Raw genomic sequence first — 72,089 nt, 5'->3', positions numbered from 1 at the left:
TAAAGGACCCTGTTTTTGAAGAGATAAGAATAAGAGATAATAGGGCCATCAAGAGGTTATTTGCTACAAGACAATGAGAATTTGTTAACAGGATAGGTGAAGAATAGATAGGGAATAAGAAGAAAATGTGTGAGTCATCAGCATGGAAATGGTACAAGAACCCAACCAACTTGGTGTAAAGGAAGAATATGAGTTTACCCAAACTAACCCCTCTAAGGACGCCAGATGTTAGAGTGGCCTTATGGATAGAATAGAATTTTATGCCACGAAACCTATATTGCATAGACAGAGAATACAGGAATGGTAGTTGTAGTGAGCTAAAAAACACAAAGGTGGTTCCTAGGGAGAGTGAGGTTTCGTTTGAGTGGAGGGTATGGAAACATTATTGAAAGAAATATGTAGACCTTTAGAGAAAAGATGTATTATAAGGTGGTTGAGCACTAGTCATCCCAGTAAGTATGTATTATGAATGTGGTACAAAAGCCGGCGAAGCACAGTACAGGGTCAATACCAAGGAAAATTAACGAGTGATAGGAGAAGTAGCTGGTTGTGAACTATTCATGCATTCCCATGTAGTGTTCTTTAAAGTGGGCTTCATCAACACTTTCTTAAATTGGAGCAACGTTGGGGTGGTCCTGATGGATAAAACAATGTGGTTCCAGATCCTGGGTGCATGCATGGATGGAAATTGCACACTGGCTCTAATTATTTATTTATTTATTTTAACACTTCTTAATCTGCAGTCTGGTGGTGTCATGGGTAACTTGGAAAAAGGAATACTGGGGAGTGGTTGATAGGTGAGTAAAAGATTAGCCGTAGTGTTTTTAATAGCAGTAGTAGCACTGCTGCAAATTTGGAATATTTTGAGTAATTCTGATGCAGAACATTTGGTTGCCAACTTAAGAACAACATTGACTGAGTGAGGAAAGTGTGTGACCTCGGAAAGGAAGAGGCTTTCTACTGAGAACTTCCAGTTAGGGACTTTTGTCCCACCCTCTCCCCCATCAATTTCCTCCTTCCACCAAAAAACAAGAACAAAAGGTTATTGAGGCTACTGGCAATGTCCTGGGGTGTTTTCACACCCTTTAATGGTATCACCTGTTGCAGCCTCAAAAGGCGAGCTCAATCCACTCTCTGCAGTGATGTTCAGCTCACCTTTCCTACCACCATGTCATTTAAGCTCCTCACCAGGTGACTGTGAAGGGAGCCAAAATCATGTGACACATGGTGGCACCTTGTGAGTTGACAGGTCTGGGGATCAGATGTAGCGCTTAATAGTTTTCTTGATATAAGTATAAGGCTGAGTTCCATAGTTGCAGTTATAGAAAAGTCAGATGGTAGACAAAGCAATAATTCAGGGGGAAGAATCCAACCACATTAAAATGTCCACAGTAGTTAATAGTATTATGAAGGTATTGTGAGGGTAGAAGTTGCATACTCTGGTATTGGAAAAGGACTTTTAAGCTAAGGGGCAATTGTACGATTCTTTCATTCAATGCAACACAGCAAGTGAACTTGCTGTGCTGCATTGCGCGAAAGAGAGATGGCTGAAATGCTCCATATTTACAAAGTTATGGACCATTGCCATTCTCACTTTGAGTGAGTGCACTTTATGCACCATAGGGCAAGGGTGTCTGTGTTATGGGCAGAACTGTATTATCTGGAAAAGGCAACTTTCTGCACAAAAACAATAATTAGAGGCATATTCCTCTTTCTTTGTGTGCTGCTGATTGGATCAAAAGTGAATAGAAAGGAGAACTAATGAGGATAAAAACTGATATTTTGCTTCGTTATGCCTCTTTTTTGTAGGCACCATATTGGTGCAAACCAGGTTTTTCAAATCTTTGTAAATCTGGGTTTGCATCAAAACACATGGGTAGATGCACTGAAACGCCCATGCACAACCCATGTAAAGTCTACCCAATGCAAACTAATGCAAGGCAGTGCTATGTGCTGTGTTGCATTACTTCATATTTACTAAACCACGGAAAGCCACACAAAGTGGCTTTGAATGGCTTAGTAAATCCCACCTAAGGACTTGGTTTGCCTTGTGACTACTTGCTTCATGCAAGGACAATGCAAGTCCTTGGTAAATCTGCCCATAAATGTCTTCAACATCTATACCTGTTCCACCTCAACAATGACTTGAACACTGGATTCATGATGCAGGTTCAGATCTTTTTGACTTCAGGCATTGGTACTAGATCATTGGATAAAGCTGTCGTACATATCCTAGCCCAACAGAATGTGTATAACTACATAAGGTAATGTAGGCAGATTTATCACACCAACCATGCACTGCTGCTGCACAGCAGGAAAATAATCCACTCACACTCTAGTTGAAGCTCTTCCTTCTCTGGTCTGTTCTAGACAGGTCCCAATAAACATGATGACACCACCCTATCCACCTACTATGTGTATGTGTGGGCTTCACGATTGCTCCATCTTGTCAGATCACCATCAGTCCACACTTTCCCACAGCTACTTCCATTTGCCTTCCAATATTCTATATGTTGAGAGTAATTAATTATAGAAGTGAAGACTGCTTTCCCGTATCTATACCCATTGCCATTGCCACAAGCAAGGGAGCCAGAGAAATATCTGTTTAAAAGTCTCCACAGTCAAGAGAGGAGAGAAGAGAGTAGAAATTCACAGTCCACTTGAAGAGTTGATCATCTTTCCATCAGCTTGTCAGTCAGTGACTAACTTTGTCCATCCGAGCATTTTGAACACACCCTTTTGTATCTCCTTCATTTTCATTCCATAAATTAAAGGATTTGCTAGGGGTGGAAGAAGTAGGTAGGTGTTTGCCACAATAATGTGCACATAAAGGGGTATATTGTGACGAAATCTATGCAGGCCAAGAGAGATGAATATTGGTATGTAGAACAATGACATGACACAGACATGGGCACCACAGGTGCTGAAGGCTTTTTTGCTGTGTTCATTGTGGGTGAGATGCAGCACAGCCTTGAGAATCCGAACATAAAACAGAGCAATGCAGGGGAGGTCTACCACTGCAATTAAAAGTGTTGCAACCAAGCCCAGCATGTTACTGAAAGTGATATCAGTACAGGAAAGCTTTGCCACCGCTATGTGCTCACAAAAAGAATGAGAAATGTACCTGCTGCAAAATGGCAGTGAATTAGTAAGGAGTGGCATTGTAATAAAGAGGGCTATGCCTCTGATTAAAGAAGTCAATGCAATTTTTACCAGAAATGAATTTGTCAAGATTGAGAAATATCTTAGAGGGTCGCACACAGCAATATACCGATCAAATGCCATAGCTGTAAGAATAGCAGATTCCACTGATGAAAAGCTGTGTATGAGGAACATTTGAAGAAGACATGAACTGAAAAGAATTTCCCTGTCATTAAAACAGAAAAGTGTCAGCATTTTCGGTAGGATGCAAGAGGACAGCACTAGGTCAGAGCAGGAGAGCATGGAAAGAAGGAAGTACATGGGTTTGTGAAGGTTCAGCATGGTGCTTATGGTCAATAGAAGGATACAGTTTCCCAAAAGAGTAACAGTGTATACAGTGCCCAAAGGGGCAGCCATCCAGATGTGGAAATCTTCCAACCCAGGGATGCCCATCAGGACAAGAGATGAAGGTTTGAATCCTGTGTAATTTGACAATGCCATGAAGTTCCTTTGGTCTGAGCTGCCTCCAAAGTTATATGTGTCCCTAAGATTGAAAAGAAGAAAAATATAGAGTTGTGACTTTACATCAGATGTTTTCTTCATATTCAAAACTACATTGAAGTTCTCATTCAAGATCTCAGACACAAACTATATTGCAAAGACAGATGAACAATAACATGCTGTGGGTTTTCACCAGAACATTGTTAGGCTCAAGGAACTGGACATTTTGACTTCAAACAGCACTTCTTTGATTCTACTATTCTGGCCTAGAGGTATTCTCCCTTCATAATATACTAACTGTTTTTTTGCTGCCGCTTCCGACAAGCCAACAGATAAATGTGTTACTAATAAAAGTTTTACAAAGGTAGATATGAATAAAGGGCTTGTTTTCTGCTAAGTGTTCCGAGAGACAACACAGATAGTAAGAGCAAACCTAAAAGTTCTCCAGGCTGTTACTTGGAACAATGTGACTGAAAATTCCCTGTTTTTTGTGTGACCCCCCACCACTTGTGTACCGACTCACTGTAGCTGAACCCATGAAGCAGCTGTACAGAGGAGAGGAGTCAAGTGGGAGTCACATATGATTGCCAGTTCCATAGAGGGTAGAGTTGATGCCACAGAATCCCCTTCCTTCTGGATGCTGCAAACTAATGGAGGCTGAGGAAGACACAGTAGGGTCAATTCATTATCCACATTCCACAGTCCCTTACAGGTCTCTAGAGTTTGCAGGTCAAATTTAAACCACTTCTGTGGAGTCTCAGAACAACTTAGGTGAACAAAGGTAAGGAAACATGATCCTTCCCTAGGGGTGATCACTACAATGGAATACACTTTTTTTTGCTTTTATTTTTCGAAACTGTGACATGACTACAGTGATTACCCAGATTTGATGTCTGGTTTTTACTTTTCACTATAGAGGAAATCTATGAAAAGAAAATACAGAATCTTTCAGGCAAGAAGTTTTGAGACTACCTTCTCAATTTCACTTTATTTTTACAAGATCTTCTGAAGTTATTATCTAAACATTCTTCCCACAAAAATCTGAGTTTTGGAGTTTGTGTGTATTTTTCACACTCTTGAGAAGACATGTCATGTGTACATGTATGCATAACTTTACTACAACAAAATTATTTTAAATAGAGGAAGCTTGATTTTTATTTACTGTTTATAATATCCCTTTGTGAAAAAATGTGGTATTAGTCGTAGATGATGCAAATCCTTCAAATGTAGTAGGTTCATAATTCATTCCTTACTGGGAATCAAGTACCCAATTGTAGTACTTGGTTCTAGTACGTCAAGGATATCAAATCAGCGTCCAAATCCTACTCAGGAGAGGTGGCGTGGGCTAGTAATCTCCCTCCACTGACATGCAACACTTAATAAAGCATTGTCCAGTCAGTGCTTTTTTCAGCAAGGAAAGGTATATTTATTACACACTCACTATTAAATGCTGTGCATTCATTTCCAAATATATACCTTAGGGAGATGGAAGTACCTTTGGTGACACCACCAAATTACATTTCATCCATAGAGGATCATGAACCTGATAATCACAATATTCCCCACTTTTATCAGTTGGGACATCACAATATAATGGGATATCATTTCACATAAGGAGGTCAAATGGCTTTGTCAGGTGGTACTAGCATAAAAATATATATGAGGCCTACTGGATTTATCAGTGTCACAACATTAATACGTAATTAATCTTATGTTAGAAATCTTTATCAAAACCAATAAAACACACACCCAGCTTCAATACTTTCATAATTAAAAGTAACAATGTAATGTTCATACTAAGGGGCATATTTATGCTCTGTTTGCGCCGGATTTGCGTTGTTTTTTTTTTACGCAAAGCTAACTCCATATTTATACTTCGTGCTAGACCCGTCTAGCGTCAAAATTCTTGGAGTTAGTGTAATTTTTTATCGTGGACACCTACCTTGCGTTAATGAGATGCAGGGTAGGCGTTTCCACGCTAAAAATGACTCTAAGGCCTTTGCGCCTTATTTAAACTCCCGTGCAAAAATGACGCACGGGAGGGGGCTGGCCTTAAAAAATGACGTGCAGCCGCATTTGCGCCATTTTTTAACGCCTGCTCCGGGCAGGTGTTAAGGGATCTGTGGGCTCGGAAGGAGCCCAGAGGTGCCCTCCCATGCCCCCAGGGACACCCCCTGCCACCCTCGCCCACCCCTGGAGGACACCCATGGATGGGGGGACCCATCTCAGGTAAGTACAGGTAAGTAGAGGTAAGTATTTTTTTTTACATTTTTAAGTGGCATAGGGGGGCCTAACTTGGGCCCCCCTACATGCCACTGAGCCCAATGGCCATGCCCAGGGGACAGAAGTCCCCTGGGCATGGCCATTGCGCAGTGGGGCATGACTCCTGTCTTTGCTAAGACAGGAGTCATTTCCATGGTGGTTGTGCGTCATAAAATGACGCGAGTCAGGATATCGTCAAAATTTTTGACTCTAACCTGACTTGCACCATTTTTTGACGCACAACCCCCATTACTCCCTACGCCAGCGCTGCCCGGTTCATGTCATTTTTTTTTACGGTCACCAGGCAGCAGCGCCGGCTAGCGTCATTCCATAAATATGATGCCCGGCTGGCGCGTTGGAATGGGGTTAGCCGGCGTTAAATTTTTTTACGCAAAAGTGCGTTAGCGCAGTTTTGCATCAAAAAGTATAAATATGGCCCCAAATCTTTCAATAAAGCATATGCAATCAAAACAACAGCAACAAGGATTGGTCTTTCCTTTTCCTTTCAGACCACAACATATAGCCATAAGAACAACCACAAGGAGAGGCCTATAGTCCAAGCTAAAGAGCAAAACTCAAGATTCAAGAATGCTTTAACATGATGTAAACCTCTCCTGGGGTCATGTTTTCTAAGACCCCAGATAGTTATGATTGGGAGTTATTAAATGATCCTGGGGGGTTGTTTTGCTTTCTGTTGCCCACATCAACATGCCGCTCAAACATCGGTGGTCCCCTGCCTTTTTTTTAGAGCCACCACAAGTAAAGAATTATGCTAATAAGCCTATGTGGGGTATTGTGGTGTGCTCTTTTGTAGACAAAATCCATATTAAAAGAGTGAGTTTGTCAGCTCTCCTGCAACTTTGTGCACACATTTTTTCTGTTCTTTTTTAAAGGGCAGTACAGGGAGCCCACTACTGCATAGGCCCCATTGGCTCCTTGCTCTCCCTGCCTCAAAAGCGATCTGACTCCAGTGGGTGGGGAGAGATGATTCACTTTCTCTTTTGGTTCCCACGGTGGCAGGAGCAACTCCATTTCTGCTTCCAGGGTGGCAGCAATGTGAACATGGGTACACGGGTACAGGGGTGGCAGCAAGCTCATCAACCTTGTACCAGCCTTAGGGATGGAGTCCTGAAGGCAGAAGAATGTCTGTTATGGCCCTCACAAAGCCTTTCTGATCATATACATCACTAATCCAGGATGGGCTCATGTCATCATTGGTATTATTCACTGATTCACAAAGTGTCACATTTAACACAACCATTGATCACAATCAGCAGAACAGTCTCCTAAGATGAGTCCTGCATCCGTATGTTATCTTTAGTGCTGATGTTGTTGCCTTACACATTGCCCCTAAATTGAGCTGCCCCTGTGTGTAAAATGTGATTTTCAGTGGGTTGTGTATTCTCATATTATGAGACCTAAAGCTGTGTAGGGCACCTCATCACTTTTCACTTTATTCACAGTTGATGGAGCATCAAAAAGTTAAAAAACAACTTGTCATCAGAAATTATCATCAGCTGAACTGTAAACACGTTTCAACTCTTTTAATATTTACAGGTACATTCTTCAGGGCCTCACATTTGATTTATTAGCCTTAACTCACCTGGTTGCAAAGAAGGACTCCAGACCACAGCCATTTCTCTTTGTATTTCATTTCATTTATGTTCTATTGAATCATTACTTACATAGGTCAAGATTCATTATGATAGTGCTAGATTTAATAGTTAGGGTGTTTACATTATTTTCAGTATCCCACTCATACATATGTAATTGTGACATCCAATCTTATAACAAACTTGCAAGAATATGTGTTATTTGTTGGGGAGGATGTAAGTATTTTCCAACTATTAACTCCAAAATACAAAACACACAAGTCAAAAAAAACATGGGCTCAATTCATGGTCGCTAGAGCAGATAGGCTTAAGAAAAAGAGTGTAAAGTACTTAGCACTAACAAAACATTTAAACTGTTAAACCAAAACATAATAAAAATCCTACAATGCATTTTAGGAAATAGAGAAGCATGATTATAAAAATAACATCAGAATGACTAAAATGAGAACAGGGATTCAGAAGATATGACTTTTTTTACTGTGAAAAGCCAAAGCATCAATCAGAATTCATCGTCATGGTTAACTGGGACCTGGACTGATGACAATGGAGTAGAGATTGATACACCGAACAGGTTGTCCGGGTCAAAGATTTCAACTTTGGACTTTAGCATCTGAAATAGAAGTCAACATCCTCCACCAGGGCAAACCTGCAAACTGTATCTGAGGCAATTCTCTCCAAATGTGACACCTTTGTAACATAGTCCAGATAAACTCCTGATGCCTTGAAAGTCCAAAAATGTTATGAGCTCTCAGTATTCAGACTTTTAAGAGCAGTTCCTCTTGGTCTCATCTAAGGCTCACATGACCTCCAAGACAGCACTCAAGGGACAGCAGACGCCACCTCTAAAATGCAGCCCTGATGCAGTTGCTACTGGTCAGCTGGTTGCTCCTGCAAAAAGTCCTCTTGAAGTTTGTTGTGTCCCAGTATTAACACAGGTCAGCCAACTGGCCTTTGTGTCACAGACAGCAGGTCCAGTCCTATTCTGTTCTTCCATAGGCCCAAAATGTTTTCTGATACACTGTGAGCGAGGTGCCTCTTTTGCAGGTTTCACTAGGCAGTAGGTGAATGTGACTCCTGGACATATTCTAACCAATGACAATGAAAATCCCTGGGACAGCCTTCAAACCTTTCACATCATATTTGCCTTACTGCAAACTATCCCTCAATGCACTATTCAGAGTAAACTCCAAACTGTGGTAGTTGGAAATGTTACAGATACCCAGGGACTCCCAAAATGCCTATCAAAAACAAAGGTTGGAAATTACATGACAGGGGAAGAACAATCCTTAGTAGAAATATGTCATAATAACCAAGGAATGAGCACTTTATGCAGTAGAGACTACTGTTGGAGTGGTGGGGTTGATACTTGATTTCAAGTCAGTGAGCACCCTCATTTTCCCCAAAGGGGACAAAGATGTTTTACCTAAGGAGATGGAGAGGTGTTTCCTGGTGCCAGGAAGAGCTAGCACCCTCCCCCCCAATAAGCTATTATATTTTATGTTGTCTAATGGGCCTTTCAGCCCCACTATAGGGCATATAGGGGGAGGATCCCCCATTCGGCCAGTAGAGTGTCTGAAAGGGCTTTTGCCTGGTAGGAGGGTACAGCCCAATTGCAATAATGGACAGAACCCTCTTCTGTTTATCTGTTGTGTACGGAAAAATGTATAATCGCTGGTGTCTAGAGGGACTGTCTGCTTTCCTGGAGGCAGATTTGGAGGAAAATGCCCCAATCTGTCTCCATGATGGCAGAACAGTATTTTGCCCAAGGTGATGGGGTATGTGCAGCTCCATTCAAGCAAACACTGGCCCTCTACTCTAAGACGTGTATTTTCATCAGCTATCAAATAATGAATACACCTTACTGATGTGCTTTCAGTCCTGAAAATATATATTCACTGTCCCTCCACTGGCCATACCCTAATATCATATGTGTCTCAAAGTAATATAAACAAAGTCTGTATAGCTCAAGATCTCATCTAGCTCTTCTTGTGAAACAAGTACAATAGACTTCATACTCTTGGAAGGTGATTATCGTATTGATGGACAAATCAAAGCCTAAATCCTTGATCTGAAGTGTTATCCAGACAACTTCTCTCTATCCTATAAATCCTTGATAATTCTAGATGAAAACATGGTGCTTTCCAATCTCCTGGCAACAATTTTCTCACTGCAACAACTAAGACCCAGATTTAGGAGGGCCTAGCAACATTCCAATGCCTAATTAGCATAATTTGTTTAAAGCTAATGTGGCATTGGAAGCTCAAAAATGCGGCTCCATATTTACAAAGTGGCGCAATGGTTGCATTGCGCCACTTTGTAACCCCTTGCGCCAAATTATGCTTGCACCAGACATAATGTATGCAAGAGGGGCTTTCCGGCACTAGGAGGCTGAAAAAATGGCACAAAAAATCTAAAATATTTCTTTGCGTCATTTTTATCAGCATTTTCAAAGCCTGCTAAGCGCAGACATTAAAGGAGGCTCCCATTGTTTTCAGTGAGCCTCTGGGTGCTTTGGAGGATTGGCATCAAACTTTTTTACTCCAATCTGGCAAAGTTCCGAACTAGTGTCAAAAATTATGATGCTAGTACCCCTAACTCCACCACAATGGTGCACCGTATTTTAAATACTGCGCATACATGCTGGCATTAGGGGGGGCGCTAAGGGGCTCAAGAAAAGTGGTGCTGAGCTAGGTGCAGTGCCACTTTTCATAAAACTGCCCCAGGCCTATTAAAGAATGCTATGAAAAATTGGGAATTTATAGTCTCCAAATCTAAGATGGTTACCAACATTGAACATGTCAAGCAGTGGCGACCAGTAATTTTAGGAGGGAGGGGGGTGGACGGGAAGCACACTCACACTCATTTGTTCACACTTGCACGCACATCCATTCACAACACACAACAACATTCAACCATACACGCGTGCACCAAACAATCATTTAAAAAACACACACACACTTACCTCCAGTTCAGAGGTTGCAGGAGGGTTGGGACTGCTGCGTCCCCTCTCTGGCTGAACTTAGGTCAGCCAATGAAGGAAGGCAGCTCTCCCAACTTCGTCACAGAGTGGGATGGGGTCAGTGAGACTTCTGACCCCATCCCACTCTGTGATGAAGTGTCACTGATTGACACTCGCCCATGGCACATCAGGGCTTAATCCTGAAGCGCCCAGGTCAAAGTCAATCAGTGATGCTTCCCCTCGTCACCGAGGGGAACGGCCTCGAGGCACCTTTGCTGAGCCCAGGAGGTCACGCCCATAGGAGCTGTGACCCATTCAGCCCAGCAAAGTTCAGCTCAGGCAGCCAGGAGTCTGCTCTCGCTCCTGGCTGTCTGAGCTGGACATGAAGAGTGTCCGTCAGGCTGACCTTTGCTCAGCCTGACAGACACTCTTCATGAGGGGCAAAAGGTGGGGAGGCGTGGCCCCTCCGCCCTAAAGGACAGGCCGCAGCTGATGTCAAGAGTCCCATTGTGCTCTGTGACACATACTTTTCCTTTACTTCACTTGCATGTTTTGTAAAGTGCAGTGGAGGCAGCCAGAAAGCCTCCTATCAAGAGGAGTGGAAAATTGGTTTGCACTGGTGACCTCCTCTGCAGTGGACTACTAGAGCACCCCTGAAGTTTGGAGTAGCATGTCTCTGCACCCCCCCAGGTACAAGTGTGCACAGGCTGTGAATCATGATAATAGGGTATCAGTCACAATCTGAAACAGTCCATAGAATTGCTTGGATACCTGGAAAGGAAACAAGCCTTGGCAAAGCCAATAGATCAGATTTTACTTTGACAATGCATGCAACACTGGCATCCGCTAGTGTGTGTTTGTTCATGCCTGTGTATGGATATGTTTGCACATTAAATCCAGCCAAGGTGCAGTGTAAGAAACAACCTACAATATGATATTTTTCAAACCGCAGAAAATTAATTTAGTACATTTGCCCTCAGAAAAGTCCTCATAAGCACTAATCGAAGCACGAGCAGATTCTATAGTTGCATAATGTCATATTTATAACTATGGAACAGGTTATAAATAGAGTTTCAGTGTAAACAACCTGACAAATTGTTTTCATACTCACTAGTGCATGCTGGATCGGATCACACTTTGGTGCCCTGTTCGATCTCAGGCTGCCCTTATCCATGGGTTCCCTGTGTTCGATCTCAGGCTGCCCTCAGCCATGGCTGCCCTCAGCCACGGGTTCCCTGTGTTCGATCTCAGGTTCCCTCAGCCATGGGAGCCAAGTGTTGGATCTCAGGCTTTCCTCAGCCATGGGTTCCCTGTGTTCGATCTCAGGCTGCCCTCCGCCATGGGAGCCATGTGTTCGATCTTAGGCTGCCCTCCACCATGAGAGCCATGTGTTTGATCTCAGGCTGCTCTCCTCCATGGGAGCCATGTGTTCGAGCTCAGGCTGCCCTCACAAAGGGGGCCATGTGTTTGATTTCAGGCTGCCCTCCGCCATGAGTGCCATGTGTTCTTAGAGAGTCTGTCAGGTGTGTTTACAAGATGCCACTATATGGAATGTTTCACTTTGATCAGGCTGGGTCACGCATTTTTACTGAACGTGGTTTCTTAAAGCTAGCAATGAAACGAGTTTTGCTGGTGAGATTGGCAAGTGAACCACTTGCTGCTGACATCTGGCGGGATCTCCTTGAAAGTCAACCAGATCCCGACAAGCAGCAGTCAGATAGTTATCCAGCAAGTCGAGAATTAACTACTATTGAGTGCGCAGAACTTACAATGGTAAGAGTTAAATATAACAAGATACTGTCTTAATCTTCTCACATATGCACATGCACAGTTAATGGTAAATAATCACGTCTTTATGACCCTATATGTTGGAACAGGTTTCTGAAACCATTACCAATTAAATTAAAATGGCATATATCTTTGTACTTGGTGAGGGGGATGTGCCTCCTTTTTGCCCCACTTTTCCCACCTTCCAAAATAAGGATCAGAGGATGTGGCAATGGAAACATTACTGAACAGCTCAGTTACAGTTCAAGTAAATCAGAATTCTTGGAGCTATGTGGAGAAAGAGTGGCTTTTGAAATATCCTGTCTTTCAAAACCCATGTCTTTTCTAGGCAACAACCCCGGCCCGCTGGTGCATGACCTGAGATTGTGACAAATCTGATGTGTACTCTCTCTGTGGCTTCAATCAGTACAGTTCCCCTTGGATGATGTCTATTTCTCCTCTATACTTTCCAGGTCTATGTAAGCACTCTATCCGATGGATGGGTGTTATTCCATAGTTCGTACGTCAGAGAATGCCCTAGTTAAAGATCCAGACTTTCCAACTGTTGTATATCTGTTGCTGGAATGGCCACTACTCACTGTCACCAAAACCGCTGCTACAGTCAGCCCTTGTCACCAATATCAGTGCAACAAACCCCCAAAGTGTGTGCCTGTGTCATCAAAGCCCGTGCCACAAAATCCCAAAGAGTCCCCGTCATCAAAATCCATGCCACAAATCCCAACGTGTGCCCATGTCACCAAAACTTGTGCCACAAAACCCCATACTCAATACATTGAAATTGTCACATTGGTTCCTCTTCATTAGAAAGGGTCATTGATGGTTTTGGACAGCCAGAACAGAGAACGGGGAAATAAACTAAGGGCCTCATTTACAAAAATCTGATGCATCGGCCCGATACGTCAGGTTTCTTGCACAGCTCTTCGCCCCCTTAACAATGACAGGTAGCACTGTATTTACTATACAGAGCTCCAGGGTGACCATTTTCCACAGATGCATCAGAAATTCTGACGCATCTGTGGTGCTAAAGAAACACATTGCTAGACTAGCATTAAAAAAATTGCATTACTCCAGCAATGCATGGAAGGCTCCCATTTTATAAAGCCTTGCGCAAGTTTAATGCCTGTTCTAAGCAGCCATTCATATTTTGACGGAGTGAAGGTGCAGACAATGTAGTGAAATCTTGTAGATTTTACTGAACCAGTTGTGCTTGGCTTTTAACAGGGGATCACCTCCCTTGCAATAATGTGGCGCAATGGTTTACAAACTGGTGCAATGGTCCCATTGAGCCAGTTTGTAAATATGACGCATTGTAGGGGACTACTTTGGGCCACTGCTGCATCAAAAAAAAAATGTGCAACAGTGACTCAAGGGCCTTGTTAATAAGCCCCTACATTTACAACATGAAGCTTACATAAAACTGATGCCCCAGACCAGCTCTGAACAATCAGACGCAGCATTTTTTAAAATACTATGCGACTCTTGCGCCTCTGTGAGAGTAAATAGGGTATGCCACTTCCTACAGGGACATATTTTGGTTATATACATCAGATTTGCAAACGCAGGTGGACAACATTAAAAATCAAGTGCTGGCAAAGTCAATAGGCCTGATTTTTTAGTAGTTCATGCACAAACTAGAGGAAGGCACACAGGCAACATACCTACGCCCACACCGGTCAGCAGTCACACTGCAGTAATGGTTCTCACACTCTTGACAGTAGCCATATCACATTAGAGACATCCATGTCACACAACTTAGAGTGCCAATGTCACACTACAGACAACACCCACACACCTAACACAGTAGAATCCATAAAATCCCAAGTGTTCTCCTCTTACAGACTGAGTTAACATGATAAGAAGCACTCTCACCCATCAATCTAACTCAGTACACTTCTAGCAGTAATGGTCTAACTATAGCAAGCATGTGTGCTTCACTTGAGGGGCCCTTCATTGATGTATTCTGTTTTTTAATGTGCATACTGATAGTTGCTTTTATTCCCTGGTTCCATACTGAAAATAGTGAGAGTCATTGGTTTTGCCAAGGTTTGTTATCTCTTCAAACCACTTATATTCTCTTTCGAGCTACTGTGTGTGTGTGTGTGTGTGTGTGTGCCTCTCGTAAACCTCTGGTAAATGGGTATGTACAAGGAGGCACAAGGGCCTTATAAATCCTGCCCTTTATTTCTGACTTTTTGCAGGCTGCTTGCATGCGTTTATACGAATACCACATTTCACATAAAAAAAAAGAAACTATTTCTCACACATTACAGCTCTGTGTCAAGGGCATGGACCTATTGCAAATTATTCAGAAAATATTATTCTGTAGAACTAGAGTCTCATGCACCCGTTTGCCAAATCACCTCCCCAATAGAAATCAAAATACCTCGCGAGGATTTTGCTCAAGAGTTTTGCAACAAAAGCGCTATACATTTTGACTTACACAAAAATCCGATAAGCTCTGTTCAGCTGGTTGAAGAAACTTCTCCCCACGACCAGGGCATGGACGAAGCAGACACGTGTCTCCCCTGAAGAGCGCCATCATTTAGAATTCCTAGCTCCTCAGTGTGCAGTATTTATAGGGAACTGAATGAATGGTGTGTTTAGCTTCAGAAGGCCACCCACTTCCCAAGGGATCACTGCATCCTTAATGAGGAGCTGGTGATCTGCCCTCTAGTGCAACGTCTCACAAGGCTGCCTCACTTTTTCACACATCTCGTTCATCACTAAAGGCGTGAAGATGAGGTCAGTTTCAAGCTTTAAATTTCAATACCTACTAATGTGAAACCCCAAACACTGACAGCAGAGGTTGGTGCTGTGTATTTAAAATATACATTACCTCTTTTTTTGGTGTTGGAATTATCTGTAACTTTTCTTGCCTGACCTGGTTGACACTTTTTCTTGTAAACTTGGAGAGCACATAACACGATTTAAAGCACAATTTCGTAACATGTAAACGCTTAAAGAAAGTTATACAGCGGAGCTCATCAATGTGAACTTTACTTCAAGATTTCCTAATGTACCAGAAATGCTCAAATATCCACATCTAAAGCTACATTATTTTTTACAAAAAAAATGATATTATAAAACCACATTAGTACAGAGCAAACGAACTATGCACATATTAACACATACCTACTTAACTCCTGAATTTCCACATGGGAGCTATGAATTTTCTGAACAATAACTGTACTGCAGGCCTGTGCACAATCCCTCTCTATTGAGTATGAGTATGCCCAAAGAGATGCCATCCTGACACTTTCATTTTACTTGGGCTGGCAAAGTGAGGCAGGAGGTGTCTGCTACCCAAAGAGGCCAAGTCCAAAAAAAGTCTCAAGGGCAGCATCAATGAGGATACATTTGAGGGTAAATATCACTCTGTCTTCCAAAGGACAAAACATTGATACAATTGAGTTTCGTGGGTCTTGGCGTAATTTTAACTATACCAGTGTAATTGAAATAATTTCAGGAATTTAGCATTATGATTGATCCTGAAAGTAGGCCATTATGCCAAACCACATAATTATGCACTAACCATGGCAAACACAAGAAGGTGATGGATGGAATGCTTGAATTCATCTGAGCCATTGGCAATCGCACAGGGCAGCATCCCAGTCCATCTTTTTTTGCACACCTTCCCAACTCATCTCCACCACATAACCTCATCTCTTTCCTCCCTTCTTTCCTTATTACTATTTACTTTCTCTTCATTTTCCCTTCCCAGTTTACTCCTCCTTAGCCCTTTTCTCTTTCTCACTCAAGCTTATTTTATTTTTCCATTCCATCACCTTCCCCTGCCCTCCTCCCCATTCTTTCACCCTCTCTTTTCCTTCAATCACTTTCCTCTCTCTTTCTTATTGTTATCTTGCCCTTTTCTGTCTCTTGATCTCTCACCCTGCAAAGTGAACAATCCCAAGCTTTGGAATGCACTTTGTCTAAGAAGGAAAAATCAGAGCTGGCAGTCTCTGAAATAAGATCAGCTCGTGAAGGGCAGGCTGGGCCCGGTGCATTGCACCAGCTGCACCAGTGGCAGCTGCACCCCTGCACCAGCCCTGAGTATCCATAACAAACTACAAGAGTGCAAGCAGCAGTGGTGGAGTCAGTCTGATGTCCCCTCTGTGGAAAATATGTCTAGAACTTGCACTCAGAAGATATCCAGTGCTCTGTTGCTCTCCAGCTACATTTATGCTTATGGGTGTTGCATTTGGGATACTCTAGAATCACTGAGTATAGAACATTTAAAGTGGAAAAATGTGAAGATCATTATTGTGTATGTATTGTTAATAGATATGTGGTCAGTCAGTCGAAACACAACAAAACAACAGTTGTTTGTGTTTGGTTAGATTCCCAGGTCTGCTCTCCAATACCCCTACACTATAATGACTGATGGGACTTGTCCTGTAGGGTACCAGTACATAGTCAAGAAACTGATCTGTCCATGTCTTGGACATGTACGTCCTGTTTCAGGATGGCTTAGTTACTCTCTTCCTTTGAGAAATCCATTTAGACAGGAAGGAAAAGCATCATGCAGTCTAAAGTAACTTAAACATTGCAGTACACCTGCTGTATTCCAGTAAACATTCCTAAGATATAACATTCTGTTCTCCAAAAAGATCCCCAAGGTGACACAGACCCAACCACCCTAAGATGGCCTTATCTTTCAGCTCTGATGTCTTTGATATACAAGGATTATATCCCCAGTTCAATGCAGAAGAGTAGAACTTCTCCCAGGTTGAGTCAGGCTAGATTTGAGGAGGCCGGAATGATAATTGAAAAACTGATTTGAGACATCTTACATGAGGGTGCTGTATTCAGAGTGCCCATCACATGTTGAACTGTTTCTACCATTGTGTCTGGTGGAGAGGTAGCTGAAACTAGTGCACAGCGCTGAAGGACGTTGGAATACAGCTCAAGATCACGGATCACTAGACCTCTATTGTGTGACTGTGTTAGTGTATCCCAATTAGAATTGCCATGTTCTCTACAACATCAATATGAGTAAACGGGAACTAAATCTAGAGAATAGATGCATATTTTGAAAGATGGCAACATTCACCAAATTGTACACACATGGCTGTCTTTCATTTCAATGACAATAGTTTCCGTAGTGCTCAATCTAAGAGATGAATGTACTGAAAGCTGAACTCAAAATATCTCTCAACAGTACCTCCTGGCACTCTTTATTTTGATGGACAGGTAACACCATTATGAGTATTCAAGTAATGTTACTCTAGAGTTCTATGACAATATCTCTTGTATGAATGAGCTTGACAATGCATGTCTCTGTATTATTCACATTATTATTTATATATTATATCCCATGTAATTATGTACCTTTATAATAAATACTCCACCTTCCCTGATTAGGCATTCTTTTGTTCTAGTCTCACATCCTAAGCATGACCTCCTAGTGTTCGTGCACTTCCAAGCATTCACCTCTTTTCTTCAGAAGACTGCAATGCAAATTATGGTGCTCAGAGATCCCTTTGTCTTACCTATAAGCACTTTCTCATTATGTGTGAGATCTTGTTGATATATTTGATTGCCTCTGGAGCACTGTTCACTATTTTGCTATCTTGTTGTTTACATAGATAAGTGTAGGAGAGGTCTTTAGCTTTTAACTCTTTAGTTCATTGTAAAGTGCACTGACACTATATATGTTTTGATGTCGGGGTGGCTCAGGAGCATTAACCCCCTACGGCAACCCACTACCTCCCAGACACATGGGGCCTGATTACAACTTTGGAGGACGGTGTTAATCCGTCCCAAATGTGACGGATATACCAGACCTACCGTCTTACGAGTCCATTATATCCTATGGAACTCGTCATACGGTGGGCAGGATATCCGTCACATTTGGACCTGATTAACACCGTCCTCCAAAGTTGTAATCAGGCCCATTATTTTTACTCTTAAACTACTTTTCCTATAACTCCATTTATTTATACTTCCTTATGGGCTGATACTATGAAACTCTCTCTACCTGTAACATATAGGCGGTGGTACGACCAGCTGAAGACTATACTGTATTAACTGAACTGCACTTGTCAGATTGGAGGGTGTTTTGCTGTGGTCAGCCTGACATGCGCAGTTCAGGTATCAACACTGAAGGTTGCAATCAAGCTGGAAGAGCAGAGACACAGCCCCATTGGTTGTCATACCGCTCCCTGTATGCTGTTTAGTATTGTAAGCAGCATGACAGCAGTTCTTGGATTGGCTGAAGTGCTTAGAACTTATTTTCTCCAGGCTGAGGAAACACATCTTTATATCAAGGTAGTACAGGCGGGAGAATTTAACATCAGGAGTATAATGGCTTACATCTGAACATGTGCTGAAATCCCTGTACAGAAGAACGTGAAGAGAGAGACTAAGAGGTTCATGCTCACAGTCCCTCTAAAGATCCCTAAGACTATAAAACTGGGGTTGTGTCTCAGACCCCAGCCAGATGGTCACTCTTCACAAGTGAGGGTGAAACATGAAGTGCTTGGTAGGTCAGCATGAGCGAATAGTCCCAGCTCATGTTACTTTGCTATCCTCATGTCTCACTGCAAGTACAATACTTTTCTTTTTGTACTTTACACAAGGAGGCATCCTCCTGATCTTTTGGAATTTCCTGTCAAGTGACTTTTTTATTATTAATAAGGACTGGCATTTCAGAGTAAAAAAGAGACAATGTGGTAAAAAAAATACTTACCCTGCTTTTGTTGTTTCAAATTTGACAATAGTATCACTGATGTGGTAGTTCTTTATTTGCTCTTTAGGTATTTTCTGATCTGTGAGCTTTGTGAAAAACACTTTTTCTATAAATCTGATTTCTTATATCAAGTCCCTCGTCATTCTTTTCATCCTTCCCATTATTTCTGTTCTCCCCTCTAGTAGGAGTCCTTTAAACTAAAACCATGGTAGTCGAAAGGTGTATTTTCCTATCCTAGACAACTTTTAGTTCAATCACTGCTGCCAGCAGAGTGAGTTGATTGAGTTTGGGGGATACTGCAGTTTAGGTCTTCACTGGGAGAGAAGAGGATTTGACTCCCATGATCATCCAGGAACTGAGGCCCATATTTATACTCCATTTGCGCCGAATTAGCGTCGTTTTTTTCGACGCAAATTCGGCGCAAAACTAACGCCATATTTATACTTTGGCGTTAGGCGCGTCTAGCGCCAAAGTATGGGCAAATAGCGTCATTTTTTTGCGTGAACGCCTTCCTTGCGTTAATGAGATGCAAGGAAGGCGTTCCCGTCTAAAAAAATGACGGCGACGCAAATGCGTCGTATTTATACTCCCGGGCAAAAATCACGCCCGGGAGTTGGCGGGTCAAAAAACCCCGCATTTGCGCCACTATTTAACGCCTGGGTCAGGGTAGGCGTTAAGGGGCCTGTGGGCTCAAAATGAGCCCACAGGTGCCCTCCCCTGCCCCCAGGGACGCCCCCTGCCACCCCTGCCCACCCCAGGAGGACACCCAAGGATGGAGGGACCCACCCCAGGGACATTCAGGTAAGTTCAAGTAAGTATAATTTTGTATATTTTTTAATTTTTTTTGGTGGCATAGGGGGGCCTTATTTGTGCCCCCCTACATGCCACTATGCCCAATGACCATGCCCAGGGGACATAAGTCCCCTGGGCATGGCCATTGGGCAAGGGGGCATGACTCCTGTCTTTACTAAGACAGGAGTCATTTAAATGGCGTCTGGGTGTCGAAAAAAATGGCGCAAATCGGGTTGAGGCGATTTTTTTGCCTCAACCTGACTTGCCCCATTTTAAGACGCCCTAACGCCATTTTCCCCCTACGCCGGCGCTGCCTGGTCTACGTGGTTTTTTTCCACGCACACCAGGCAGCGCCGGTCTGCTAGCGCCGGCTAACGCCATTCCATAAATACAGTGCCCGCATGGCGCTTCAGAATGGCGTTAGACGGCGCAAATTTTTTTGACGCTAAACTGCGTTAGCGCAGTTTAGCGTCAAAAAGTATAAATATGGGCCTGAGTTTTTTTGCCATACAAGTACACTGTAGGGAAATTTTAAACTACTGCTTACCACTTTAAGACTGGGGCAGAGGCTTCAGCTAGCCTCACTGTATCCTATATACTCGGCCACATTCTGTTGATACATCTTCATTACAAGATGAAAATATGCAGAGCACTGCCAACCAGGAAAATCAAATCACCCCTACTACACTGAGGTCACTCACTATGTCTCTGGCTGGCCCAACTCATTTGTGGGCCCTTGGTCCCACCATTCTGACCCTTGCCATTGCTAAGAAATTACCCACAACCTGCCTTTATAGGGATTAGAATATGGAAATATGCTGAACCCTGCCAGTCAGCTTCTAATACATCCATACTAGTCGTAGTAACTCAGGCTAGCCTTGTTGAATCCTAAGCAACTGGTCAAATCCTGCTGACCTCTTTCATTGTGAATATATGAACCTGCAATCTGTTTTTAACAGCACTAAAAACCAGGAAAAAACTAAATATCCACTACCATATTATGACTTGTTACAGAGTCTCAGGCTTGTTTTTTTTAACCCTATGCAATTGATCTAATTTTGCTAACTTTTCCTATTGCAAGGTTTGAGACGCAGCCTGCCTTTATCTATATTAGAAAATGGAAGTCTGCTGAGTCCCCTCAGCCAAAAATATCAACCTGCACCAAAGTCCTTTAAGCTAATGGGAATGTCTCACATTGGCCTGTCTGATTCTTGGGCACTTTCTTCCTGCTGAACCACAACATTGGAGATATGTCACCCACAACCAGAGATTACCAACATTTAAAGTTGAAGTACATTGAGCTGTGCTAACTGCTGATTTTGCACACTCCTTACTTTGACCAGGTATGTTTTGTTGGCAGGGATATTGGTTAGTGCAGTCTTTGGGACTGTGTCACTGAAGTCTGACCTTCAAGGAAGAACCTTTGCTCATTTTTAGCTTTGTATTTCACTGTAGTATTTATATTGCACTTACCACCTTATGTAGGGTGCATAGTTGTTAAACTTGATGCACAACTTTTGGCTAGTCACAAAAGTCATGCTGTAAGTTTACAACTTGAGAAAGAAGTAGAATTACCAAAAGTATTATCTTATAGAGAGGCCACGAGGACCCCAACTGGAAGCTAGGGGAATGCAAATCTTCAAAAAGAAAGGACGGCGAAAAAACAATGATCAGAGGTGCGAGTACAATGTTCCAGGGTAAAATGTATGCAGAAGGCACAATTTTATCGTAAAGATGGGGGAAAAGGAGGGCATAACCTGCATGGTAGGAGAAAAATAAGAGCACCAGAGAAACAGCAATTGTTAGAAATTGGGTATTCTGCAGGCAAAGGTATGCATCCTGTACAAGTAGGGACCACAATCCTACTCAGGGTAAGTCAGATAGGCACCCTAAATTAACCTGTGCTTACCCTCTGGTAGTGATAGCTTGGTAGAGAGCAGTCAGGTTTAACTTAAGAGGCAATGTGTAAAGTATTTGTGCAACACACACAGAAACACAATGAAACACCACAAAAAGACTCCACACCAGCTTAGGAAAACAGAATATTTATCTGAGTAAAACAAGACCAAAACAAGAGAAATCCAATCAGTAGAAGTAGAGGCATTCAGTTTTCAAGATTAAAAGTTAAATAGTTCCCCTAAATCACTAGCGGTCAAAAGGTTACTTGAGGTTGTGACGGGCCAGTGCAAAGTCAAAATCCAGGCCAGCTACAGAACCCACGCAGGGTCCACTGAGACAGTACCTTGTATTGAGCAAAGTGTTGATGTCGAGGACACGATGCATCAGTATTTTCTATATAGTTGGGCTCCATTGAAATGAATGCAATCCTCAAGCCATGCAGGCTGTGAATCCGCTGCCATTGAGCTGCCTCTACATCAGTGTCAAAGGAACAATGCAGGGAAAGTCTGCACACACTTAAGGTGATATGTCAGTTTTTACAGGAATCAACTGCAGAACCACTTCTGAGGCCCAGGACTGGAGAAGGGCAGCTCAGGCAAGGGTAAGACTCATAGATGACATAGTCTGGCAGCACCAGAAGTGTTGCAAGAATGTCCTTGATGTCCTTGAGACTGCAGAAGAACACCTAGTTCTTCAAGTTGGGTGCAGTCCTTGTCCTCATGAGGGCAGAAATCAGCAGGCATAGAAACAGTCCAGGCAGAGTGGTAATCCTTACAGCTAATCAGTTTTTACTCCAGCAAAGTTCTTCCCAAGTCAGTAGTGATCTGATTTCAGGGGGTCAGAGGCCCAGCACTTCAATAAAAAAGTATATTTGATGTAGGGGATGCCTGCAAAGGATCTCTCTGCAGTGCACACCTCCCCCTTTCATCCCAGCCCAGGATCCAGATTATCAGTAGGGATTATCAGCCCTGTGTGTGGGGACAGGTTCCTCTCTATTGAAGTCTACGTGTGAGCCTTACTCCACCCTTTCAGCCCAGGAAGACCTATCAGTATCCTGATGAATGCATATGAAGCTGAGTGTCCTGTGCTGTGGGTGTCTGGAGGGAATGCACAAATATAGCTGTGACCCAGCCCAGACCAGATTCGTATTGGAGACAGGCTGTCAGGCACACAGAGTAGTTTAAGCAGATAAATGCCCACTTTCTAAACATGGTTTTTCAAAAATATCAATAATGAATCAGACATTACCAGTAAAGAGGATTTATCAGTACAGCTCCAATGATATGAAACATGATGTAGCTTCTCCTTTCTGATCAGGAGAAACATCTTCAAAGTACATCAAGGAATTCCCATTGCTGGCCTATGAGAGGAAGGGGGGCCTCAGAGTAATTAAAAAAATTGTGAGTTTTCCATTACTAAGATGTAGCAAACTTGAAAGTACATGTCATGCCTTTTACAGTCATAGCAGCCTGCCATATGCGCTTACTATGGCCTTCCTTATGGGTGACAGATGTAATAAAATGGGAGTTAAGGGCTTAGCAAGACATTTTAAATGCCACGTCGAAGTGGCAGTGAAACTGCACACACATACTCTGCAGTGTCAGGCCTGTGACATATTTACAGGGCTACCTAACTGGGTAGCACAACCAGTGCTGCAGTCCCACTAGTAGCATTACATTTACAGGTCCTGGGAATATGGTATACCACATTACAAGGGACTTACAAATAAAGTAAATAGTCCAATTGGGAATATGCCAAGGCTACCATATTTAAAGTAGAAACACAGGCACTTTATCATTGGCTAAAGTGCACACAAATGATACAGCAACAAAACAGGAGGTGAAAGGCAAAAAGTCTGGAATAAGACTACCTTAAGGATGCCAGGTCTAACACCAATCCTCTGATCATAGGATCATGGAGAAAAGAAGGTGGATTGAAGCAAAGATACCCACTCTTCCCCAGGACCTAACAAACCTATTACCAGGGAAGAGGAGACAATTGAGGGCCAAGATCCTCAAAGCTGCCTTTTCAGAATAAAAGGCCATCATGAGCAAGAAAACAAGCTGTGTCACAAAGGTGAGTTCTATGAAGGGATGAAACATGATTAGTAAACATGCTATACAGTGCGGATAAAACAAGAACATCCCGTTAATAACTCACACCCCATCTTTTCATGGAGGAGATGGTTGATTAAATAAAAATAGAAATGCTGGAGGGCTTCTAAATAAACTAGATTTAATCTATCAAGTTTGAATACAGGTTGAAGGAAATATTGAGCAGATAATCACCAATTTGTTGTTGAGTAACTTGACTGATTCCATTTTTATAATACTAGCAGAAGATAATTGCCCCTCCACAAGTTATCATTCAGGCTCCATTAGAAGAGGAAGTTATAATAGAAACATTTTCTTTACTAAGGAGAGTTTAGGTAGGAAGAGTGACTCCTTCAAGGAAAGGTTTGTGCTGATGCATTAAGTAGGGGGCAAGAAAAGAAGGGGCTCAAATTATTGATTTCCTATGTTACCTCCCACAGGAAATATTGCTCCACAATACAGAAAAAATCTGACAAAACACAATTACACCACATCTGGCAGAAAGTTTGAATTTACCCAGAAAGAGTGCTTTTTATGTTCGTATGTAAATCTATTCAGCATTTTTTAAAAAGTTAGCAGGACCCAGCACAGACATCCTAGGAGGTACCCCAGTACTCACATGGGAGCTGCTTCCACAAGTACACTTACACAGTACTGTGATACCATGAAGTGATGCATCACAGCTGGGATGGGTGGAGAAGGGGAATTGGCTGAAGGTTGCCTGGGGAGGCTGGGCCTATACTCAAGTTTGAATATGTACAAACATTCTCTGACAAACCAAAGCTTAAAATGACAGTATAGTTAGGTATGGTAATGAAATCGTAGCTTTCATTTACAAAAAAAACTGAAAGTCAATGAAAATGCCATGTGCTGCTTGTGACCTTCCATTTTACATTACTCACAACATGTTAAAATTAAAGAAAAATGGAAAAGAACACGTGTTAGCCATTTGTACAGGGATGGGGCAAGTTCAGGAAATTACAACATGTGAATTTATCCCTTCTCAACACCTATCTATAACATTAGTTTTCTTGTTTATTTTAAATGAATTCCTGAGGATTTCTAATATATTAGGGAGCCATCACATATTGATGTGAGAATCAAAATATTTATTGAAAGTTGAAATGGTGAATCATTACAATAAACAAATGTTGATACATTTATTTAATCTACAGGAAACAGGTTCAAAGCATTAGAGTAGCAAGAGTGCATCTGCAAATGTCTAGCTTGAGCACACATCCCCTTAGCTTTGTGAACTACTTTTCAAGCACTTGCTTCTGACTTGAGAGGGAGCTTAGGATTGATCTGGAGAGCTGCAGCATTTTCTTTTAATTTGGAAGGGAACTCAAACAAGCTGTAGAGTTTGTAGATACCTTGAATCGGATTTTACAAGTAATGAACAGGAGCACCATAGGATGTCTTGGGATACAACAAACAAGAACAAGGTTTGATCAAAGCAAGGTATTTACTGGTATATGACAAGCAGTCTCTTAGGCCCGTATTTATACTTTTTGACGCTAAACTGCGCTAACGCAGTTTAGCGTCAAAAAGTTTAGCGCCGGCTAACGCCATTCTGAAGCGCCATGCGGGTGCCGTATTTATTGAATGGCGTTAGCCGGCGCTAGCAGACCGGCGCTGCCTGGTGTGCGTGGAAAAAAACCACATACACCAGGCAGCGCCGGCGTTGGGGAAAATGGCGTTAGGGCGTCTTAAAAATGGTGCAAGTCAGGTTGACGCAAAAAAATCGCCTCCACCCGATTTGCGCCATTTTTAACGACACCCAGACGCCATTTACATGACTCCTGTCTTAGTAAAGACAGGAGTCATGCCCCCTTGCCCAATGGCCATGCCCAGGGGACTTATGTCCCCTGGGCATGGTCATTGGGCATTGAGGCATGTAGGGGGGCACAAATCAGGCCCCCCTATGCCAAAAAAAAATATAAAAAAAATAAAAAATTATACTTACCTGAACTTACCTGAATGTCCCTGGGATGGGTCCCTCCATCCTTGGGTGTCCTCCTGGGGTGGGCAAGGGTGGCAGGGGGGTCCCTGGGGGCATGGGAGGGCAGCTGTGGGCTCATTTTGACGCCTGCCCTGACCCAGGCGTTAAAAAGAGGCGCAAATGCGGGTTTTTTTGCCCCGCCCACTCCCGGGCGTGATTTTTGCCCGGGAGTATAAATACGACGCATTTGTGTTGCAGTCATTTTTTTGGACGGGAACGCCTACCTTGCATCTCATTAACGCAAGGAAGGCGTTCACGCAAAAAAATTACGCTCTTTCCTCATACTTTGGCGCTAGACGCGTCTAACGCCAAAGTATAAATATGGCGTTAGTTTTGCGCCGAATTTGCGTCGAAAAAAACGACGCTAATTCGGCGCAAACGGAGTATAAATATGCCCCTTAGTAACTTAAGAAATTCCCTGTAGACTGACATCAGCAGTTTGCCCTTAACAACAGTCCTACAACAAAAACATATTTAGGCTTAGTGTTATAGAGACTGTTGAACTCAGTGCAAGGTGAACTGAGAATGACAACAACATTGAGACAAGTAAGGTTTGAAGAACAACAGCAGAAGTCTTTCCCTTACCTTATCTTAATGGTGAGGAAGCTAGGGTAACACTATAAACAGCTATGGACTGCAACAGACAGTGGGCCGAATTTGGAATGAAACAGAAAACCAGCAGAGAAAGAATAACCAGAATACAGGACAGACAAGACAATGAGGAAATGGAGTGAGAACAAAGACAGTGAATTATGAGCAGGGTTTTGAAACTCAAATACAGGAATCCTGGGATCAACAGTAGGGACAAGAATACCTGTAGATGCAGGACAGCTGTAATTAGAATTTGGAACAAGGAACATGAGGATGTACCCAACAGGCACTGGAACAAGCAATGCCCTGCTGAGACATGGAATAAATACAAGGATTCAAAACAGGGTCAGAATGGAAAATCATGACAAGTAAGTAAAGGGTACCACTCCCAACTCAGAGAATATGTGGTCAAAAGCCCAGCAGGGAAAGCACAGAAAAGCAGGCTAAAAAGCATAAGCAGAAAGAAAGGTGTGGTTCTGAAGCAAGGAAACACATAAACCGCAATACAGCATAGATCAGCCACAGGAATGCAGGCCACTGCAAAAATCAGTAGCAGGAATCAGGATTGCTCAGAAGAATTCACAGGTTCAGTTGTACCGACAACTGGAGAAGAAAGCAGGAGCTTCAAGTAACAGCAGTTGAAGCACAAATTGTTAATGCAGAAGCCAGGATTAAATCCCACCTCCACCCAGACAGGGTGATTGGAATTCAGAATAGGTATGAGCTTGCTACAGCACATTGCAGGTGAGAGCAGCTAAAGCCCCCTAGTTCAGCTCTCTGCCCGAAGAAGTGCACAAAGGTTTTAGGAAGCAATCGGTAGGCAGAACCAAAATCCGGAGTGGAACAGAGAACGATGCCAAGACCCCCGCCAAGAAATTAGACCACCCTGAATGTCATTCTACTGTCCCACTTTGTCACCCTGTCCATCCTTAAACTGCCCCAGCTCCACTTCCTATGCCCATTAGGGCAATGCACCTGTGAGACTAATAGACTGGACTCTGCCATGGACATTCCTCCACCATCACCCCTCACCATTTTGCTACCCCCTCCAATATTGAGCACTTAAATAAACACCCTTAAAGCACAAAACAATCTGGAGTCAGTCTGTGATTTCAGAATAGTGTATTAGCAATTACTGTGGAAAAATGCTCTTTCATTTGTAATCTCAACATACCTATGTCACACAGCTGTAGTCCATGAGGAATCAATGCAGATGTCACACATTGGGACCCACATCTGTGAAATCATAAGGGAAAGTGACAACTCAGTGACCATACACTGGGTGAAAATGACACACAGTAGAGAGATAGTTGTATTTAAGTACATGTAGTAGGCAGGTTTGTATTCTTACCTGTGTTTCACTGGAAATATTTCTGGATCACTGAGTCCCTGTTGTCCATGTCTTCTTCTTCTGCTTCCTCGTCTTCACTGTCCACAGGCTCCACAGCTGCAACAACACCGCCATCTGGACCATCCTCCTCCAGAAAAGGCACCTGTTGTCGCAAAGCCAAGTTGTGAAGCATACAGCAGGCCACGATGATCGGGCACACCTTCTTTGGTGAGTAGAATAGGGATCCACCTGTCATATGGAGGCACCTGAACCTGGCCTTCAGGAGGCCGAAGGTCCGCTCGATCACCCTCCTAGTTCGCCCATGGGCCTCATTGTAGCGTTCCTCTGCTCTTGTCCTGGGATTCCTCACTGGGGCCAGTAGCCATGACAGGTTGGGGTAACCAGAGTCACCTGCAAATATCGAGGGAGAACTTTTAGACACACACTAACCTGTAGGGATATCCCCAGACCCAGACAACCATTCCCACTGACTTGCTTCCAGGTGCTCACCTAATAGCCACACACGGTGCCTCTGGAGTTGACCCATCACATAAGGGATGCTGCTATTCCGCAGGATGTAGGTGTCATGCACTGAGCCAGAGAACTTGGCATTCACATGGGAGACGTACTTGTCTGCCAAACATACCATCTGTACATTCATCGAATGATAACTCTTACGGTTTCTGTACACCTGTTCACTCCTGTGGTGGGGGACGAAAGCCATATGGGTCCCATCAATGGCACCTATGATGTTGGGGATATGTCCCAGGGCATAGAAATCACCTTTCACTGTAGGCAAATCCTCCACCTGAGGGAAAACGATGTAGCTCCGCATGTGTTTCAGCAGGGCAGACAACACTCTGGACAACACGTTGGAAAACATAGGCTGGGACATCCCTGATGCTATGGCCACTGTTTTTTTAAATGACCCACTTGCCAGGAAATGGAGTACTGGCAGGACCTGCACTAGAGGGGGGATTCCTGTGGGATGGGGGATAGCTGACATCAGGTCTGGCTCCAACTGGGTACACAGTTCCTGGATTGTGGCACGGTCAAGCCTGTATGTGATGATCACATGTCTTTCCTCCATTGTTGACAGGTCCACCAATGGTCGGTACACCAGAGGATCCCGCCATCTCCTCACATGTCCCAGCAGACGGTGCCTATGAAGGAAAACAGCGAGCACAGAGTCAAACAACTCAGAGGTACGTACCCACAGCTTACACAGAACACCAATCATAAGTTAAAAAGTGGCCTGTATGTGTGTTGAGTCTAGGCCTTGGTATGTATGACGCAGTTAAAAATGAAGCCATGTGGGCCCCTGAAATGGCGGATGCCTGACCTCTAAAGTGGGACAATTGGATGTGAGGTAACTGCGCTGGCGTTGTCCACCGTCGCGGTAGGCGGTCGAAGACCGCGGCGCAATGCTGCATTGGTTAACATTGGACCCTATGGGTCTCAGGAGCCAATGACGATGTACACCGGCGATGACGGTACGCACACCGCCCGGACGTGACTGCCATTTTCTATCTGTTCAATTACTGGATACCTGATCTTCGACAGGAGAGGAACTACACTGCAAGTGCTGCTGTGACCTCAGTCTGGAAGAAACAATGGCTTGTGTGTCTGGGGAAAGGGCCCCTGCCTTCACATTGGAGGAGTTGGAGAAACTCGTGGACGGGGTCCTTCCCCAGTACACGCTACTCTACGGTCCTCCAGACAAACAGGTAATTACACTGGGAGCATGCTGTATGGGCTATGCCTGTGTGTAGAGGGGTGGATGTAAGAAGGAAGGGGGGAGAGTGCGGCATGCATGAAACAACGGTGAGTGTATGTGCCACATGCCAAGGGTAGGGATGGGGGCCAATGACTGTGACGGTGCAGTTGGTAATAAGTTTCTCTTCCCCTGTACAAATCATGTAGGTCAGCGCCCACCAGAAAAAATTATATTTGGTGTGCCATCGCCAAGGACGTCCGGACCCTGGGGGTCTACCACAGACGGAGCACCCACTGCCGGAAAAGATGGGAGGACATTCGCCACTGGAGCAAGAAGATGGTGGAGGCCCAGCTGGGGATGGCCTCTCAATGTGGGAGGGGTGCCCATTGCACAATGACCCCCCCTGATGTTCAGGATCCTGGCGGTGGCATACCCGGAGTTGGATGGGCGCTTGAGGGCATCACAGCAGCAACAAGGGGGTGAGTAAACTCTCATTCTGCTGATTCAGCGTGCAGTGGAGGGGTCTGGGTGGGGGAGGTGGGCTGTGGGTTCCCCTAGGGCAGGGCGAGTTTAGTAGGCAAGGACCCTACTTAAGGCAGGCCCTGTGGCACACCACCCCACCTGTGTACAGTGCCAACTACACCTAGTCAGGTTCCTGTGATATCCATGTGTGCAGAAATCGGGCATAGCCTTGTAACCCATGTCCCTGTGATTGAATAGTGGACTCCAAGTGTGCGGCGTAGTGCAGGGGGCTTCTGTGTCTGTAGTGTCGGCCAACGGTAGCGGTATTGCATGCACTCAACATGTCTTTCTTCTGTCTCCCCCCCCCTTTTTGTGGTCTCCCTGTTCTTGTGTGCATTAGCATCATCAGGCAGAAGAGCAGTGGCACCGGAGCAGGAGGGAGCTGCATCCCACATGGCCCTAGAGGGCGGGACTATGGAGTCTGAAACCACCAGTGGGACGGAGGGCGAGGGGAGCTCCACGGCGGGGACAGGAGCTGAAACCAGCGATACGGACTCTTCCTCTGATTTGAGCTTCCTTGCGGTGGCGGGCCCATCTGTGCCCCACACATCTACAGGTACATCCGCCAACCCCCCCTACCAGCACCGCCCTCCCAGCAGCCCCTCAGCGTTTTCCCCGTGCCCGCTCACCGAGGAGGGTGGGCATAACCTTCGCCCCCGGCACCTCAGCCCCTGCCACAGTCACCCCTGCTGCCCTCAGTGAGGAGGCCATTGACCTCCTCAGGTCCCTCACTGTTGGGCAGTCTACCATTTTGAATGCCATCCAGGGTATAGAGAGGCAGTTGCAACAAACCAATGCATACCTGGAGGGCATTCACTCTGATCAGGCAGCCCTTCAGCGAGCTTTTCAGACTCTGGCCTCAGCACTGATGGCAGCCATTGTCCCTGTCTCTAGCCTCCCACCTCCAACTTCCTCCACCCAGACCCACACCCCTGTACCTCAGCCTATCCCAAGCACACCATCAGACCAGCATGCACACACCTCAACACACAAGGGAAGATCGGGCAAACATAAGCACCACTCATCCCACAGGCACTCACGCAAGCATCAGACACATGCAGACACACCAACATCCGCTGCATCCACTGTGTCCCCCTCCTCCTTGTCTCCCTCCTCCCTGTCTGTCTCGTCTCCACTCACACCTTCATGCACTACATCCTCATCCACTACGTCCATCACCAGCACACACACCACCACACCCCCACTACCATTCACACGTCCCCTGTGTCCTCTCCCAGGGTGTCTGTGAGGCCACCTCCCAAGGTACACAAACGCAGCCACACACCCACCCAACAGCCATCCACCTCACGACAGCCTCCAGCCCATGCACCTTCACCCAAAGTCACCAAATGTACACCTCCTACAACCACTACCTCTTCCTCCACTCCCAAACCCCCTCCAGCTACCCGTCCAAATGTTCCTAAGAAACTTTTCCTGTCCAACCTTGACCTCTTTCCCTCACCTCCCCCACCCCTTCAGTCTCCTAGGGCCCGACTCTCCAGGTCCCAACCTAGGACCTCAGCCACAACATTGGAGGGACCAGTGGTGCCAGTAGTCACCGGATTCTGGAGTGCACCAGGCAGCACGGCAGCCAGTGTGGCAAGGAGCCAGAGTACAGACAGTCCCCCACCTGTAAAGCATAAAAAATTGGCCAGTGCCTGGCAGCAGAGGGGAAAGAAATCAGCCACCAAAGCCGCTCCCAGGGGTACAGTTGGGAGTGTGGAGACAGCTGCGACTGCAAGGTGGGGAAGGGGCACAGTAAGACCGGCAAGTCTGGGAAGATCAGCACGGCGGACAAGACCGCCACTAGCACCGCTGCCCAGGACCCCGCCGCCAGCAGCACCGCTGCCCAGGACAAGCCCGCCACCAGCCCCGCTGCCCAGGACAAGACCGCCAGCAGCACCGCTGCCCAGGACCCCGCCGCCAGCAGCCTCGCTGCCCAGGACCCCGCTGCCAGCATCCCCGCTGCCCAGGACAAGACCACCACCAGCACCGCTGCCCAGGACAAGACCGCCAGAAGCACCGCTGCCACAAGACCTCCAGCAGCACTGCTGCCCAGGAGAAGACCGCCAGCAGCCCCGCTGCCCAGGACAAGACCGCCAGCACCATCGCAGGACAGTGAGCGCCAATGATTACAACGCTACTGAGGCCACCACAGGCAGGATGAAGCACTCTGGGCACCAAGCCCCCTCCAGAACCAGTGGAGAGTTACATCCACTACGTCTGTCCTTGGCAGGATGAAGCACTCTGGGCACCAAGCCCCCTCCAGAACCAGTGGGGACTGTTATCCACTTGAGAGACTGTGGCTTTGCACTCCCCAGGATTGAACAGTGGGCAAACCACCCACTGTAGAGACTTGAGAGACTGTGGCTTTGCACTCCCCAGGGTTGAACAGTGGGCAAACCACCCACTGTAGAGACTTGAGAGACTGTGGCTTTGCACTCCCCAGGATGGAACAGTGGGCAACCCATCCACTGTAGAGACTTGAGAGACTGTGGCTTTGCACTCCCCAGGATTGAACAGTGGGCAGCCCACCCACTGTAGAGACTTGAGAGACTGTGGCTTTGCACTCCCCAGGATTGAACAGTGGGCATGGAGCCCCCTCCTGGATCTGGGGTTGTACACTCATTTGGCTGAGGTGCCCCCCTTCCCTTCCCCCTGAGGTGCCTGTTTTATTTCTATCTGATGCCCCAGCAGTGTTCTCTCCGTCTTGCTCGGGTATTGAGTGTGGGCCTCACCCATGCCTTTTGGGCCCAGTGGTCCACGGACTATGATGGTGGAATCCCTTGGACTTGTGTTCTTGGTGTATATAATTTTTTATAGTGTAATTGTATATATAAATATTTTTGATTTATGTAATTGAATATATTCCAATCGTTCGACTCATTTCCTTTTGTCCTTGCATTCTTCCAGAGGGGGTTGGGGGTGTAACTGTAATGTATCATGATGTATTAGTGTGTGTGTTGTAGTGGGTGAGGGTGGGAGTGTTGTGTGTTGCGTGTGTGTCACTCTTTTTCCCCTCCCCCCTCCTCTGTGTCGTTGGTGCAGTAATCACCGTGGTCTTCGCCACCGGCATTTGTGCTCCTGGTAGAGGACCAGGAAGATAAAGGCTGGAAGAATCTGAAGTTCCGGTTCCATGGCGTCCTGGTTCCTCGTGGGATGTGTAGAGGTGAGCGTTTTCCCTTCCAAGTCCTGTTTCCACCCTGTTTTTGTTCGCTGTGAATCCGCCCCGGAAAAGGTGGCGGATTGGACTGTTGTAATTCTGTGGGTGGTACATTGTCCTCCGCCTCTCTGTTGGCGGTTATCGCTGTGGTGTTTGTTTGTACCGCCTTGGCGGTCGGAGTGTTAAAGTGGCAGTCTATGTTGGCGGTTTCCTCCACGGTCGTAATTCCATTTATTTTACCGCTGGCCTGTTGGCGGTTTTACCGCCGCTTTAACGCCGACCGCCAGGGTTGTAATGACCCCCATAATGTTTAGGCAGGGCCCTAGGGGTTGTGGTACCAGGAGGGGAGATTTTCCCAGGGAGGGGGCCACACAGTTCCCCTCCTACAAAATGGGGACTCCGGGTTTGAAATTTCCCGAGATAGGGTCCCCCCGTGGCTCCCATTGCCCCAAAATAAATAATTTAGAAAGCTGGGCCCCAGGGAATGAGGTCCCCGGGGATTAAATTGGCCAGGGGAATGGGGCCACGTGGACCTGCAGCCAATTCCTGCTGTGAATTGCTAAAGGCTGTGCACAGCATTGTGTTGTGTGCTTAGAATGGTTGGCTGCAGGCCACCGCCATATACGTTTGAAGGCTGTGCGTGGCTGTGGTTGGATTAACGTATAGTTATGAAAATTACTTTACGTGAAAAAAAACATAGAAAATCTCAGAAAAACCAAAGGTTACAGGGGAGTTAAAGTTAGGCTCAGATTTTAAATGTACAAAACCATAGAAATCCACCAGTCCTCGTTAGAGTTATCTCAAGTAGCTATAACTCATGCCTTAAGGTAACTCTAACTCATGCCTTCGCCATTTACTCCTAATTAGCCCTCAAATTATGGCACTGATGGCATCTTTGATAACATCATTGATAATATCAGTGTGCTATTTGCAGTAAAAGTTTTTACAAAAGAAACAGTGCCTTTCTATGGCTTATTTAATTCTGTAAGTTCCCTGTAACCTTTGTTACCTTTGCGCCCCCCCTGTTGAAAAATAAAAATCATTAGGACCCCCCTCAGAATTGTTCACAATTGTTTTATAAAGAAGGCATGATTTAAATATGTCTAGACCTATTTAAACATTGCAGTTAAGTACTGTTACTTTTTTAAAAATGCAATAACACGTTTCTGCGTAAAACAAAGGCATGTTATTTGTACAATGCTTCTTTTGGCCAGTGTTTGGCGCCCCCCCTGGAATCACTTGAGGCCCCTCGCTCCCCAGTTTGAAAACCTCTGATTGATATATATATATATATATATATATATATATATATATATATATATATATTTATTATGTATATATATACATATATACAGTATATACACTCTCACACATGTGTGTATATATATATATATATATATATATGTGTTTATATATATATAAATATGTGTGTGTGAGTGTGTATATATATATATATATATATATATATATATATATATATATATATATATATATATATATATATATAAATATATCTCTATATATATGTGTGTGTGTGTGTATGTATATATATATATATATATATATATATATATATATATAAATCCAACAAAAAGGTCCTCATTGTGGTGCGCATTTCATACTGGTGCAAGGATGAGGAATGGACCTTTCCTCTTAAATTTATTTAAAAAACTAACAACTGAACACAATTGTGACACTAATAATATTACCAAAAGAAAATTAAAATATCAAAGTAATGCACAAAATTCAGGACAATATTCTTAAAAGCTAATAAATATATAAATAGGAGTAGAAACGAGAGACAGAGGGAAATCCCCACATTAAATATCAATATCATTTTGCTTGGAAGTAACCCCTGTGTGAGGAGTCTGTTATTTAGCTCACAATTCTCGATCACTAATCACTAAATATTTTCATTATCTATAGTTTCTGTTGACACTTCCAATTGTTCTTACTACAGTGTATATTGCACACATTTGTATAAAAATGTCTCAAATATCCCCAATTGTACCCATCCATCTTTTTATGTATTCAGTTATGTAAACAAAGGGTATGTATTTTTACCTGTTCAGTTATACCTAATGGTGAGATTACTTCACAATACCCCACCTGTGAGGAGTCCATTAATTGACTCACAGTTGTCAATGACTGATATCCAAATGTTTTAACTATCTATAATTCTTCTTGATATTTTCAATTGTTATTACTGCAGTATGAATTACACAAATTTGTGTAAAAGTTTTTTCCAATATCACCAATTTCACCCATTCATATTTTTATATGGTCAATTATGTGTTCATGTATTTTCTAAAGATGTATGTGTATGTTCAATTATAAATTATAGTGAAGTTCCTCACCCCCATTAAGGCCCCTCGGGATCTGGGTTTTGAGCTGAATAATGAATCGTGATTCCTAGCGTCTTAATTTTATCTCTCGATCTCCACCTCTCTCATTGCAATCAATACTCGCAATTCCAAAGAACTTCATGTATGTCCAGCTCACTGCATCATGTATCATCAAATGTTTTGCCATGGCATACGTCAAATCCTTATTCTGTACACCTCTTATGGGGCAGATCGTACTTCCTACATAATGTAGGCCACAGACACATTCTATTATATAGACCACATAGGTAGTATTACAAGTAATCCTTTTGTTGATCGTCAACTTGTTTCCTCGATAGTCTGAGTATTCTTTTTATATTCACCCCTATGTGACATGCCTTGCATCTCCCACAATACACAAAGCTGGTTGTCTGAGTTGTTAACCAATTTGACGGTTTCTTCATCTGAAAGTGACTATTGACCAATAAGTCTTTTAAAGATGGTACCTTTTTATATGTTACCATTGGTCTATCACCAACCATTTTCCCAATATCTGGGTCCTTCTTTATCACATCCCAGTAGTTGTTGTGAGCATTCAGATTTAAGTGATTTTCCTTGCTGTACGTCATCACCAATCTTACATTAGACTCATTTTTAATAACATTGGTCGTTGGTTTATTTAACATCTCCTTTCTTGTTCGATATCTTGCTTTTTGTTCTCCAGATCGTATGTCTTTATATTTATATTTTCCCTGAAAGAATCTCTTTTTGGTTTCCATAAACCTTTGTTCCATTTCCTGTTCAGTGGAACAATTTCATTTGATCCTAATAAATTCTCCATATGGTATGCTCCTCTTGAGTGATATTGGGTGGAAGCTATCTCCATGCAGTGTACTATTTGTTGATGTCGCCTTTCGAAACAGAGTGGTCTCAATTTTGTTTTTCTCTATATATACCTGTACATCTAAAAATTGGACACACTTGGTACTCATATTGTATATAAATTGTAGACCCAACTCATTTTGATTCAACTTTTCAAAATATTTCACAAATTCCGTTTCTGTTCCATTCCAAATGTTAAAATGATCATCTATGTACCTCAACCAGATTATTGCTTTCTCTGCAAATTCTTCATTATCCTCTCCCCATGCTATGTGTTTCTCCCACCAACCCATAGTGAGATTCGCTTAACTGGGTAAAAACTTAACTGGGTAAAAAAGGAAATGCCCATCGCTGTCCCACAAATCTGGGCATACATTTGGTGGTTGAACAAAAAGATATTATTTCTCAGACATAACTCAATCATTTTCAATAACATCAGTTTATTCATATCACATTGTAAAAAATAACATACTGCTGTGAGTCCTACTTCATGACTGATGTAAGTGTATAGGGATACCACATCAATAGTAATTAGCTTGCATCCCTCTTCCCATCCAATGCCAGCCAATATTCTCATAAAGTTGCCAGTGTCTTTTATATAGGAACTAGGACTGAGTACCATGGGAGCCAGAAAGTAATCCACATATGTTGAAACCTTTTCGTATAATGATCTATAACTAGAAATTATTATATATATAAAACCTGCTGGCGCTCGCCAGTAGGTAGTTCTAGTTAGGACGCAGTTTCCATACAAAATGCGTTTTTTGTCTTGGCTACATCTCTGACACCGCTTCACAAATCTTCACAAAATCTTCACAAAAACTTTCTTTCTAGGGTCTTGTTGGATGAGTTATGCAAGATGGGGTCAACAAAAGTGCATTTATCATGTTAATTCCCATAGAATCTTCTGACACGTTTGCAAGCTGAACAGCTGATGGAATTACACCAAATTTAGCAGAAAGGTAGCTTTTGGACTGCAGATGACCCTTTTGTTTGGTGTAAATCCATTCAGTACTTTAAGAACAATTAAAGAAAATACAAATTTGTATATGTAGGGTAGCGACAACTTTGCAAATACTTCTGATCTTGTGCAGAGATCCGATTGGCTGCCAACAGTTCAATAAAGATGTGTTGGCAGCCATTTTGAGACTTAGCTTCAGCTGAGGCTCAAAAACAACTGTGAAAAAAGGAGGAAGGGTATTTTTACCCTAACCCGACCAGGGCAAAAAACATTTTCTTTTTAAATTCACCGCAAAATTTGTGAATATTTCGTCTCCTGTGCTTGCTTTTAATTTTATCCTGGGTGAGCCAGATCCCAGGGGCATACATTTTCTTTATAATATTAAGGAGGGGGTGTATGGGGCCTCCATTCTAGGGCTTACTAAAGCCCCACGGAACACCAGCCCACTGGGGAAACATAGTAATAAAAAATAAGGGGGGTCCTATGGATCCCACCGGGCCCTTGGGCCTCCTCCTCCCTGCGGCTAAGTATATAAAGTATATGGTGGGGCTGCACCCTTTCCGTAGGGCATCTTAAAGGACCATAAGGGTGTAACCCTCCCTGGGCCTGGGGGACTGCTACCTCCCCGAGGCTATTTAAATAAAGTATGCAGCCCATCTGTACCTCCGGTGACCACCATTTCCCCTGGGCAACATGCTAAACAAATATAAGGGGGGTCCTATGGAACCCCCACGCCTTGGGGACCACCCTCTCCCCATTGCAAAATTGAACACATGGGGGGCACGCAGCCCCCCTTTTTCGAGCCATTCATATCCTTGGGGACCACCAGCTCCCAGGATTGGATCCAGCTACTTTCCGAGATGCCAACCCTCGGGAGGGTGCTGTTTGCTTTTGCTGATGGCTTCCACCAAGATAAAAAAAACAGTGTGCTTTCAGCAAGCAGGACCTTTAAAAATATCTCTTTCCCTGCCCACTAGCATGCAGGCAGGAAAAGAGACGAAAATATTGCTCCTGCATGCAGGGAGCTGCTATTTCCAGCATCCCAATCCCAATTATTCAAGTGTGTTTCCTCTGCAGTTCCACGCTTTCTAGAAATCTATGAACAGTCACATTGGCAAAGTTATAGACACACAAGGTCACTGGAGACATTTCCTCAGCGTCCTTTGCACAGCTGTAGTATGGGTGATGCACCATACATTTACCCAACGAGGTAGCACTTACTAATTAGCCAGTGGAAAGTATTCCAGTTTGGTAGACATGTTGTACAAAATTGTGGCTTTCTTGAATAAATACGCATGGAGGTTTTCATTCTGGCACAATGCTCATTTCAAAGAAATTAAACCACAATGGAAAGCACTTACAGATATAAACAAAGCAGGTGCTCAAGTTGAAACTCCACTTCTGTAAAGTACTAATCATTAAAATTTCTAGTGCATGGTCAATGAAAAGCAAATATTTTTTCTCTGCGTATTCACCTTGGAACGTTATCTGTAACCCTTGATGGAGATGTTTGCATCATTGCTTTTTTTTAGCATAATATCTCATGTAGTGACTGTGACAAGCAAGTTCTTTCTTTGTCAACTACTGTTGAGAACCAACTCCCACCAAGCATGGTCGAAGCTTAGGTGGTCATAGGGGGTTGGCTGCAGGCCAAAGTCTGTGTCCTGCACAGGGTTAGGTGGTTATCGAGTGGTGGCCGCAAGGCCTGGCCGCAGGACGCAGGTCTTGAGGCATCCTCCACAGTGCCAGATAGCCCATAAAGGGCATTTTGTTAAATAAAAATAAATACATAAAAAAGACATATGGTACTGCGGGGGAACCCTTGAGGGCTACCTCGCAGTCCCAGATATCCCATAAAGGGCTAAAAAAAGTAGAAGGAAAGAAAAACAAGAGCTCAAGGTCATGGACTGCTGGACTCGATTCCTTCTTTTCTTTTTTAAACTACAAATGTTTAAAGGTAAAATAAAAGGTGATTTTATTTATTTCCAATAACAAATACATGTTTCTTTTTAAATTGAACAGAAATATTTAATTCCAAGTATATCATACATCAAAGCCTAAAAAAGTCTCTTTCTCTTTCCCTTTCGCTCTCTTTCTCTCTCTCTTTTTCAATCTCTTTGCCCCACACACACACACACCCACTGAGACAGTTACGCACCCACTAACAGACCCACTGAGACTCTCACACACCCACTCACAGACCCACTGACACCCTCATGCACCCACTCACAGACCCATGCACACACTGACGCACCCCCTAAAACCTTGATGTACGTACTCTGGCACCCCGTCAGACACTCTCACAGCCACTCTCATCCCCAGATACACCCTCTCATACCTCTTCTGACACCCGGTCAACTTCAGCCCCATGCAACCAAAGGGCCGTGCACAGCATGGGGTTGAGTGGTTAGCTGCTGGGACTGGCTGCATGGCATCCTTTGCGGGCAACCCCTACTGCACACAGGCAAAGATCGTGCATAGTGTAAGTTTGGGTGTTTACATGGGGTTAGCCTCAGGCCCTTTGGCCAACCACTGCTAAGCATGACCGAAGACCGCGTGTGGTGGTGGTGGTAGTAGAATTAACGTATAGTAATGAAAATTACTATTTGTTAAAAAGTTTAAAAAACATAGAAATTCACTGAAATAAACAAAGGTTACAGAGACTTTATAGTAAGGAAATAGAATTTTCAAAAAGACATAGAAATTCTCTTAATAAAACAAAGGTTACAGGGACATTATAGTTAGGCTCACATTTTAAACGTACAAAACCATAGCAATTCCCAAGTTATATTTAGAATTACCTCAAGTAACTATAACTCGCGTCCTAAGGTAACTATAACTCGTACCCTCACCATGCACTAAGTTGGAAAATGGCCCTCTCTGAAGCATCACCCCAAACTTTCTGACTTTCTCCTCTTCTTTTTCTGACCTCATGTTTGCTGGTTTTAGGACTCTGCACACTTTACCACTGCTGACTAGGGGTAAAGTGCATGTGCTCTCTCCCCTAAACATGGTAACATTGGTTCCTACCCAATTGGCATATTTAATTTATCTGTAAGCCCCTAGTAAAGTGCACTCCATGTGCCCAGGGCCTGTAAATTAAATGCTGCTAGTGGGCCTGCAAATGCAAAAACAACAAGTGATGGACGGAATGCTGAACATTGTCAAACATTCACCCCCAATACAGTGATCTGGGCCTAAATCCATCGTTTTTTTGCTGCCCATGCCATTCCAGTTTGGACCCAGCCATATGCAAATCAGTCTTGACCTGTTCCCCATGGGAACAGTCCAGCACGAACTGCTAGGCCAGGTCTTCCCTGGACTGGAAACAAGCATCCTGGGACCGGTTTCGGGGTTTCACCCCTCATCAGCCAGGCTAGCTTGAATCCAGTGGCATGGGAAGCACGGGACCCACGTCTGGGCATACCCTTCCCACTTAGGGCGACAAATGCAAAAACAACAAGTGATGGACGGAATGCTGAACATTGTCAAACATTCACCCCCAGTACAGTGATCTGGGCCTAAATCCATCGTTTTTTTGCTGCCCATGCCATTCCAGTTTGGACCCAGCCATATGCAAATCAGTCTTGACCCTGTTCCCCATGGGAACAGTTCAGCCCGAACTGCTAGGCCAGGTCTTCCCTGGACTGGAAACAAGCATCCTGGGACCGGTTTCGGGGTTTCACCCCTCATCAGCCAGGCTAGCTTGAATCCAGTGGCATGGGAAGCACGGGACCCACGTCTGGGCATACCCTTCCCACTTAGGGCGACAAATGCAAAAACAACAAGTGATGGACGGAATGCTGAACATTGTCAAACATTCACCCCCAGTACAGTGATCTGGGCCTAAATCCATCGTTTTTTTGCTGCCCATGCCATTCCAGTTTGGACCCAGCCATATGCAAATCAGTCTTAACCCTTTTCCCCATGGGAACAGTCCAGCCCGAACTGCTAGGCCAGGTCTTCCCTGGACTGGAAACAAGCATCCTGGGACCAGTTTCGGGGTTTCACCCCTCATCAACCAGGCTAGCTTGAATCCAGTGGCATGGGTAGCACGGGACCCACGTCTGGGGATACCCTTCCCACTTAGGGCAACAAATGCAAAAACAACAAGTGATGGACGGAATGCTGAACATTGTCAAACATTCACCCCCAGTACAGTGATCTGGGCCTAAATCCATCGTTTTTTTGCTGCCCATGCCATTCCAGTTTGGACCCAGCCATATGCAAATCAGTCTTGACCCTGTTCCCCATGGGAACAGTCCAGCCCGAACTGCTAGGCCAGGTCTTCCCTGGACTGGAAACAAGCATCCTGGGACCGGTTTCGGGGTTTCACCCCTCATCAGCCAGGCTAGTTTGAATCCAGTGGCATGGGAAGCACAGGACCCACGTCTGGGCATACCCTTCCCACTTAGGGCGACAAATGCAAAAACAACAAGTGATGGACGGAATGCTGAACATTGTCAAACATTCACCCCCAGTACAGTGATCTGGGCCTAAATCCATCGTTTTTTTGCTGCCCATGCCATTCCAGTTTGGACCCAGCCATATGCAAATCAGTCTTGACCCTGTTGGGCCTAGTGGGCCTGCAGCACTGATTGTGCCATCCACATAAGTAGCCCCTTAACCATGTCTCAGGCCTGCCATTGCAAGGCCTCTGTGTGCAGTATCACTGGCACTTCAACTTGGCATTTAAAACTACTTGTGAAGCCTTAAACTCCCCTTTTAATTCATATGTCACCCCTAAGGTAGGCCCTAGATAACCCATAGGGCAGGGCACTATGTAAATAAAAGGCAGGACATGTATTTATGTATTTTACATGTCCTCATAGTTAAAATCTCACAAATTTGTTTTTAACTACTGTGAAGCCTGCTCCTCTCATAGACTAGCATTAGAACTGCCCTCAAATACCTTTAAGTGGTGGATTCTGATCTGGAAGGAGTAGCCCTGTCATGTTTAGTATGGCCAGAATGGTAATAAAAAATCCTGCTTAATGATGAAGTTGGATTTAATATTACTGTTAGACCTGACAGCTGTAGCGTGCCCCCCCCTAACTTTTTGCCTGCCTCCCTCTATTTTTTGGACACTGTGTTTGCTGGTTTTAGGTCTCTGCGCACTTTACCCCCTCTAACCAGTGCTAAAGCGCATGTACTCTCTCTCTTAAAACATGGTGACATTGGTTCATACCCAATTGGCTTATTTAGTCTACTTGTAAGACCCCAGTAAAGTGCACTACATGTGCCCAGGACCTGTAGATAAAATGCTACTAGTGGGCCTGCAGCACTGATTATGCCACCCACATAAGTAGCCTCTTAACCATGCTGCAGGCCTGTCATTACAAGGCTGTGTGTGCAGTTTCACTGCCACTTAGACTTGGCATTTAAAAGTACTTGCCAATGATTAAACTCCCCTTTTCCTACATATAAGTCAACACTAAGGTGATATATGAGTCACCCCTGCTATTGAGGTCAGGAGAAGTTCCCCACGCCGCACAGTTCCACCTGTTGTGCCCGTGATCTTCTCCCCGAGTTCAAGGCCCTCCTCCACCCGCAGGCTCCCGCCTGCACCTCATCCCCTGGTGGTCAGTGGTGAGCTGCAAGTACTGTCTGTCTGTTTGCCTTTGAGTCTGTTTTCCCTGTTTTCCTTTCTCTGTTTCCCCGTTGTTCTCTGTGTACTTTGTGCCTTTTTTCGGCTTCTTCTCTGTTTTCCCTGTGTTTCCTGCCATTTTTCAGCTTCTCCCCCATGGTTTCTCGCCACTGCGTCCCCTGTGGACCACCTCCCTCATGCGCCCCTTTGCGCTTCCCTCCCGCCTCACAGCTGCTCCTCCCTCCCACCACCTCCTCTTAATGGCGGCCACTGCGTGGTGAGGAGAGCAACCCTTGACCTGCTATTAAGGCCAGGAGAAGCTCCCCATGCCGCACAGCTCCATCTGTTGTGCCTGTGTCCTTCTCCACGCCCTTGCAGCTGCGAGTTTGAGGCCTTCCTCCACCCGCAGGGTCCCGCCTACGCCTCATCCCTGGTGGTCAGTGGTGAGCCGTAATACTGTCAGTCTGTTTGCCTTTGTGTCTGTTTTGCCTGTTTTCCTTTCTCTCTTTCTCTGTTGTTCTCTGTGTATTTTGTGCCTTTTTTTAGCTTTTTCTCTGTTTTTGCTGCATTTCCTGCCTTTTTTTGGCTTCTCCCATGTGGTTTCCAGCCAAAGCGTCCCCGCCCCCCTCGCACTCCCATTTGCACTACCCTCCCGTCTCCCAGCTGCTCCTCCCTCCCACCTCCCCCTCTTAATGGCGGGCACGCTGGAGGCGCGCTAGAGGCAAGCCTGTCTGAGCCCATCTGCATCTGGACTGCACCCAGCACCAGAGCCCCAGTCCCCCGCTATCCCCTGTCATCCGACGCCACTACGATGCCAACACCCTCCACGCCCTCAACACCGGCCGATCTACCACCTGCTTCCAGGCCTCACCAAAGCTCACCCACTGACCTTTCTCCTGCCAGAGCTGCAGCTTTACCACTCCCCTGAGCCACTACCCAACCCGCCAGAACCGGACAGAACCACCTCAGATGCATCCTTCTCAAGACCCGCTCAGTACACAAGCATGCCATCAAACTCTGGGACCTTCTTGACTCCCCCTCCTGGACATCGCCTTCCTGACAGAGACCTGGATGAACCCATCCTCAGCACGCGACATCGCTATAGCCATCCCAGACAGTTACAAGATCACCCGCAGAGACCGCACCAACAGACCGGGAGTAGGGATCACCATCGTCTACAGGAACACCATCAGAATCTCAACTAACACCGAAGACACCCTCAGCCCCACCGAACACATGCACTTCCAAATCCACATCGATCCCAAGACCACCCTCAGAGGTACCCTCATCTACAGACCCACCGGACCTCGACCTCAGTTCAGTGACTCCATCGCCGACGTAATTAGCACTCAAGCCCTTGGTCTACAGACTACATCCTCCTCGGAGACATGAACTTCCACCTCGAAAACACCAATGACAGCAACTCCACCGCCCGGCTTGCCAACCTCGCCAACCTCGGACTCAAACAGCTGTCACGTCTCCCACCCACTCCACCGGACACACGCTTGATGCCATCTCCTCTGCCAGCAGCCACATCCCCTTCAGCCACACCATCGAACTCCACTGGACGACCACCTCTGCATCACTTCACCTTCAATAAACCCACCACCACCCGCAACCGTTCCCCCATCGCAGCTGGAATAAGGTCACCAACGACCAGCTGATCTCCACCCTCGCCCGAGCCCCACCAGCCGACACTACTGACGCAGACTCAGCCACCCGCAACCTCAGGCAATAAATCGATCTCGCCCCAATCAAGAAATCCTCCTACAACGTGCCGTCAGAAAGGCCACCTGGTTCACCACTGACCTCCAGACCTCCAATAAGGCCTGCCGAAAACTCGAGAGGAAGTGGTGCCAGGAACAGACACCAGCCACCTCCACAGCCCTGAAGACCGCAAATCCGCAAGCACCACCAGCTCATCCAGACCAGAAAGAGATCCTCCTTCAAGGAACGTATCGACAACAACGCGAACAATAGCAAAAAACTCTTCAACATCGTGAAGGCACTCTCCAACCACAGCTCCAGCACTAACAACATCCCACCTTCGCAAAACCTCTGTGACTCCCTCGCCACTTTCTTTCACCGCAAGATCGCAGACATCCACAACAGCTTCAACACCAAGACCCCACTGGTAGCTGCCAACACCTCTGACTCACTGCCCCCAACCACACCAACCTCCTGCTTTCCTGGACACACGTCAACAATGCTGACACCACCAAAGTAATGAACACCATTCATTTCGGCTCTCCATCTGACCCCCACTACATCTACAACAGAGCTAGCTCCATCATCACCCCCAACACTGTATGATCATCGACAGTTCCTTCGAGACCGCCACCTTCCCGGAAAGCTGGAAGCACGCCAAGATCAACGCTTTACTCAAAAAACCCAAGGCAGACCCTAAGGACCTCAGAAACTACCGGCCCATCTCGCTGCTTCCTTTCCTGGCGAAGGTTATCGAGAAGATCGTCAACAGGCAGCTGACCCACCACCTGGAGGAAAACAACACTCTGGACCCGTCACAATCCGGCTTTCACAGCATTCACAGCACTGAGACTGCCCTCATCGCTGCCACCGACGACATCAGGACCTTCCTGGACAAAGGCGAAACCTCAGCCCTCATCCTCCTTGACCTCTCTGCCGCCTTTGACACCGTCTGCCACAACACCCTGCGCACACGCCTCCATGATGCAGGGATCCGTGACAAAGCCCTGGACTGGATCACCTCCTTCCTCTCGGACAGAAACCAGAGAGTCCGCCTCCCTCCATTCCGATCTGAAGGCACAAAGACCATCTGAGGCGTACCACAGGGCTCCTCCCTCAGCCCAACAGTTTTCAACATCTACATGGCACCGCTCGCCAACAAACCAGAGAGTCCGCCTCCCTCCATTCCGATCTGAAGCCACCAAGACCATCTGCGGCGTACCACAGGGCTCCTCCCTCGGCCCGACACTCTTCATCATCTACATGGCACCACTCGCTAACATCTTCCGATCTCACAACCTCAACATCGTCTCATACGCCGACGACACCCAGCTGATCCTCTCCCTCACCAAGGACCCCGTCACTGCCAAAACCAACCACCACAAAGGTATGAAGGCCATCGCCAATTGGATGAAGAACAGTCGCCTAAAGCTGAACTCAGACAGGACATAGGTCCTCATCCTCGGCCACATCCCTTCTGACTGGGCCGCCTTCTGGTGGCCGTCCACACTGGGAGCTGGGACGCTGCACCAATGCCCACAAACCACACACGCAACCTGGGTTTCATCCTTGACTCATCGCTCTCCATGACCCAACAAGTCAATGGCGTCTCATCTTCCTGCTTCAACACCCTCCACATGCTCTGCAAAATCTACAGGTGGATCCCTACCGAAACCAGAAGGACGATCACCCAGGCCCTTGTCAGCAGCAGACTAGACTACGACAACGCTCTCTATGCTGGAACTACAGCCAGAAAAGAATGCAACGGATACAGAACGCCTCTGCCCGCCTCATCCTCGACATCCCCCGCCACAGCCACATCACAGCCCACCTGAGAAACGTACAATGGCTCCCCGTCAACAAAAGTATCACATTCAAACAGCTAACCCACGCCCACAAAGCACTCCACAACGTCTGACCAACATACCTCAATGATCAACTCACCTTCTACACCCCAAACTGTCAGCTCCGTTCCACCGACCTCGCCCTCACCACTGTTCCACGCATCCACAGGACAACAGCCGGTGGCAGATCATTCTCCTACCTAGCTGCCAACACCTGGAACACCCTCCCCATTCACCTAAGTCAAACCAAGGACCTACTGACCTGGCTGTTCGAGCAGTAGCAGCTCCCCCCCCCCTCAAGCGCCTTGAGACCCTCATGGGTGAGTAGCCCACTCCGCAAACGCAATGATTGATTGATTGATTAAGGTAGGCCCTAGGTAACCCCTAGGGCAGGGTGCTATGTAGATAAAAGGCAGGACATGTACCTGTACAGTTTATATGTCCTGGTATCGTTCAACTCCTAAATTTGTTTTACACTGCTGTGAGGCCTGCTTCTTTCATAGGCTAACATTAAGGCTACCCTCACATACTGTTTGAGTGGTAGCTTCTGATCTGAAAGGAGTGACAAGGTCATTTTTTACTATGGCCAGAATGGAAATGCAAAGACCTGCTGACTGGTGAAGTTGGATTTAATATTACTATTTTAGAAATGCCACTTTTAGAAAGTGAACATTTTTCTGCACTTAAATCCTTAAATCCTTCTGTGCCTTACAGTCCACGTTTGGCTAGGTTACTTGACAGCTAACTTGTGCATTTTACTCAGACAACCCCAAACACAGGATGCTCAGTCACATCAGCACACATCTGCATACTGAATGGGTCTTCCTGGGCTGGGAGGGTGGAGGGCCTGACACTTACATTTGAAAGGACAGTGGCCTACCCTCACACAATGGACTGCCAAACCCCCTACTGGGGCCCTGGCAGAAAGGATGAAACTGAAAGGGGACCTGGTGCACTTCTAAGCCATTCTTTGAAGTTTTCCCCCTCTTCAAAGGCACATTTGGGTATTTAAACAGGGCCTCTGACCCTACCACCTCAGACACTTCTGGACAAGATACCACTGGTGAAGAAACTCTGAACCAGAACCTGCAACCTGTTAAGAGGAACTGCCTGGCTGCCCAAAGGACTCATCTGACTGCTCTCCTGCAAAGGACTGCGGCCCTGCTGTTGCACTGTTACCTTGCTGCCCTCTGGAGTGTACTCCTTGAAGTCTCAGGACCAAAAATACTTCATCTTGCAAAGAACTCCTTATGCGGCGAAAATTCAATGCACAGCCAACATCGCGGTGAGAAAATCACTGCATGCCGAACCGGATCGACGTAGCCCAGCTCCCCAAGAGCGCCAGCATTGCGAACGGAACTTCAACGCATGTCCCACTGGATCAACGCAAAGCCGAGCCAGAAAAAAGCAGCTCGACTTCCTGCGAGAAGAATCGACGCAGCACCTGCTGTGCAACAGAAACTTCCACACAGCGCCCACCGGATTGATGCAGCTCCTGTGACTTCATCCTGCACGCCCAGGATTTCCCTGCATCGTCCCCGGGGCGTCCAAATACCCCGCAACCCGAAGACGACCCAAGTCTTCATGCCAGAAATTGATGCAAAGCCTTCCCTGTGTGAAAACTTATCGACGGATCATCTGTGTGCGTCGTAGAAATCTATGCACACCTCCCTGTTTTCGACGCATCTCCTCCTCTGTGGCCCCTTGCAGAGATTTTGAACGCGCACCAGGTAATTTGTGCTTGCCAGAGACACGTGTTGCTTTTTAAAGAATAAAGACTCTTTTTATCATTCTCTGAAGTGATATTTTAACATGTACTTATGGAATCTGGGTCGTTTTGACCTGCATTTATCCAGATAAATATTCTAATATATGTTGCTATATTGTGTTATTGCATGATTTATTGCACAAATACTTTACACATTGCCTTCTTAGTTAAGCCTGACCGCTCAGTGTCAAACTACCAGAGGGTGGGCACAGGATCATTTGGATTGTGTGTGGCTTACCCTGACTAGAGTGAGGGTCCTTGCTTGGACAGGGGGTAACCTGACTGCCAACCAAAGACCTAATTTCTAACAATTACTATTTTAGAATTCCTACTTTAAGAAGGTGGGTATTTCTATGCATTGACGGCCATCAGTGCCTTACAGCCTGTCTCCAATCCACGTCTGTTCAATGCTGGTTGACAGCCCCCCTTTGTGCATTCCACCCAGATAGCCATAAACACAGGACAATCAGACACATCTGCATTCTTCTGCATACTGAATGGGTCTCCCTATATAGGAAGGAGGGATGGGCTCTCTCTTACACTTCAAAGGTCAGTGGCCTGCCTTCACACAAAGGACAGATAACCCCCCACAGGGATCCTGAGAGACAGGAATGGGCTGAAAGAGGCACTTGTGCACTTTGAAACCACTCTTTGATGTTTCCCCCACTTCAAAGGCACTTTTGGGTATATTTACTGGGACTTTGAACCCATCAAAAAAGACACTATTGGATCTACACCTGTACTGTGTCAGAGGTACTGCCTGACTGCCCAAAGGACTCATCTAGACTGCATTGCTGAGAAGGACTTCTGTCCTGCTTGTTGCCCTACTGCCTGTCAGCCTCTGTCTCTGTGGGAAGGACTCTGCCTTCCCCACAAGGGCTCTCCAAGGGGTTAAACTGAGCTTGCCTACTGTTCTGAAGTCTCAGGGTCAACAAGGACTTCATCTACTAGCTTCTGGCTAATTCACCAACTTGAGCGACTCTAGGACTGATGCTGCTGCCTGACGCTGCACTGCTGCCTGCTCCAGCTCCATGGTCCTCACTGAACTCAACAACTATGGCCTGAAACGTAAGTGTGACACTGCAGCTTATGTCCCAAAGTGTGATGGCAGTACTGTGAAGTCGACACATCACGTCCTGACCGACTGAATTCATTAACTCCAGCGGGTCGCAAGGAACTGACGCCTAACCACCGACGCTGCATCGGCTCCCCTGTAACTGGACGGAACCAACGCCTCGCCTCCCCTGCCTTGCACTATGGAACCGACCTCCTCAGACGCCATAAGGAACCAAAGCCTCACTGGCTCGAGCGATGCCTCACCTCTCCAACTCCGTGCAACGTCTTTGTTTCTTCTTTTTCAAAGGTACTGTGCCTTGGGGTCTGTGCGAATACATGAGCGGACCCTTTGGCGTGATAGCCCCTGTTAAGAGCTATTGCGTTTCTAAGCGCTTTATTGTGATTTAATCTTTAAATATTCATATCTTGGCTTGTATACTTTGGATGTTTGACATTTTGACCTTCTTTTATTCAGAAAAAGATCATATAAAATCTGGGGTGGTGTGATTTTGTGGTGATTGTAATGTGTTATTATATGAGTTATTGCACAAATACTTTACAAATTGCCTTTTAAATTAAGCCTGACTGCTCAGTGCCAAGTTACCAGAAAGTGGGCACAGGATCATTTGGATTGTGTTGTGACCTACCCTGACTAGGATTGTGGTCCCTACTGAGACAAAGGGGTATACTAGACACCCAATTTTGAACACACTGCTAATTAACCCAAAAATTACAGCACTCATAACATCTTTGATAACATCACTGATAATTGAAATCTAATATCTGCAGTAATATTTTTGATGAACAAACTGTGCATGGTAGGGGCGCAAGTTATAGTTAATTTAGGGCATGAGTTATAGTTACTAGAGTTATTTTAGAAAGCGCCCTGGGGAGGTGGTGGCCTCTTTACTTATTTTTATTGTTTGCCCAGGGGAGCTCTGGGACCCCACCACCAGAGCTAAGGGGTCAGGGTGTCGTTACCCCGGCCCCTTGTCTTTTCTTTTTGCTTTTTTACTGAGACTCGAGTCCCAAGATGGGTGCCAACATTTCCTGGTTTGAAGTGTTGGCAGCCAATCAGAACTGTGCATTTCCCTGCACACGCTCATCATTTTTCGTGAAGCCTTTGCAATCACAGGTATTTCATTTTTTTTTCAATTTTTGCCATCTTGAAACATTTGCTTGACTAATGCAGATTTGTTGTTGCTACCATACACTGCTGCACAACTCTGCTTATTTAAGCTTCTTGGACCATATCTGTAAATTAACCTTCCAGTTGAACTGTTATTTATCTTCTCTCTTTGAAGCAGTGGCTACTGCGGCATATATCAAGAGGGATGGGCAGAGGGGATGACATGGGAAATAATGAAACAAAAAAACATACTTTTCCTGCTATTCTCACTGACTACTGCTGCCCTTCTCGAGCTCTTCTTCTTGTGGTATTCCAACATTTACTGGGACACCAGCACAGGGTCCCCACCAATCCTGGCCCTGCTTTCATGCTAAATCTTGCATGAAAGCAGTGCCAGGACTGGTCTGAGTAGCTTGGACTGCTACTCAGACACAGCATTAGGGGTCTGTGCAATTTCTCCAGCCTGGCTGTTCACCACAGCATGGCTATAGAAACCTAAGTGCGCATGTGTGTTTGGCCAGCCTGAGACAGCCGGCCAAACACACATGTGCACTTAGGTACACTCTCTCCTCCACCCCCTCTCACCTGCCATGACCCAGCCCCGCCCCTCCCTGCACTGCTGGCTGAGCACCCGGATGAAAAATAAAACAATAATCAACAATAAAACGTGGCACTACCATAAAGAAAATCTGCAAACATGCATGCCAATGATTTTTGCATTATGACCCTCTTTCTGCTTGCACACATATTGTAATGCAGATAATTGAAAAATCTGAACACAATAGCTAAAAAAAATCAGTGATTTGCTGTTATGAAAAGAAAAGGAGAACAATCCTCCATGTTGTTTTCTGCACCCTTCACACTCTCCTTTTTAAGACAAAAACATTTTTAACATAAATCAAGTTTGTCACCAGTCCTGGTGCTGCGAGTAGCTACAGGGCAGAGACAATCTAGCCCATTACATGTTGGATCACAGGCATCCTGTAAGGTCTGAAGAAGTACTGGTGAAATCAGCAATACTCGGTCCAATTCTCCTAGTAATTCATCATTGTGACCGGGACTTCCACCTGGGAGTATATAAACAGGTCTTCACTGTCCCCACTACTATCATAATCGTGATGGGGCCAGTAACAACCCTTTTGAAATTAGAAGGCCACTCATTAAGTTTGTGGTTTTGTGCAACAAGCCACGTGTGCTGAGTCGGACATAGTGGTGGTGCCTGACTCATTTCTGTCAGTCGTCCAGACTGACAGAAGAAAGCAATGCACTTTTCATGCTTTGACAAGTTGCACCAGCATGCCTCTGTTTACTAGGAACATATGGGCTTGATTCTGTTTCTGGATAGAGCTAGCATTGTTTCCCAGATCCCCTTACCACTGTCCATCATTTTTCCTAAACATTTCTTACTCATGTTTCTGATGTACTTCATTTATGTTCCTTTGTGTCAGAATGTATTTGGTCATTACTAAAGTCCTGTGATTCAGGTATACATGTCAGAAGGTCTAGGCTATATCTGCCATCATCTTCAACTACCTTTCCCTTACTTTGTTTATAAACTAATCTGCTGTGATGCTGTCCATCTGAAGAAGCACGTAACAGTTGATAGTTGTGACAATTAGTTTTTGCTTTTGCCATCTTTGATTTTGGGTCTCTATTGTTATTGCTTTGACACAGTAGTTTAAACACTTTCACTCACTCCACAAGCAATAATATATGATTGCCCAATGTAAGTATAATGGCTCTCGAGAGGCAGTCAGAATACTTCCTACTGCTAATCACCTACTATTTAAGCAGCATTATAGTGACTATATGGGACTAGCAACAAGGTTGTCTTAACAGATAGAGAAGGATTTCACTTTCCACTAAAAGAAAAGATGTGCTTCTACCTGACATACCCTTTTGCAAGGGTGGGCACAGTATAGTTTGAATGTCCACAAACATGTTATATAGTTTTAACTTAGAATTTTATTCAACATGTTTCTAACTTCTAATCTCCTTTCTTCATTCTTTCCTCTATAATCTTCTGCCTTCCTTTATTACCTAATGTGTCCTTACATCTCCTCTTTCTTCCATTCTATTCGTACTTCCTTTCTTGCTTCCATCCTTTCATTCTGTCTTTACTTCCATTCTTTTATTTGTTCTATAGTGTCTTTCTGCCTTTCCCCTTCCTCCAATCTATTGAACACTTGCCTTGAAACCCCTGTTTCAGGAGGTAATTGCCTATTCATTGTGATTAAGAATGTATTTGGATTTTTAGCAATATGTGTAATAATGATAACTTTACATTACAACAGAAAAATGTATAGACAATCCACTTTCATCTCTGTTCGCTTCTGAGTCCAAATAATGCCACCCTTTCCAGTAAACCCATCACAGTCTAAGGCCCCGATTTAGATTTTGGCAGACACAGTACTCTCAAGCAAACAGGGCGGAGCACCCTGCCAATCAAACCCTTGTCCTCCTCCCTCATTTAGAGTCAGAAGGACCTTAAGCAAAAATACTTCTCCAAAGTGCAATGGAGTAGGGGGCCAGTGGAGGAAGAACATTACACCACCCTCCTTGTTTAGGGTTGACATTGTAATGTATTTTTTTAATTTTCTGTAACCACCAGGAAAAGAATGGTTGTAAGGGTCAGGAAAGAAAATAATGACCCCCAAACACAGGTAAAAAGCTACCAGGGCATTGAAGCCCTTAGTTCTTTGTTTATCAAAAACAGTCTTCCACTTTGAGAGTTTATTTCAAATCTGATGGCAGACATCTATTAAGCAAATTTGGTAGACCTAGCACCATCAGGATGGTGGAGGTAATGGCCCTGATTACGAGTATGGCAGGCTATAGACTTCCCACTCGTGGTGGTGGTCTGGACTGTCGCCAATGTGGAGGTCTGACCACCACATAACAACTCTGGAGGTCAAACCGCCACTCTGCCAGGATCTCAGATCCCAGCAGTCTGGAAAATGGTGGTGGTACCCCCTTCTCTGCCAGCGGTTTTATGGCAGTAGCATCATGATGAAAAGGCTGGTGGAGAATGGGTGCAGGGAGTCCCAGTGGGGGACCCTGAACTGCCCATTCCCCTGGCCAGCACCATTGCAATGTTCACTGGTACTGGCGCACCCTTCAGCCTACAGCGTTGCTGCTGGCTCGATTATGAGCCGGAGACAATGCTGTAGCCTATTTCCGGCTAGGCGAGCAGGCGGAAACTCAGGTTTCCACTCGCCAACCCAGCAGGAAACTCTTAATTACTTCTGAGGGGACGTAACTGCGTAGGCGAAAGCCACCCTGTCGAGAGTTTGGGAGATGGGCCTTCACGTCCACCAAACTCCTAATAGGGCCCAATGTCTACTGCCACCCCAAAGGACAATACTCCATCCATCAAACCCTAAATCAAGCCCTAAGTTGTCAATAGTATTGAAATGAAGCAGGTGCTTCTTATATTAACGCTTCTCATTTAAATGCATCTGGAAGTATTTAACGCCCAATGTTTTTCTCAGGCCAACTATTTCAAAACAGACTATACCACTTTCCTCTAGAAACAATCTTAAGGTATAGTAGAGCTTCTCAACATATTAAAATCCCTGCTTGTCTGAGAATGGACAACAAGCATGTTTATAACAAGGTTTGTCAGTAGCACACCAAACATATGTAATACATACAGTTTGTATTTTATGATGATTAACAGATGATATCAAACAATAGTACAATTGATCGTCTTTACATATTTTTGAACAGGTGTTCAATTATCATATTGGAAGTAGTCGTGTATTTCCGCAGTATTAATGTGGTCAACAAAAACACATGCACATTCAGTACTTTTGATCACATATAGGACAGTAAAGTGACGTAAGTAAGTTCCAATGGTTATTCAAGCCAAGAGTAAATTTACTCCAGCTGACACATGTTTCATACCAAAGGAATGGTTCAAGGCTAGTCATACTGTGAAAGTGTAGAGTAATGTCCAAATCTCACTGGGAAATAATGAGACTTTCATTTGATCACAAGGGATTGCATATAGACTGTCTATCAACTGATAAATTGATCACTGAGGCTTTCCATTGGAACAGCCACACTAACCAGAAACTACCACACAGATGCCTTTCACTAGTATAACCTACGACACTCCCCTTATTACATGCAGTTGTGACTGGATACTTGACTGCTTCCAAATTATATTTGTAGTGATGATAGAAAGAACATGGCAGACACAGTTTTAGAATGCCCACACTTAGGGTCTGATTATGATATTAGCGGTCCAGCTGCCTGACCCCCAAAACGACAGTCCGGAGGATTCTGCCAAACCAACCCATCATTGTATTACAACACTACTGCCAGGCTGGCGGTAGTGTCCAGAGTGGTGTGACTGCAGTAGCATGCCTCAAGCACACGCCACCACAGTGCACCGCCAGCTTCACCTCGGGCGCACTGTTGCCTCACACAATGTTGTGCACAACAGTAGTGTGCACCAACAGTGCAGGCATAGGGGGGCACAACATGTGCCTCCAGCCTCACTGTCCAATGGGTGAAATCGCCCTGGGGCCCTGTTTGGGGTCCCTTCCCGCCTTTCCTAGAGCTTTTCATGCAGTGTCCCCACCTTGAAAAGCTTGGTGGACAGACAGGTCGTGTTCAGCATGGCAGTGCCAGAATTGCTGGGACTGACCACGTCCTTCCCCACTGTCACCAATGTGGGATCGAAGATCCTGGCACTTGCAGCAGTCTGACCACCATCCTAATAATCTGTCTATCACACCACCACCGTGGATACTGCAGTTCCAGGACCGCCATACTCGTAATCTGGGCCAAAGTATGGTAGATCTTCTATCACCATGTCTGCTGGTAGTTCCCAGGCCACAAGCATTTTCCCAATGGCAAAGGTGGTGATCACTTTACTAGCAGGAAAACTGCAGCCCCTAGACATTCAAATGAAGCAGATTATTTAAAAGGTGAGCTGATAAGGTATACGTACATTTTTGGCAGAATTTCTGTTACCACCTATAATCAAAACCCTATATTTACTACCACAGAAATTACTTTTGGGATCAGTTTCATGGTTTGTACTGGACATCCTTGAAATGAAGCAGATGTGAGGAAAATATCAAAAGAACTACTTGGAAAGTTTGCTTTACTTACCTACTTCCTCTCTTTTCCGGAAATAAAAAGTTAAGTTTTAGTGAAAAATCTTCCACTATTGAACATGTGAACCCAAATGTACTCACTAGCAATAATCTGGAAAAACTGTCACTTATTAGTCATTAACAGTGTATTCAAGGAATTTACAGATCATGGGGATATGGCTTCCACAATGTATTGGCAGAAATAACATTGTAGTCACTTAGGGCCAGATTTAAGAAGGGCCTAGTGCTACCTAATGCCACATTAGGGTAATTTTTTTGATGCCTATGTGCTATTAGGTTGGCAGAAATACTGCATCATATTTACTGAGTGATGCAATGCATGCATTGTGCCACTTTGTAAACCCTTGTGCCACCTTATGCCTTTGCCAGGCATAATGAATGCAAGCGGGGGCATTCCTCCATTAGGTGGCCTAGAAAAATGGCGCCAGGGAATCTATAAGATTCCACTGAACCATTTTTCCCATTATTTTTCATGCCTGCTCAGAGCAGGTGTTAAATTGAGGCACACCATTGTTTACAATGGCCTCTATGTACTTTGCAGGATTAGCACCAAACCTTTTGGCGCTAATCCTGCAAAGTACCACAGTAGGGTCAGAAATTATAACACTGTTAATCCAAATGTGTACCATGGTGTGCAATATCATTAATACAGTGCACACATGGTGGCGTTAGGGTGAGCTTGGTGTCTGTTAGTCTAAAATTTCCTCTTGCAGGACCAAAGGGGACTCCACCAGTGGAAATATGATGCTTTGCACGGACCAAAATAGATCAGATGAACATACAGTTTGGCAGATCAGGTATTCCCACAGGTTTGCTCAACAAACTCAACATAATGCCATTTGTCCTGGCTTAAGGATGTAACTTATTTTCCATGACATACACTTGGGGGGTCATTTTGACCTTGGAGGTCTTTTGAGAAGACCGCCGAGGGACCGCCATGCTGAAGACCGCCAGTGGTGGTGGTTTTCCGCTTGGCTGGCAGCTCTCCGTCCTTTTTTGCTGTTCGCATGTATGTTGATGTGTGTGCGGGTATGTGTGTTGGTGGTGCCTGTGTGTGTGTCGGCTGTGTATGTGTGATGTGATGTTGGGGGTAGGGGAGGGGAGGGAGTTCCTGCCACCTTTGGGGGATGGCAGGGGTGGTGGGGGGTGTCGGGGAAGGACTCGGTGTGGGGGTGGGGGAGACCCCTATCAGTGCCAGGGAAGGAATTCCCTGGCACTGATAGTGTTTACCGCCATGGATTTCATGGCGGTTCCAAACCCCATGAAATCCATGGCGGTCAGCCGGGTCAAAATACCGCCGGCGGTATTGTGACAACCGCCGGGATGGAGACCCAGGTCTCCAGCCCAGCGGTCGTCTCCGCCCTGGCGGGCGGAATGGAGAAGTGGCGGATGACCATGGCGGTAACCGCCATGTTCATAATTGCAAAATGTTTACCGCCAGCCTGTTGACGGTAAGACCGCCGCTTCTCCGTCGTCCGCCAGAGTCGTAATGACCCCCTTAATGATGTGTTACCTGGGTGTGCATGGCAGTGGAATTAAATCATTAAAAATCATGAACCTTTTATTGAAGTTTCCTAATTTTGTGGCATTTTGTCTGTTATCTATTTCATGAAACCTAACTTTGATTTTTAATTTCTCAAACACTTACAGACGGCCCTACACATTTACAATAGCCCATGTGTCAAAATAAATTAGAGACAATCGCCATCAAGTCATCTCTGAAAAGGGTTCACTTGCCAACTGAGCTTTTATGGCCCATGTGTAATTCAGAACCCTGTAGTGGTGATGAAGTGGCAGCGATTCTGCTGTTTTGAATTCAATACACCGCAAACTTTATACATTTCAGGCATTCGCTTTTCACGAAAAACATAGGAACAAAGGGGCAGATTTACAAGCCCCTTGCACCACATTAGCATAATTTTTTCATGCTAATGTGACATTAGGAGGACATTTTTGCCACGCCGGATTTACTAAGTGGTGCAAAGCATGGATTTCCCCACTTTGCACCCCCTAACTCCACATTATGCCTGCGCCAAGACTAATGTATGCATGGGGGGGCGTTATGGCGTTAGGAGGGGCACAAAAATGGCACAGTGAAATATACAACATTTCACAGTACCATTTTGGTGTCATTTTTAACACCTGCTCAGAGCAGTAATTAAAATGACGCACCCATAGAAACCTATGGGCCTCCTTGCACTTTGCTCCACTAGCTCAAGATTTTTTACACTAGTAGAGGAAAGCCTTACAATAGCGTAAAAAACTTTGATGAGATTGGCCTAAAGTATGCCATGGTGCACTGTATTATAAACATGGCGCACACATAGTGTCGTTAGGGGAGGCAGGACAACACAAGAAAACTGACACATCAGTGCTGATGTGCCAGTTTCTTGTGAATCTGCCACAATCCCCGTAAATGTGAAAGTCCTTTTTACTATTCTAATAAAAATCCCAGTTGTGTACTCTTCTGTAATCCTAATGGAAGTACCACTCAATGTAAAGAACTTTCATTTCAACCACTATTCTCATCACCTTTCCATACAATTTTCCTGTGTCATCAGCTATATTTCTCATTCACACAGCTTCATTTACTGGTCAGGTAGCTGACAAGAGTCTTGCTGGGAGCTTATACTTAGATGCAATTACCCCTCAACTCCTTTTTGAATGGATGGGGGCCTTTCAGATCAGGAATGGGATTTACTAACAGGTCCATATCACACAGCGATAGGATGCATGTTTGTTTTTAGTTCTCATTCCTAAAGTTCTCGTTGTGATGCTGCTGTAGTTGTTGTGTCATCTGTTCAGCACCTTTGGGTTGAAGCTACAAGTTTTAATGATGGAGGGATGGGGGAGGGGTTAGAGTAGGACAAAGTGTGCAGGATACACTCCAGTGAGACATGATGGGCCAAATGTATCAGCACTACCTGTGAGCTTAACAAAGTTAAGCAACTTGCTGCAAAATGTTGAATGTAGGGTTTATTTTCCAGCCCCAAACACACCATAATATATAGCACACAAACAAAGTTAGTAAACAATTTAGCAATGTCTGGGCATAGTAATTTGCTCTGGAAGGGTCCCATTCCAGTACAACCCTATGCTTTACTTCACACACACATCACTGTATTATGATGCAAGGCTTTGTGCGTTGGTGCAAGGCAGCTTAAAGTGCACCAGCACAGAGTGAAGCAGAGCAGCATTATATATGTTAGAAATGTGGTCTCTATTTGGCAGAGGTATTCACCTTTGTCCAAATAGGGACCACAATCCTAGTCAGGGTAAGTCAGAGACAATCCAAATTATCTTGTGCCCACCCTCTGGTAGCTTGGCACTGAGCAGTCAAGCTTAACTTAGAAGGCAATGTTTAAAGTATTTGTGTAATAAATTATGTAAAAATACATGGAATGCACCCCCAAAATACATCACACAGGTTTAGAAAAATATAAGATATTTATCTGAGTAAATTAAGGTCAAAACGATCAAGATATGATAAGCACAAGTTGAAATATCTCTTTTGCAATGATAAGAAGAGTCTTAAGTCTTTAAAATCAACAAATGTCTCTTGTTTGCACAAATTACCTGATATGCGTCAAAATTACACACACGAAGACCGCATAGGAGGAGATGTGTGGAAAAAGGAAGGTGTGCAAAGGATTTCCTGACAATCACAGACAATGCGTCAATTCTTCCCAAGATACAAGTGCTTTGGGTCTATTTCCTGCCCACGGACTTGGATCCTTACTGCGATGCGGGGTCTTTTGACACCCAGCGCTGATGCATGGAAATCCAGGGTGTGTGTGACGAAGTCACAGGTGCTGCATCGATCCAGTATGGCGATGTGTTGGAGTGTCTGTTGCACAGCAGGTGCTGTGTCGATTCTTCACGAAGGAAGTTTGGCTGCATTGTTCCGGTTCGGCGATGCGTCGTTCCGGTATGTTGTGTGAGGGTAGGCCCCTAGCCTTTGAAATGTAAGTTGTAAGTGTGAGGCCACTCCACACTTCCAGCCCAGGAAGACCCATTCAGTATGCAGATGAGTGCAAGTAAGGCTGAGTATCCTGTGTTTGTGGTTGTCTGGGTAAAATGCACAAGGGAGCTGTCAAGCAGCCCAACCCAGACATGGATTGGAAACAGACTGTAAGACACAGATGGAGTTTAAGTGCAGAGAAATGCTCACTTTCTAAAAGTGGCAGCTCTAAAATAGTGATATAAAATCCAACCTCGCCAATAAGCAGGATTTGTAATATAATTCTGGCAATACTAAACATGAACTGCTTACCCCTTTCTGATCAGAATCTACCACTCAAAGAGCATATGAGGGTAGCCCTAATGTTAGCCTATGAAAGGAGCAGGCCTCTTAGTAGTGGGAAACTAATTTAGAAGTTTTCCACTACCAGGACATATAAAACAAATAGGTATTGTCCCGCCTTTTACCTACACAGGACCCTGGCTTATGGGTTACCTATGGCCTATCTCAGGAGTGACTTATATGTAGAAAAAAGGGAGTTTAAGGCTTGGGAAGTACTCTTAAATGTCAAGTCAAAGTGGCAGTGAATCTGCACACACAGGCCTTGCAATGGCAGGCCGGAGACATGGTTAAGGGTCTAATTAGGTGGATAGCACAACCAGTGCTGCAAGCCCACTAGTAGCATTTAATTTAAAGCCCCTGGGCATATGTAGTGCACTTTATTAGGGACTTACAAGTAGATCAAATATGCTAATTGGGGATGGCCGAATGTTACTGTGTTTTAAGGGAGAGAGCATATGCGGTTTAGCAATAGTTAGCAGTGGTAAAGTGCGCAGAGTCCTAAAACCAGCAGAAAAGTGGAAGGAGACAGCCACAAATGTGGGGTACGACCACCCTAACGCTGTCAGGTGTAACAATATCCAGCACGGATCGGAAGAGAAATGCAAAAGCATTTCTCCTTCGATCACGTGGAGGAGAAAGAAACCACTAGGCACCAGGGATTTTTATTTGCTCCAATTTCACGCAAGGGGAGCGACCCCTTAGGCAAGGGTCACTCCCCTGAAGGGGCAAATTTATTTTAGGCACTTTCTGCCCTCCTTGGGGGCAGATCGGCCTATTTCTGTTAGGTCAATCTGCCCCCGGGGTCAGAAACCACTTAGACACCAGGGATTGGTGTTTTTGTATGTGTCTGTTTTGTTAGGGGCAGCCCCTTCAGCAAGAGGCGCTTTCCATGGGGGCACATTACTTTTGGCCATATCTGCCCACCAGGGAAGATTTTTTTTTTCAAAAAAAGAGCGTGGGGGTATGGCCATATCCCCGCCCCCAATAAATGAGGGCCAAAGTTGTTCTGCCCACCGAGGCAGATGGGGCAATTAACCCTGATCCACTCCCTGGGGGGGGGGGGGGGGGGCAGAAAGCCCACTAGGTGCTTGGTAATTTTAAAAAAATTAAAGTGGGTTGGTGGCTACCAACCAGTATGGGCAAGGTTATACCCCCACCCCAACTGAAGGGGTTAACTTTGGGCCATGAGAGCTTGTCTAACTCTCAAAAGCGTCCCACTTGGAATGGTGAAGGCTGCACTTTTTGGAATTTGGGACGCTACCATGTAGAAAAATCCACAAGACCAAGACACATCTGAAAACTAAACATCTGGGCGAGTCCAGGGTGGTGTGCTTCACTTGCACCTCACACATTTTTCCTACATTTTTGTGATGGGACCTTCTGGAATCTGCAGGAATCCACAAAATTCCTACCACCCAGCATTGTTGCATCTATACCAATAAAAATTCTGCCCCGCTTGTCGGCCTAAAAATTTTTTTTTTCAAACTGCTCTTTTTGGACCCGCTTTGGTTCCCTCTCAATTTCGACATGTTTTTGACTATTCCCTGTCACAGGCACTTGGCCCACCTACACAAGTGAGGTATCATTTTTACCGGGAGACTGAGGGAAACATTGGGTCCGGGTGCAGTGATCCCACACCGAAATGTGGGAAAAATGTGATTTTTTGAGCTAAATTTCAGGTTTGCTGAGGATTCTGGGTCAGAAAACACTGGGGGATCCACATAAGTGACACCTTCTGGGCTCCCTCAGGTGTCTAGCTTTCAGAAATGTTTGGGTTTTGTAGGTTTCCCTATATGGCTGCTGAGCCCAGGACCAAACACGCAGGTACACCCCCGCAAAAACAGGTACTTTTATACTTGATCATTTTAATGTGTCCACATTGTGTTTTGTGGCATTTCCTTTCGCTGGCACTAGGCCTATCCACAGAAGTGAGTTACCATTTTTATTGGGAGACTTGGAGGAATGCTGGGTGGAAGGAAATGTGCAGCTCCTCTCTCTTAGATTCCAGAACTTTGCATCATCGAAATGTGAGGAAAAAGTGTTTTTTTGTCAAATTTTGAGGTTTGCAAAGGATCCTGGGTAACAGAACCTGGTGAGAGCCCCACAAGTCACCCCATCTTGGACTCACCTAGATGTCTAGTTTTCACAAATGCACAGGTTTGGTGGTTTCCCTAGGTGCCGGCTGAGCTAGAGGCCAAAATCCACAGCTAGGCATTTTGCAAAAAACAGCCCTGTTTTCTTTGGGAAAATGTGATGTGTCCATGTTGTGTTTTGGGGCATTTCCTGTCGCTGGCACTAGGTCTACTCACACAAGTATTTTTATAGGGAGACTTGGGGGAATGCTGGTTGGAAGGAAATGTGTGGCCCCTCTCAGATTTCAAACCTTTCTGTCACCGAAATGAGAGGAACAAAGTGTTTCTTCTGCCAAATTTTGAGATTTGCAATGGATTCTGGGTAATGGAACCTAGTGGGACCTCCACAAGTCACCTCATCCTGGATTCCCCTAGGTATCCAGTTTGTATAAATGCACAGGTTTGGTAGGTTTCCTAGGTGGCAGTTGAGCTAGAGGCCAAAATCCACAGCTAGGCACTTTGCAAAAAAAGTCAGATTTCAATGTAAAAATGTGATGTGCCCATGTTGCATTTCCTGTAGCAGGCACTAAGCCTACGCACACAAGTGAGGTACCATTTTCATCGGGAGACTTGGAGGAAGATAGAATAGAAGAACAAGTGTTATTGCCCCTTGTCTTTCTCTACATTTACAAATATAAGACAGTGTGTAAAAAAGACATCTAGTGCTCATTTGGGGAATACAAAGGTTTCCTTGATACCTATTTTTCACTCTTTGTATTTCAGCAAATTAATTGCTGTATACCCGGTATACAATGAAAACCCATTGCAAGGTGCAGCTCATTTATTGGCTCTGGGTGCCTTAGGGTTCTTGATGAATCTACAAGTTCTATATATCCCCACAACCAGAAGAGTCCAGCAGATGTAACAGTATATTGCTTTTAAAAATATGACATTGCAGGAAAAAGTTACAGAGTAAAAGAAGGAGAAAAATTGCTGTTTTTTTCACCTCAATTTCAATATTGTTTTATTTCAGCTGTTATTTTCTGTAGGAAAACCTTGTAGGATCTACAGAAATGACCCCTTGCTGCATACAAAATTCGGTCTACTTGTCAGAAATGTTTGGCATTCCAGGATCCAGTATTGGTTTCACACCCATTTCTGTCACTAACTGGAAGGAGGCAGGCTAAAAGCACAAACAAATTGTAAAAATTGGATATGTCCCATTAAAATGCCAAAATTGTGTTGAAGAATTTGGTTTTCTGGTTCAAGTCTGCCTGTTCTTGCAAGCTGGAAGGATGGTGATTTTAACACTACAAACTCATTGTTGATGTCATTTTCAGGAAAAAAAACACAAGCCTTCTTTAGCAGCCCCTTTTCCAATTCTGTTTTAAAAAAATGAATTTTTGGCTGTATTTCGGCTAAATTCTTGGTGTCCGTCAGGGGAACCCACAAACTCTGGGTACCTCTAGAGTCCCTAGGATGTTGGAAAAAAGGACACACATTTGTGGGGAAAAGGCCTGGCCGCGAAGTTCAGTATACAAAGTCTTCAAAAATATCCTGCTTTTGCTGATCCTATACTTAATAAAGTGTGCAGGCTAATCAGATCATCTTGACACTGTCTGCATTACCACTTCCTTTCCTGTTGTGGAATGGCAGGTTTGTTGTCATTTTCTCTACTACACTGGGGAGTTGATAGTGTAACCCATCTTGAGTAGGTCCTGAGAGGGGCATGGATAATTGTGCTGTCTTCAAACAGTGTAGGTCACAGAAGTTGTTTCAACCTCAACTTCTGTTTTGAGGGAAGAGGTGATTCCCAGTGATATCAGACTCTCTCTATCTGGACGATATTTTAGAGGTGTGATTAGAGGAACATGTTAAAATTAATGGCTGTCTCATCTGTCAATTCAAGAAATAGAAAGGAGATGCAAGAGGAGGTTATATATAATGGCCAGGTAGTTCTCTTTGGTATAAAAAGTCACAATAATAGGTTGAGTAAGATTGTCACTGTCCATGCAGTTGAGTATGACTGTCATGAGCTGGTTAATTCAATATTCTTAGGATGTGTAAATTCTTGACCCCAAAGAAAGGGTGCTTCTGTTCCGCAGCCACTGTACTGATTGATGTTTGGCTACCAGCAGCAGCCAAGTGCCTCTAGAAAGAAGCCACTGCTAAAGCAGGTCAAGGCCTCGCAAAAACTTCCCAAGAATACATCATGGCAGACATGACAACAACACTGTAGCAATACCAAAATCCTACAAAAGAGCAGAAAAAGGAGCAGGAGTTAGCAGTGAAAAATGAGCACAGGAAAATGTACTCTAATTAGCAGCCAGAGCATTTTCAACACACTTCAGCTTTGCTTGGCTCTTTTGTGATAGAGAACACTGAACTGGAAATAATGGTCTCCCACTGAAACCACTCATCCTTCATCTTGGGTAAGGAAGAAAAAACATTCACAAGCTTATGTGGCGCCGTCTTCGATTGGGATGTATCTAACATACCCAATGACATTCGCACCTGGCTTTTGCTGACATACTGGACCTGGAGGAGGTAGGAACTTGGACACATGAAAGACTCCCAAGAAACTCATGTGAGATCCCAGACATAGATGCCAGCAGCAAACCAACACTTTCAGGACCAGCATCAGAAATGTCAGTGTCTAGAGCACTTCCTGACAATTTACCTTATCCTCAAAGTTCCAGCCTTATCAGAATGTCTCCCCAAAACGCTGTGGATTAAAATGGAAGCATGAACTACAGTAGCTAGTTTCTGTGGCTGATCAGAAATAGGATACCCTTTCCATCTGATCAAAAACCGAATATCATCATTCATAAAGTGGGAGTAAACCATTTTCGAGACTTCAGAATCTGGCTGTATCTCATGTACTGATTAATTTGAGTTCCTTCATTGCATTCTAATCAGGATTTAGTTGCAATGCTGGGCACTTTAAACCATTGTCGACATACTGCAAAGGTATGTCCTCCATCCAAGGACACATAATGATATCTAAAATAATGGCTGCTTCCAATCTCGTGGAGGTAGTCCCTGTGTGCAGACAAACAAGGCACTTGTGACTTTTATCAGTTTCAAACCACAGAAGCATCAGTTGAGTTTCAGCAATGGCTGATGTTTTTTAATTTGTTATTTTATTATTTATGTTCATTGCTTTGGGTTTGTTGCGATCAAATAATGCATTTGTAACAATCTGTGTTTATGATGCTATTATTTAATTCATTCAAAGACTGTCAATTATCTTTGTAAATATTTACATACAAGTCCAGAAAATCCATTCTCATGTATGAATTTGAACATATCCCTGATGCACTTGGGGCTAACTGACCATTCATCAAGGAGATAGACTGTTTCATAAGTTTTCAACTTCGCACTATGAGATTCACAGTGTGGAGATTGTGATGGATCACCATTCGGATACAGGGATCAGGTTCATACAGTTTATCTTTGGTGTAGAAGATTTTATGGTGAAAAAGTGATCGTCTATAAGTTGTCAGTGGGGCTAGATGAATCTTAAGTGGGACTTGACAGGATGTTGAAGAGTGGAGTCCGGTGTGGTCGTCAATCAAGGCAGGAAAGATCTGTGTGGGTGAAGTCCAAAGTCCGGGCTCAGAAAAGCCTCAATGTCAACCAGTGCTGCTCAGCTAAGTTTGGACTTAGAAACTTTTCTGGAAGTCAGATTTTCTTAATAAGGGAGCAAGTTGAGGCTGACTGGTCATTTGAAATTGATGGATGCAGCATCAACAGCAGTTGTAGTCTCTGTCTGTTCGCCAAGCAGAAGGTTGGCAAAATGTTTCTAACTCCCACGTCTTGCAATTTTGGGGACAGAAGGAGTGCATTCTAATATCACAAAAATGCCCATCTACTGGGGAGCACACCCTGTATTTTACGACTCACACCGTTAGAAGTCAGCAACAGGGTCCAGGGCAGGTCCAGTTTAAAGTGGTCACCTGAACAGTTGCAAGGATAGAGGCCCTTGAAATCATATTGTGTCCCTCTAGCTCAAACAGGGGTACGTCATCTAACTCTTGGAGTTTCTGAAATCCTGGGTTTAAGGCAAGCAGGTCCAGTCTTCCTTAGGATTCATACGTCAGAGCAGTCCTTCTTCGTGTTCCTCAGATGGCCAATAGTGTTCTGAGAAGAGATATGTAGGTTCACGTTTATGCCCAGTGCTGGCCTGTGGGAGGAGGGCAAGCACTAAACCAGTTCTGGGCATTTCCTCCCCACCTCCTTGCTTTAGTGACAGCCTGGCCAGAGAGACAAAATGGGGGTGTTCTTCATCTGCCAGTAACAAGGTGAAGCTATTATTAATAAATTAGACTTTGAACCATTGTTCTAGGTGTTCCCAAACTGGATTTAGCAATTATTAAATGTAATAGTGTAAATCAGTGTTAGCTTTTAGGAGAGCCAGCCTTGCCACAGTGAAAAACTTTGGAGGTTTATATAGGAGAGTAAATACACATGCCCTACTATTCCAAATACTATGCAACCCACCCCATGGGCATTTATGACTTATCGTAAGGATGACTTATGAGTATTAAAAAGGAAGTTGTATGCCTGGAGAAAGGAGAGCCTCTCTGGGTTAAAATTGTAGTGTAGGAAAGTGCCACTGTTGGCATGGTTACCCCCCTACGTTTGCCTAGTGTTGATGCCAACTTTGATTGAAAGTGTGCTGGGATCCTGCTAACCAGGCCCCAGCACGAGTGTTCTTTCCCAAAATCTGTACACACCCTTGGCATACAGTTAAGCTCCTTGTAAAAGGTACCCATGGTACCAAGGGCCCTGTGGCAAGGGAAGGTCCCCAGGGCCTGCAGCATGTATTATACTAGGGGACGCCTCACCAGCACATGTACATTGCCTTTGTAGCTTGTGTGTGCAGGTGGGGAGAAAAAAAACATGGAACCCCTCTCAGGGTGCCATGCCCACAAACCACTGCCTGTGCCATAGGTAAGACATCCCTCTAGCAGGCCTTACAGCCCTAAGGCAGGGTACACTATGCCACAGGTGAAGACATAGCTACATGAGCAATATGCCACTACAGTGCCTAAGTCCATTCTTAGGCATTGTAAGTACAGTGTACCCATAATAAGTATATGGTCTGGGAGTTTGTCATTATGAACTCCACAGCTCCATAATGGCTTCACTGAATACTGGGAAGTTTGATATCAAACTTCTCAGCACAAAAAAACCCACTGACACCAGTGTGGGATTTATTGAAAAATGCAACCAGAGGGCATCTTACACATGCCCCCTGTATGTTAGGCAAACTAGTAATTTAGGGCTGACTGGTCTGTGCCGCCTGCCACTTTCAGCCAAGTTTCTGACCACATGGGGTGAGAGCCTTTGTGCACTCTGGTCAGAAACAAAGCCTATCCTGGGTGGAGGTGCTTTAGACATCCCCCTACAGTAACTCTAATACCTGTTGGTGAACCTCAAAGACTTCATCATCATCATCATCATCCACTTTATTTCGGTAGAAATATACCATAAAAGCACAGTGCAAAATATTTAAAAAGGATAGAACATAAAATCATTAACTTTAAAATAAAACTTTAAAAAACATGTGGTAGATAGCTTACAATATGAGTGGTACATTACCTAAAATATGTTACTAGTCGTGCACTATGTTGCACAGCTATAAGGTTACATTGCCTGCTATCAATATCTATAGCTAAGATTTATCTTTTTGGAACTCCAAGTCGAAAGTGCCAAATGGATTCAAGAAATTTTGCCAGGGAACACGCCAGAAGCACAGATGGACCCGATTTAAATAACCTCAAAGCTGGTAGACAATTCCTAAAGCCCATACGTTTGCATAAAGGGATAATCCAACAGGCCCTCTTTTGGGAATATGCACGGCATTGGAAGAAGACATGAGTCATCGATTCTTCATTCTCACAACCCATTGGCCATAACTTTGACTTGTTGGCTGAACTGGGCCATTTGTAAGTTAAGGTACGCAAGGGAAGGGACTCTATTCTAAATCTAGTATACAGAGAATGTGCAAATGGCGAGAGTATAATGTGCATATAATGCTCAAGCTCATAGTGGCATTTGGTTTGTAAGAAGCTGCCGTCATGGTGGAAAAAGAAGCTTCTGCCAGGTGCGATGTTTGAACATTGAGCCAATATGCGTCCTTCAGGATCTGGGTGGCGTTATTTGGAATGGAAAGAGGATCCCTCCAGTAGTTCCCCAGGCCAAGGGAGGAAAAGGTACGCTCTACATAGATGCACCACTTAATTTTTGTAGTAGAGCTGGTGCTCACTAAATTGCTCAGCCCAAGTCTATATGGGATGAGAGAGTCTGATGACCAGAGCGGCATCCAATACAACAGTGGCCTTAGGGCGGCAATCTGGCTGATTGAAAAAAGATTTAAATCCATTCGAATTGGCAAAGATGGTGTGCTAGATGGAACCCTTAAAAGCATCTTTAAAAAGGAGTTTTCCACTTTTTGCAGGTCCTCCAAATTGAGTAGCCCCATAATTCAGCTCCATATAGGGTCCCCCCCTTGCTTGAGATTTATATATTTCTATAGCAGGAGTCATAGCAAATCTAGGGGACCTAGCTGCGAATCTCACAATGCCGCCCGCCCTTTGTTTCAAGCACTTTGCTGATTTCTGGAGGTGGGCATGCCATTTGTGTGAATCTTCCAATTTTAATCCTAGGTAGTCAAAGGCACCCACTCTTTCCCATGTGACACCATCCAAGCAGATGGGTCTCCTCATCTTATGCCTTGTGTCCCCAAATACCATGTATTTGGTTTTGGTTGAATTAATTTCTAGGCCATGGTCTTTGCAAAAGGCCTCAAACATGGTGAGCAGATTGGAAAGGCCAATGGCCGTTTGCGAAATTAACAGGGCGTTGTCTGTGAATAACAGGCATGGGATCTTTTGCCCTCCCAATCTAGGTGCGTCGTCAGAACATTCCAGGAGATAAGGGATGCATGCATTTATAAATAGAAGAAATAGCGTGGGAGCCAGCACACAGCCCTGCCTCACACCACGGTTTGTGGGAAACTCCGATGGTAACTCACCTTTCAGACCCCACCGGATTCTAGCGCAATTTCCAGTGTAAAGATCTCTAATTATATTTAACATAGGGCCAGGAACCCCCACACTGCTCATGACGTCCCATAGCTTTTGGCGTGGGACGAGATCGAAGGCGGATTTCAGGTCTACAAATGCCACAAAGAGATGACCTAAGTCCACATCGACTATTTTCCATTTAATGGAAAGAAAACGGAATGCCTGATCGACTGTGCTTAGTTTGTCTCTAAACCCCGCCTGGAGATGACTAAGCACTTGGTTATCCGTTATCCATTTTTTTAGCCTACTTAGTAACTGGTAGCAAAAGATTTTTTGTAAATTGTCTAAGAGGCTAATAGGTCTGTAGTTCTCTGGGATTCCCCTCGCCCCTTTTTTATGTATAGGCACAATGTTTGCTTCCTTCCATGACCGAGGGTAAGATCTATTTATCAAAACAGCATTTGAGACCCTATTCACATATGGGCCCCAGTTGTTCCGGTCTGTTTTGTACATGTCCGAGGGTATGCCATCTGGCCCTGGAGCCTTCCCTAGTTTTTGAGCAGTGATGGCGAGCTCAGTTTCTTTCAGTGAGAAGGGTGTCAAGGTGATTGAGGGCAGATCTGAAAGTAATGCCTCCCCAGGACTTGCAGAGTCACGGTCAGATGGAGAGCCATACAGTTCCCTGAAGTGATTAAGCCAAACTACAGGGGTAATATAGCTCTCTGGCTTTGATACTTGGTTTCGATCACTTCGGGCCACCAAGGACCAGAAATGTTTAGGATCAGTGGCCCTGGCGGCCTGAGACAGTTCTCTCCATAACACCTCTTCCCAGTTGTTCTTGCAAGACTTACATATAGAAACATAGTTTTGTCTAGCATTAGCAATTGCATCTCTGTCTATTAGAACAGGAGCATGGCCACTGGTGTACTGATTGCCCACTTTCACGTCTTTTATGTGGTGCCAGACCCTTAAGTCAAGAAGAACAAGGTCCAGGGTGCTACTGCGTGACCCCCTAAAAAAGGTTGGTCTGGCAGGATTATCAGCAGGGAAACACCCATTACCAGGGCAAAGACCATGGAATATCATAAGGTCTATTATCTGCAGAGCCCTATTACTAGCTTTAGGGGGATTTGTCTGAGAGGAGTGAAAAGGGATATTCCATATGGCATCTTCGATCTGCGCAGCCTCAGCAAAGGCAGGGTTGGGCTTGATTAACACTTTAAAGTCCCCGGCTATAATGATATGGTGTGTTGGATGGAGATTCAATACAATAGTATTCAGAAGCTCTATGGTGGGGGACCGCTGATTGGAAAAATCCGGTCTGTTATAGATATTTATACACAAGACAGGGGAACCCGGATTTGGCTGTATGACTATAGCCAAAATGTCAGGGGAGTCTACATATAATTCCTTTACACCACCCACCTCTGTCACTTTTACCCAAGTGGTAAGACCCCTTGCTGCTCTGCCAGTGGGAGACAGTTTGGCTTTTTTTGAAAAAGAGCAGAACCCCTGTCTATACATGCTATGAATGGCCCAAGTTTCCTGGAACATACAAATGTTGAAATTGTCAACGTACGCCCCCCAGTCTATGTCAGCTAGTTTACTGCTGATGCCAGCCACATTCCAGGACAAAAACTTTGCTGTTGTGAGGAAAGTAGAACAATTAGATTCATAAGAATATCAGCAAAATAAAGACTATTGGAGTGCTCGGCAGAATTTATAGTTATTAAAGTATCAATGGGATCGGGTTGCGGCCTCCATAAGGGAACAGCTCCTAAAATTGGGGGTTTATTAAAAGATGGTAAAAAAAACGGGCAGAGATTGTTATTAGTATTAGAGAGCACAGATGGATATAGTCAGTCAATGTCAGAAGTAGCCCCCTGGGAGTCAAGTTCACATGCATTATTTGCTTTGGGAACAGGTCTCGTGTCCTTCATGGGGGCAGGGCCAGGTATTGTCCCATTAAAAGCAGGATGTCCCAGGACCTTCCTCAACGTCATAAGGGCCAAGGTGGACAAAGGTTTCGGCCTCACGGTAACAGTGGCAGGCCAAATGTCACTGAGGAAGATAGTAGTTGCGCTTCGAGTGCAATTGCGTGCTTCCATATGCAACAAGCCCTTTACCAACTGAGAGCTGGTGAGACTAAGTTTTATGGCATCCTAATCACCAGATATACTGCGTAGACGATCGACTGAAAGTATATCCGCATGGATAATTGAACCACAGCCTCTAACATGACGTAACCAATGCGAAGCCTTGATGACGAGCGAGGATTGGTCTTCCCGTAATTTCGAGGGTAGGGCAGGGACATTACACATATAAATATAATGGCCACTATTAGAATGTGAACTCTGGATGTGTGCTGATGTTGTGTCCCATTCCAGTCCCGCACAAGGGTGGGGTTCCCCTGTAAAGCATGTGGTGCTTTCAGGGATAATCGCAGGGGTTCTGTGATGATAGACTGGCTTTTTGGTGCATCATTGGAACTTGGCAAAGGTCCGAGAGTTGGAAGATAATCAGTGTTCAGAGGGGCTATCTTAGTTCAATGGGGACAAGGGAGATCTCTCCTCGAAGCAATACTTCTGAGGGAGTTGAGAATTTCTGTCATTAGAATTTTCAGCTCTCCTACTTCATTCTTCAAGCTGCTAACCAAGGGCTTTAGGTCCTCTTGAGGAGGAGCGCTCGCAGATTTAGATAGAGATAGTCTAGCATGGGGCGGTGATGAAGTGGTGCTTGTTTCGGCGCGGACCGAATCTAGAGCCTCCAATAGTAAGAAACTGTTGGAGCAAGGAATTTCATGAATAATCACATCTGATTGTGGAGCTTCGGGTATAGAATAAGTTGCAGGAGGTGCAGAGAAACTAGTATTCGTGGAAGAGGTTTGGGGAGCTGGCACCTTGTGAAAGGCACTTGTGGGTTGTGCGCCACTATTGTTGTGAGGTCCGGCAGTGAGGAACGGAATAAGAGTGCCTGTCCTCACCCCTTTCTGCATGTTTCTCTCTTTTTTATTTAAAATCAGTTCCACCTTTTCAATTAAAGTATCAATCTCTTTGGTACGCAGTTTGAAAGGGGTTGCATGGATTTGGTAAGTTTAGGTATCTTCGGATGGGCAGAGCCCAAAGTAGGGCTGCACCTCGCCTTAAGTTTTCCCATTATGAATATAAATACACGCCACAAGTTATAAGATGGTGTTTTAACAATCACAGGCACAAGATGGATCAAGAGC

The sequence above is a fragment of the Pleurodeles waltl genome, chromosome 8 (assembly GCF_031143425.1).
Source record: "Pleurodeles waltl isolate 20211129_DDA chromosome 8, aPleWal1.hap1.20221129, whole genome shotgun sequence".
NCBI classification, from domain to species: Eukaryota; Metazoa; Chordata; class Amphibia; order Caudata; family Salamandridae; genus Pleurodeles; species Pleurodeles waltl.
Note: the sequence above shows the minus strand (reverse complement) of the source record.